At 36.0% G+C, this 72089-nt stretch overlaps 1 protein-coding gene across 1 annotated transcript; it reads right to left on the bottom strand.

Moving 5' to 3' along the window:
* Positions 1-9433: 9433 nt before the first annotated feature.
* On the bottom strand, positions 9434-58381 carry ARL5B (ADP ribosylation factor like GTPase 5B). The gene is made up of 6 exons (XM_007504902.3): positions 57929-58381; positions 27915-27975; positions 26667-26814; positions 19673-19756; positions 18054-18205; positions 9434-15953 (listed from the first exon to the last, which is right to left on the bottom strand). The coding sequence occupies exons 1-6, from the start codon at positions 57972-57974 to the stop codon at positions 15905-15907; spliced, it is 540 nt and encodes a 179-aa protein (XP_007504964.1). The 5' UTR covers positions 57975-58381; the 3' UTR covers positions 9434-15904.
* Positions 58382-72089: the final 13708 nt, after the last annotated feature.

Here is a 72089-nt window from a genome sequence, read left to right on the forward strand (position 1 = left end):
TAAACTTCCTCCTCTTCTCCTGACAGTAAGGAGACAGTCTGCACAAATTGAGATTTTTTTGTTGTTGGATATGACCAATGTAGGAATGTGATTTGCTTGACAGTGTATATTTGTTACAAGTATTTTCCCCTTAATGGGGAGAAGGCAAGAGGAAGAGAAAATACATTTGCATTACTTTAAAAAATCAAAAATAACTTTCATCTATCCATTAAAGAAAACCCTATAGAATCTCTACCCAACAAAGCATAGTCATTCTTCATTCAATTTCCTATATGTATTTGAAAAGTAATGCAAAAGGGTGTTTCTTTTTAAAACTCTAGAAATCAGACTTTTCACTAACAGACTGACCATTCTTTTCATTAGTCTGAGTCATTGAGGTCTACTCTGTTATATGTACTTTCATGAAAAGCCAAAGCCTCTTTTTTGCTTCTAGTGATTGAGAACTTTTGCTGATGGAGATGGTGTTAGTCCACTATCTGGGAAAAGCTTCAAAATTGTAAAGCAAAATCCTTTTCTGCCATCTAGAGGACATATATTAAATGAGTAGCCAACTCTGAAGCCCAGAAGATTACATGGAAAATAAGCAAAGATTCTGAAAACTCTGTAATAATATAGAGGTTGCTGAAGCTTAACCAGGTTTCCATCTCAGACATTAAAGTATCAAGCAATGTTGATCACATGGTTCAAAGGGGACCTGATTGGGGATGGAGACTCTAAACAATCACCCTAGTGCAATTATCAATAATATAGAAATAGGTCTTGATCAATGACTCATGTAAAACCCAGTGGAAGGGTAAGGAAAGAATATGATTCCTGTAACCACGGAAAAAATATTCTAAATTAATTAAATAAACTTTTAAAAAGTATCAAGCAATGTATTTAAATTCTCTTTTCTTTCCATCGCCAGTGGAGAAATTATTTCTACATTAATAAGCCATGCTTTCAACAAGGATTTATTAAACATTTTTTATGTGGCAGACCTTTTGCCAGGCCTTGGAGATCCAAAGACTAGAGTGGGGGGTGGGGGAGAGGGTAGGAGAAGGAAACACTCTCTACCTTCAGAAAACTTGTAGGATAAAGATTAGCATTAATATTCGGTCTGTTAACAATGTCTGTATTCATGATTTGTCCATTACTGAGCTCAACTTTACCCATGAGTAGACCAAGAAGTTGCTCTTACTTGAGGGGTATAGGGAAGATTCCTTGCCCAAAATTAACTCCCTTACTGATACTTCTAAGAATTTCACTTTTCCTGATTAACATTCCTTGGGTTAAACTTTGAACTCTTTCTATATATTCACTCACCACCCCCCTTAAACCCTTACCTTCCCTCTTAGAATCAATATTGTGTATTAGTTCCAAGGCAGAAGACAAGGAAGGACTGAGCAATGAAAGTTGTGACTTGCCCAGGATCACACAGCTAGGAAGTGTCTGAGGTCACATTTGAACCCAGGACCTCCATCTTTAGGGCTGGCTTTCAATCTACAGAGCCACCCAACAGTCCCCTAAATACTCAGTTCTAAAACATAAACCTATGACTCAGACAAGGAGTTACAAGTTAAATCCTAGGCAGAGACCTAAATTCTCACAATGCCTCTCCATTTTACAGATAGGGAAACTGAAGCCCATGAATATTAAAATGCTTTGCAGAACAGAAAGGTTACAAGCCCCAGAGGTGGGATTTGAACCCAGGTTCTGATTCCAGGTGTGGTTTGTCTGATGTGTTAAATCAATGAATATCCCCTCACTTTTCTTCCCTGGAAGGAAAAGGCGAGGCTTAAAGGAAACCCTGTTTACCCCAGGGGAGAAAGGAAATGAGAATAAAAGGAAAGTCAGGGTGCTGCCAACAACAAAGGCAAAATGTACCTATTACAGTGCAAATTGGGCCAGGGTTTAATTTTGTCACTTTGACAAAAGGGAGAGCTGGAGACAGAGGTCCCTCCTCCTCTTAACTTCCCATTTCCTTAGGAGGTCAGATCTTCACAGATAACTTTGCTTCTCCCTTCCCCCAGGCCCTAAAGGCCCCTACTGTGTTAATCTTTGAAATAAAGGAACCAGAAATTTCCTCTGTTATTCCTCAGATTTAAGTAAAATGAGTGGTACAAATTCAGAGGAAGAACATTGCAAATAGAAACACAGAAGAAAAACAACTGCTTGATCACATGCACTGGTGGGGATATGATTGGGGAAGGATCACCAATAATATGGAAATGGGTCTTGATCAATGACACATGTAAAACCCAATGAAATTGCTCATTGGCTGGGGGGAGGGGGAGGAGAGGGAAAGAACATGAATCTTGTAACCATGGGAAAATATTCTAAATTAATTAATTAAATAAATTTTTCCAAATTAAAAAAAAATGAGTGGTACAAACAAGTCTTTGTTCATGGGTTCTACTGCCTGAGAAACAGGACAATTTTCTAGATGGGCAAAGATAGGATCATGTGTTAGCTAAAAAAAAAAATTAATGACAACTATTTGCAGGGACAAACCATTTGAAAAACAAAACAAAACATTGTAATGCTTCAAGTCAGAGGTCCAAAACATTGCCTCCTCTGTCTTCCTCTTCTTAGTAAAGACATGGTGGGGTATGAGGGCAATGTTGTCTCCGTCTCATAGTCACTGTTTTAGCTGCTTTTGCTTTAATGTTTTGCTTTGTTACTCAATTCTGGGTGGAGATAAAGGGGGATGGACAAATAATTTCAATATAAAAACAAAAGCTATAAATCAATGCTGCCTGTTCAAAAGAGCAAATCTCAAACAATGAAGTCATAATAGCATCATCACACACACACACACACACACACACACATACATGCTCACACATCCCTCATCTATACATATAACGGCTTATATGTATATTTAAGGGAGTCCAGGTGTTTTTTTTCACTGACTTCAGACACTATCCTGGGCAAGTCACTTAAGCTCGTGTGCCTCAGTTCCCCATTTGTAAAATGAGCTGGAGAAGGAAAAAGCCAACACTCCAGCATCTCTGCAAAGAATAACCCAAATAGGATCATGAAGAGTCAGACATGACTGAAATGACTGAACAACAAGCTCTCAGACTTAAACTTGGGTAGGGGTGGCAGGATAATTGCCAGGAGCCTTCAAATTCACATTGTCTGACATGATAGCAGGTGGAATACAAGGACAGCACGGTGGCCCCCAGGAAGGATGGAAATATCCACTCAGACTCCCTTGTATGACTCCTCTCTTACTAACACTCCCTATTATTGGAATTGTTATGATTACTAATTTTATTCAGCCCCAGGAAAATTCCACCCTTATATGTTGTGATACAGAAATCCCCCCTAGAATATTACCAAGAGATTCTACTTACAAAATCAGACTTAAGGACTCCTATGTACCTATTTGGATAAGGAATCATAGATGGGACCCCTTTAGGTATAAACCCCCAACAAAACTGTACTGTATATTAATTGCCTTTCCATGGAAAGGCTGGTACATTCCACTCCACTGGATTGTTTTGTTAACTGAAGGCTAGGCAACGTCTTGGATACCTTAGTAAAATATTGGAGAAGGAAAAGATTGTTATTAGTATACTTAAACTGGGTTGTGTTGATTGTATCCTTAGAAGTCTGATTGATTGTGTAATTGGTTAGTGTAATGAATAATTATTCTTAGCTTAATCACATGTCTATGTACCTCATGAGTCAATGAGGGAGTGACCTCTAGCTGAGCAACCCCAAGACAAAAACACAAACACCTGCAAAGCTTTGTATTTGTTGTTAGAATCTATGGAATCAAAAAATATAGGATAATTATAGAATGTCAATCAAACAATTTTGTAAAAGTTAATGTATGACCTATTCCATTATCTGTAAGGAAGCATGTATGTTGAAAATGAAACTGTGTGCCAAATGTATGTGTAACCATTCAGTGTATAAAAATAAAATCTGTCTGAGCCTGAGCAGAGCAGTTTTACGATGCCTGACTTCAGATGAAGCTTCAACTGTGTCTCATCTCTTCTCTCTGCTGATGTCGTCCTCCTGCAAGGGGGACCCCTGAACCCTATGAGAATTGGTCCCCTGCAACAGATAATGACTGTGATTTTATCACTAAAGTGAACTATTGGTATGGAAACTCCCTCTACCAATGAAATTAGTTCTATAACTCCCCTGACAGCTTGACCAGGTTACCTAACACATTGAAAAGTTCAGTGACTTGGAAAGTGTACCCACAGGCAACGTATCAAAAGCAGGATTTGGACTTTGGACTTTTTGACTCTGGAGTCAACTATTTCATCCTTCAAAAATTGGAGGAACCAACAAAGGGGGGAAATTATATTCTGGATCTGTTTCTCCTTAATTAGTAAGAACTGGTTACTAGGGTAGAAATTAAGGGAGCCTTGGGAGAATGTGGTCATTCTAAAGTACAGCTTAGAATAGAAAAGGAGAGGAAATCTGGGTACATTTCAACATTCTTCTTGTAGATTCTGAGTTCAAAGGGAAAATAGATGGAATCCCACACAATAATGTATTTAAGGGGAAATTGGTCCAGGAGGGATGAGAGACACTAAATAATGAAATTATGAAGACACAAAAGGAAACAATTTGAATGAGAAGGAAATAGAGAACAAGAATGTGCAAAGAAGTTAACCAATTTTAAAAGAAATGTACAGAAGTATGTAAGATCATGGCAAGATTCTGTAAAAATAGTGTGAATAGCACTAAAGTATAGAATGAGAAGTGGCTCGCAAGAGAAGAAAGACAACAGAAAGAAGGTTTTGGTTTATGTTTTGTTTTTTCCCAATCACTCTTTCTTCATTTTGAAGAGAACCAGTAACAACACAAGGCATTGTCTTAACTTGTTTGTGAATTTAAGTAAAGCAATTGCACAAAGATGTCAGCCTCAGTCTCTTTGTAATGATGAAAATTCTCTAGAGTCAGCATGTTAATTTATAATTATTTATTAGTAAAAATGAGAGAGACGACATGATCCCCCGGCCACCCTAATTCCTATGAGCTTTGGCTGCCCTACTCTAACCCAAGCTGCTGCTAAACTTGCATCCAAGAAAGGAAAGAGCCACTCACTCCCTGTGTTTTCGCCACTCCTTCTCGAACTCTGATTGGACAGGTTCTCACTTCAGTCTAGGTCTGAGTCCAGACTTCCAGAAGCATCACAAGGCTCACGATTGGTCTACCAGAGGGAAAGGTGGATGGGTTTCAAAGGGAATACAGAGGAATACTTAATATTTAATTCAGACATCTTCCAGAGTCATCAAAGTCCAGTGGCAAGACAAGTCTGGATGATTTACAATAGTCCATGATGCAGTGAATGATCTTGGCATCTTCTATGCCTAACCACACTCTAAGTCCTCCACAGCTTCAGCTTCTTTGAAGGATTGTTCTCATCTGCCCATTTCTGCAGGGAAAGTCTTCACAAGGTTGGAGTATACATTCCCCTAATTCACTGATAGGTTTGAAGGCAGTTAGCCTCAACCCAGTTTAGTCAGCTTGAAGACACAGTTTTATCAGGATGTGGACCCTACACATGCTACAGTTTCTTAGAGCTACAGGTGAGAGTTGGGTGAGGACACCAAAGGTGGAAGAGCAGCCCTTGAAATGGATTCAGCAAGCCCTTCCACCAGGGATGATCCCTGAACACCCCATACACTCCCAGACACTGTGCTAAGCACTTTGTGATTATCTCATTTAATCTCATAACAACTCTGGGATGTAAGTGCTATTATTATCTGTTTTACAGAGATTTACTGAGACAGAGGCTAAGTGATTTGTGCATGGTCACACAGATAGTGTTTGAGGTTAGATTTTAACTCAGGTCTTCCTGAGGCCCAGTGCTCAGTACTAAAAATCAATGATATTTAAGAGATTGTGTTAGAGAAAAACTAACAAGGTGAAAGGCAAAAGGAAAGAAAGGCAAATGTCTCCATTTTTAAGAGGATAGAATTTCCCAACTGATATGTGTGGTCAAAGAATATGAACAGGGAGATCTCAGAAGAAATTAAAATTATCTATACTCATATGAGGAAATGCTCCAAATCATACTATTGATCAGAGAAATACCAATTAAAACAACTCTGAGATACCACCTCATAACTATCAGGATGGCTAATATAAGCAAAAAAGGGAAATTGATAAATGTTGGAAGGGAACGTGAGAAGATTGGTAGATTAATGCACTGTTGGTACAACTGGGAATTGAAACAACCCATTGTGGAGGGCAAAATGGAACCACACTCAAAGAACTACAAAACTATGCATGTCCTTTGGCCCAGCAATATTATTACTACTGGGTCTGTATTCCAAAGAGATCAGAGATAGATAGGGGAAAGAGCCTACTTGTGCAAAAATAATTTTTAGCAGCTCTTTTTATAGTGGCAATGAGTTGGAAACTCCGAGGGGGTGTTCATCAACTGGATTGTAATAGAAAAACCATTACACTATAAGAAATGAACAGGATGGGTTCAGGAAAAAACTGCAAAGACATATAGGAACTGGTTCAAAGTGAAGTGAGCAGAACCAGGAATAGACTGTCTATAGTAACAGAAATATTGTACAACAATCAGCCGTGAAGGACTAAGCTATTATCAGCAAAATTAGGTTCCATGATAATCCCAAGAGATTTATGATTTTTTAAAAATGTGTTAGTCTGACTGCAAATCAAAGTGTGTCATTTTTCAGTTTACTTCCTTCATAAGTTTTTTATTTTATATGTAATGTCTTCTGACACAGCGTGAGGAATATGGAAACAAGTACTGCATGAAAGCACTGGTGCAATTTATAACACACTATTTACCACCTCAGAAAGAGGGAGAGAGAAATATGAAGAGCAAATATTCAGAAAACAATGATCAAAAATATGATTGGAAAAAAAATAAAATTTAACTTTAGAAAAGGGTCCCTAAGCATTGGTCAATAAGTTTGACTTAGAATCCAAGGGAAACGTAGGAAAGATAATTAGAGATGATTGGTGAAAAACTAGGTAGGGAAGCAGTGATTATGAAAAGCTATTGGGCATAAAGAACAAGTCAGTCTTGACTAACACTATTTCCTATTTTGACAAGATTGTCCAAGTAAGGGGACCGTTGTGGATTTTAGCAAAGCTTTTCACAAAGTACCTCATGCTATTCGTGTGTGACAAGATGGAGATGTGAATTAGGTAATAGTCATTGCCTGTCTCTCAACCTCCCAGAACTTGCACAATCACTGTACTGCTCTATACTCTGTGGCTTTTCTGGGTCAGATGTTGGCAAACTATGTTATATTTTAATATTCTGCCAGCTCTGGCAAATTTGAAAGTGTACGTTCAAAAAAGGCAGCAATATCAATGGTGGTACTGTGAGGTTCTTATGATTGGAAATTACCAGGTCCTGTAAAATGGCAGCTCCAGCCCTGAGAGTCAGATTCACATTAGCCTCAGTGGTTTCTGACACTTCCCTGGCTTTCACTAACCTGTTTAGGATGGAACCATTCCATTGTGTGATCGCCTGATCAAATAACTGCAGTGGCAGAAGCCATGGGGTAAAACAGCCGTGTTTTGGAACATTTTCTCTTCTCCCTCTTGAAAAACAAAAACCTAACATTTGCCTGGCCCTGGTCTTCTATTATCTATTTACTCAGATTACTGGGAAGTGTCTTTAATCTGAACTCGGTGAGATATAATTTGTCTGAGCTCAGGAGCGTGATTCCTTTAATGCAGGTAGGGGCTCCTTTTCCCTCACACTTTGGCCATCAACTATATATTTACTGTTATTTCTAGATTGGAGACAATCCTGCTTTGAAGATAAAGGCAAACACACATAGGAGGGGGTACCTGAACTGCACCCTGAAGGGATTTGGGATGCCAGAAGATGGAAGGTAGTTTGGCTAGAATATGCTCAAAAGGGAGTAACGTAGAATAAGATAGCAAAGGGAGCTGGGATCATGAAAATCTTTGAGTGCCACACTAATTTTTATTTTATCCTAGAGGGTTCAGGTGGTTATCACAGTTGTTCTTCCATTTCTTTGAGCTTGCACTGAAGGAATATTAATTTGGCAAATGTGTGGAGAATGGAGAGGTTAAAAGCAGACTGGAACTAGAATACAGTACCTGGTGGCTGTGTGAAAGAAGATTGGCACGAGAGATGTAAGGATAGTGGGTGGCTCAGTGCATGATGCCAGGGCCAAGGAACAGGAGGTTCTGGGTTCAAATTTGACCTCAAACACAGCTGTGTGACCCTGGGCAAGTCACACCCCCAATTGCCAGCACTTGCTGCTCTCCTTGCTGCCTTGGAATTAATACACTTCTAAGGCAGAAGTTAAAGGTTTTTTAAAAATAGTTGTAGAGATAAGTTTTGGCAACTAATTGAATACAAGTGAAAAGAGAAAAGTGAAGATACTGCTGCTGTGCATTTTATAAATCTAGGGATTTAAATCTTCAAAACAGATCTGTGGACATCTACCCTCTCCCCTCCAAACCTAATTTAACTGATTCTGAAAGGAAAAATACTTGGAAGGTCATTTCCTCTTATGGATTCTTCAGACTTTAAGTTCAGTTTCAAAGTTGAAAAGAATTTAATCGATCCTATGAAAAATTAGGGACCCCAATGGACTAAACAAGAGGGGCATAGGTGAAGTGCCCAAACCTTGGGAAAAGCCAAAAGGGCCATGTCCTTGAACCACCAGGAAAAGAGGTCTGGGTAGCTTATGGAGCCTCTGGAAGTTCTAACACCACTAGAGAACCTTCATTAGCATGTAGATATTCCATGAGGGCTTTTCCTCTACAGCCAATCTAGGATTTCAAAGGTGTTCTAAGAATAAGTAGTTGGTATCCATAAAATGTGCAACATATACTGCATTGGTTTAATTCCTATATACCCAACCTAACTTCCATACTTTGCATAGGCAGTCAGAAGAGTTATCATCAATGATATAGCCTAGGAAAAGAGTAACAACAATCAAGTTGTTGGGGTTTTTTGGGTAATTATCAACCCACCTTTTGGGAGGGAGATAGGGTAAGACTTGTTTTTTCCCCTCTATGAATAAAAGTAGCAATAAACACTATTTTCCCCCTTAAGTTCTTTCAGATAATCCTACAAATAATTTGTTTTAAAAGATGGAATGGGGGGTGAGGAGGGGAAAGCAGCTGAGCATGAATACTCCATAGTAAGAATCTGAAGAGGGTTGCACTAAGTCACAGAGTTTCCCAAAATACATAGGTTCTGCTGATTCTAATGTGATAACAAGACCTTCCCTAGCCACCATGCCATTAAGAATGCAGCTACAAATGGAAGTTGGAATGTTCTGGGAGAATTTGAAAAAACCTCAAGGAAACTAATATAAGTTCCTACACTCTATTACACTATCAAGTCTAAGAAAATCTGTTGCACTTTTAATAGGTGTTTACAGAGGCATTTAAATATTTCTTAGTTTTTTTCATCAATGAAAGAAACCAACACACTGACACTTGATATTGAAAAAGTAATTATTTATTATGACAAAAATAAACTGTTGACTGAAACACATGAATAGTACATGATATTGCACTGTGATTGCAAAGAAGCTAAAACCTGTTTGAAAAAAGATGGGGCATTCCAGAGCAAACAGCATCCCTTTAGTTGGATAAGTAGTCATGCAAACAACCCACTAAAACATAACAGCAGAAAGGAAAACCATCGTCCTTCACTAGGACAGAATCCTGCCATACCTCCACAACCAAAGCTTCTCCCTTAAGGGAATGCAGTTGCTGAATTTTTCATCCACATTTTGCTATTTCATAAATATGGAGAAAAATGCTCCTTAAACCAGAATACATACTTTGAGTATGTTATTCCAGTCGTGGTAATATATTTGCATTGAATCATTCACATGCTCTTAATTCCCATTATGAATAATGGCACATATCAATGAGTTAGCTGGTTGGGGTCAAGGGCAGAGTCTGTTGTTGTGGAACATTTTTATTATTTTTCTTTGTGTGTGCAAAATTAAGTGGCCCACAGAGGGATCCAAACCATGACTTTGGCCTCATTAGCACCATTTTTCTAACCAACTGAGCTGATCAGAAGAGACTATATATAGTTTTTAGAGAAATCTGATGCTTAGTGGATGACAACTGTTTACTTTTAAATCTTGAGAAATGTATACAAATATAAAACATAAATATTTGAAATGGTTTTACATTCTAAGGCAAAAAGCAAGCTGTACACAGAGCCTGCTGTCCCCACTTTAACTCTAAAAGCACCCATTTATGTCAAGATGGCAATGTGCAAATATAATCATTACATCAAACCTAATTGGAATAAATGTTGGGACAAGGCTATCTTTGCTTTATGTATAGTTCTGAAGAAAAAAAAAAGCTCCATGAAATACTTTTACAATGAAAATTTTATCTTTACTACAGAAGCTTAAAAATCATAGCCATAATTGTTATCCTTTGAATGAAATAGCAGCAGTTAAATATTTTTATCAAATAAAAACCTCAGTCACTGCACCTGTGCTGAACAGTTTACTCCAAGAGAACATAACAGGGGAATTTGTATTTCCTGCATTTAAGGGTAGCTATAGATAAATTAAATAATATTTTAAAACTCAAATAAATGAGCTTTATACGAAGGGAGACAAACTGATACTTATTTGACACCTCCTCACAAACACAGGAGAAAACACATTATAACACGAAATGAACCAAGCTTTATAATTTGTCCTTTCCTTGAAATCAGTTCACTCAGTTTACTAAATATCACAAGCACTTGCTATATCTAAAATTGACCCATATGTAAACTTTGCTACTTGCACACACAAATTTTTTAATGGTGTGCTCTCTTAATTTAAAAGTCATACTGTTTCAAATATAGTTTAAAAAATAAACATCACAAAATTCACATCATGATATGCCACAACTTGATTAAAGCACCACCTGGTGATTAATGAGGTAAATTTACAATTCAAAATTCTACAGGATCATACAATAAAAATTCTTGCAACTTCCATTCGCCCCCAAAACATATGTTCTATTTCAAAAGATTAGCAGAGAACATTGCTCGGTCTACTTTTATTGGAAAAGCATGTAGCCTCATGGTGTGACTGTTGCTAAACCTTTAAACAGTTGCTTTTTGCTGCCATGTTGCCATGCAGAAAAAGACTGTTTAGGATTACTTTGTCTTGAAGTAAAAGATTGTGCTTCTCAGTAATGTTAACTGCCACAAAAGATGGTAATGCATTACTTCCATGAACAAAATTTTCCATCACACCACTGATCCTTCTATGAATGTATCCACCTTACTTCCTCTGCATTCAGTTTAAAAATATCCTTGCTAACATAATTTTATCTGAGTTTCTGGATACATCTTTAAATCTCTCAAATATCTATTTAGCATTTGATACCTTGCTTAGGCAGTTGTTTCAAATTCAGCTTACCTTTATTTTTACTTTGGATATTTTAACAGTTGTGATTATTTTCTTCAGTCTGGCCCTGTGTAACTAATTCATAGTCCTGAGTGCTCCAAGAGAACAATATTATCTTTGGAAATGTTAGAGGCTTTAAACTAGCAGGCAAGTATAAAATGGGGCAAGCCTAACCTGGCTAAAGGAACAGTCTTCATAACAATAGAGACAAAAGGGATGCCATGAGGAAAACTTCTAAATATGAAATATAATCAACTTAAGACTTATAATTCCAAATTTAAAATGCTGGTGTTACACCTATACTAAAGTTCTTATGAGCTGGTAAAAGTCAAACAAAATGGCATTTGGGGTTAGCAGCCACACCAAAGCCCCAGTTGTACCACTTGCACTCCAGAAAAGGAAACACTCAAGAAAAGTTAAATTTCCATACAGTAATAGCAAATATTGCTGCTTTATAAACAGTTTTGAAATACTTTTAAATGATATGATGATGATGATTTTGTTCAGCTGAGACAAAAATCACAGGCATGCGCCCTATACAGCAAATATCATTTGAATATTTCATGTTTGCTTCATCTACTACTGACAAATTCCAAATGAGAGAACAAGACAGGCAGAGAAGCTAGTTGTATTTCATGTAACAATTTTTTCACATCAATATCTAATCTTAAAATGTCTGTATCCTAAAGTGAACTTGCAAATATTCTTGTCTCGGAGAACATTTTAAAGGGCACTTTAAAAGTGGGAAAAAATTAAGGCTAAAATTTGAACATTTCTAGATGTACTGTGCAACTCAAGCTTCATGTAGTTACACTTCAAAAAGTAAATGCCAATAAATGTAACTACTCATAGGCACAAGCCCAGTTTCTCTACCACACACACACACACACACACGTCACATAGTCAAGAGTTAGATGAGAGCTCCAGGTCAAAACACATCAAATGTACTTCTAAAAACATTCAAAAAATGCCTAGAAATCACCACCAGTGACACATTTGTATACTTCGCATTAGGAAGGATACTCATTTTAAAAGATTAGAACTCACTAAAATTTCCATGTATATTCACAAAAGTTTTTATTGTTCCCATCATTAGTCTGAAGAGCCTAAAGATATTTTATACAAGGCTCTGTTTCCATAGGAAACAAACCATTTTCTCTTTTCATTACAGATGCAGAAAAAAAATATTATGTTAAACTAAAAGGCTATGAGCCAAAGTCATTGTTGTCAAAATACTTTCAGTAATGTAGTGGGACTTTCAGTAATGTTTACAGGAGACCAGTAAACTTTGATTCTCACAAGAGTATTCAATGCATAGGAAAACCATTCTCAATAATCTTAATTTCTAAAAAAATGACTGTAAAAAGAAAAATAATTTTACACTAGTCACTATCAATTCAAGAAGTCAAAATTATCATAGAGATATTTTAAAGTATTTTAAATTTGACTATAAAAGAAGTTACATTTTAGAATGCAAAATATTTCCTTTGATTACAAAGGGATCAATTCTAATTTTCCATCAGACTGGTAGTTAATTGCTAAAAGACTTCTTATATAACCTTCCTTTATTAGGAATTTTGGGTTTTAAGATAGAAAATATGACTTTAAAAAACAACAACATCCCTACCCATTCTTCAAATGTATAGGGCAGGAATCTTAAGTATCATTTACAACACCACAAATCAAAGATCAAGAGTTTATTTCTTCATTCTCTACCTGAAAACAAAACAATTAAACTAATACTATTAGCTTTCATCGAATCTGTGAGACCCTCAATCCCTCTTCTACTGCTTATAATAAGTGTCATTAGAGTAATACAGGAAGAGTACTATAGGGAGGTAAAATCAGTTCGTTTATTACAATAATGGGAATTATGCTAACTGCAAGAAAAAAATTGTCCTTTGCTTGCCCAACCTCCAAAAAAAATGTTGGTCATCATTTTAAAACGTTTTTCTTTAAAAATATAATTTGACTAAAATATGAATCAAGGCACTAAGCAATTATAAAGACCCATCTTTCCTATTTAAAATAGTTCATCATAAAATGCTAAAGACAAAGGATGAACTACAATGAATGATACATTTACTATACTTTTGTGCCAAAACATTCTCTTGGAGTAAAGGAAATCTTAATGTTATGCTGTGAGATAAAATATATAATTTCAATTTTAAGATACTTTAAAACTTTTTGAATGGATTTCAGAGTTGAACTTTTGCCAAAGGTTGGCAAAGAATCTCAACAGAATTGTCGCTTTCAATGCCACAGCCAGATGAAACAATTCCCAGTCCCAAACATGACATTTTAAAATAGAATTTAGAAAATAAAAGATATATTGTATTCATTTTAATGAGAACTTTGTATGGGCAGGAGTTCACTAAAATGTAACAAGCTATTTTAAACTTTTTAATGTAATGTTGATAAATTAATTTTTTAAATCTTACATTTTGACAGAATGAAGCCTGTCAATCATCTCTTAGGCAATAATTATACCAATTTTTCATTGAAGAATAAATGTAGGAGTATTTAATATAAAGTTTTTTTAACTTCTTTTCCTACTGTTTACTTAAAGATAAATAGTGTAACCAAAGCAGAAAATAACTTCAGGCATGGTGTGCTTTTGCTGAAATGGTATTTACAATTTTACCCCAAAAGCATGCATATCAATTTGTTTGCTTTTCCTTCCCTCTTATGGTTTTTATTATGCTAAAAACCATCTTTCCCCCTATACTAAAAACAAAACTCTAAGAAAAAAGTTCAAAACACAAATTAGAAAACTAGATATTAGAGGAAAATAAAAATTGATACCTAAAGGGTGAAAACCATTACCTTGAACATTTTCAGTCCTGGCAGATGCAGTGACCAATTGGAAATCAATAAAGCATTGCTAAAATACAGTTTAAGTACAATAAAACCATGGCAACTAAAAAACATTAAAAAAAGATAATCAATTTAAATATTCAAAGAGGATTTTAAATTTAAGAGATCAGTTGTGAGTAACCATTTTAATATTCTTAAGAATACTGAATTGTTTTTTACCCAAATAAATTAAATACTGATGAATTAAAGTGGTGTTCTTTAATATAAGTCTGCATTTTGGCCTTTTTTACTTGAGCAAAAATAACTTACTTGAAAAAGATAACATTGAAGTTACAGGATGTTTCCCCTCCAAACAACATTTGGTGTCATTTTCAAAATAGGTGCCTATTTCGCAAAACTTCATTTTTATCACTCCTTAATTAATAAGACAACTGATGGGTTGTTATTTTCTTTTTTTAAGCAGAAGGTGATTAATAAGTGTTATATGAACTGTGAATCTAAAAGCAATGTGATGAACACTAGCATTAATTTCAGCAGCTGCCTGGAATTTGGATACTAGAAAGTAAGGCTTTCGAATATGAAGGCCAACTACCTATATGGTAATTGTTTCAAACCTATTTTAATAAAAACTTCAAAACAGGTTTTTTAAAAGCCACATACTTTCCATGTAATGTACTTACTGCTGGTGGTAGAAATATTATTGTAGACATATACACTTTATATATGATCAATTGTGAAATGGCCTATTTATTCACTTAGGCTTCAATATTGCCCAGATTACAGAACGTAAGAGCTGTGATGTTCCTTGTACATAAAACACTTGAAAATTTTGCTATTTATATGGCTGTCTCTGATAAGAAAACATTTAAGTATTTGTTAATTTAGTGCTGGTATAATTTCATGACTTCCTATATAAAAGTATACTAATTATTGTGGCATTTATAAATAAAATGTCAGGCAGAGCTGCCAAACTTTATTGAACCCTCACTCTCAAATAATCTTGCATCCTGATTCAGTTTTTTGGCCAACTGTATATACCCCTTCCCAAAGTCATACAAATAGAAAATTCATCATAATTCTACAGGCCAATAACAAGGAATTTTCATGAAACTTTAAAAAGCCATACTAAGAATTAAACAAATTCTTCTATGACATGCATTGACATGAGGACCGTTACCCATTTATGAGTAAACTGTCACAGTCAGGATTCCACATATCCCTAAAATGTTTTTCGTCAGGTTAAAATTCTGTGCACAGATGGATTATATAGAAAAGGAGATAATCTTCATACCCAAAGAACTCTGCACACAGTAGTCTGTGTTTCTAGTGCTCTTCCAGATCAACATTTGCCTAAAAATTAATAAATGAAAAAAACTGGGCATGTTAGACTCAGATAAATAGTATGTTTTCGATATTGCAGGAAGTATAAAACATTATGGCAAATGTTTCTGGCAAGGCCATCCTTGAATGCATTAGGATAAGTAGTCAGGAGAACTTTGTTGCTGAAACACAGACACATTATGTTCATCCAACTGAGGATTAGTGCATTTTAAAAATGTTAAGAAAAATCTTATGTTCCAGTTCAGCTGCACTTGATTCAAGTGTTGCTCATAGAGGTTTGTGTTGTTATAAATTAAACATGCCGCTGCCTTAGCAGTCAAAAGTACCAGGAAATATGTTCGTGTCCACAGAATAAATAGAAGCAGTCCTTGAGCGAAAAGTTAGCTCACACCAATTCGGGAGGTCATCCATTCTAGACCTTGGCATAACCTGAAAACAATCAGAGATAATAATGCAACTACTTTGAAAAAGAAAATTTTTTACTTAAAAATTGGGCACTGATTTTTAAAAATCATTTTTGGCCAATATTGATACTATAGACGTATTAGAAAATTTTGTCATTTCATATATAAGAAATATTAAAAAGAGAAAGAATATCAAAGTTAAAAATTCATTTCAACAAAATCATATGATTTTATTATTTCAACTTGGTGAGAAATGTCCTTCAGTTTTAATCACATAAATAGAAAATATAATAGCTCAAGCTTTCAAAATCTAATGAATAGTTTCCTCAACAAATTTAACCAATAGCATACAGGAAGGTCAGCTGTGCTAGCTCAGAAACTGGTCTAAGATTTAGCTATTCAACTACAAATCATTTAACCTAAGTCTTAGTTCAAGCTATTAATCTTATTAATGTCTTTATTATCTATAGTAATCTATAATAATTCTTATATCTATAGAAATATCTTATATCTAAAGTAATTCAGTAAAATCTATAGTAATTATATAGTATCATCTATAGTAGCTATAGTAATATTATCTATAGTAAAGTATAACAACAATACCTACCATTTATATATTACTTTAAGGTTTGTAAAGAATCTTACATGTTATCTTATCTAATTCTCACAACAACCTTGTGTGGCACGTGCTATTATTCCCCATGAGGAAACTGAGGCTAAGGAAGGTAAGGGATGAGTCCAGAGTAAAAAAGCTATTATCTGAAGTGAGATTTAAACTCAAGTCTCCCTGCCTCCAAGTCTAGTGCTTTTACTCAGAGTAATACCCACTGCCTCTGAACAACATTTAAGACCATAAAGTTCAAAACATGCATAGATCCACATTGGTAGACTAATTCTGGGCCTCACCAAAAATAAACAAAAAACAAAAAAAAAAACAAGGAAAGATGTACATATAAATGGTAGCCTAAGAGATTTAGTAATGACTATATAGCATGGAGCTTAACTAAAACTCAGGAGGTCCTCCGTGCCTTTCCAATTCCAGTTTGAAAGAAATGAGCTTATTATTACTTTGTGAAGCTGACATGGCTTCCCTTGGGGTCAGTGGGCTAGAAAGGTTTTGAAACTGCCTGTTCTATTCCATACCTTCAGACTTACTTTGGACAACCTACACTATCAAGCATAGTAGGTCCCTGTGGAAGGAGGATGAGGCACTGTAATTATGAACATAATGTGAAGACTGATAACATTATTATTATTATTCCTCTATCCTAAAGTCAGTTTTAATGAATATACAAACCAGAAGATTTTAGAACTAGAAGGATGTTAGAGATCATCTAATTCAATCCTTTCATCTTGCAGATGAGAAAATAAATGCCCAGACAGGAACCAAGTCATACTGACAGAAGCAGAACTTCTACTCAGTGTTCTGTTCACACTAGGCTTTCTCTATCCAAGTTTATCCCAAATAAACAGACTTACACAGTAAGTCATACTGTTCCTCCTCCCTAAGAAACTGTTTCAAGAATATAGTATAAAGTGGATCTGAAAGAATGACAAAGCATGCTCAATCTTGGGTTATATTCAGCCTGAAGAATCCATAGGAAACCACATTGATAGGACATCCTCTCCCCTATTCTTTTCCAGAATAGAAATGATACAAATTCTAACCTATAACTTACATATTAAGAGGTTAACAAGTCAGTTGACTTTTCTTAGTCTTGGTCTCTTGATGTGTAAAATGGGATTAAAAATACCTAAGTAGGTACATACATATAAATTATTAATAAAATACTGATCTAGCATGATATTCTTATTATTTATTTAAGAATATTTCAGACAACTGACAAGGTAATACAAAGTATTAGCTATATGGATGATAACTGTTTAAAACCTGCTTTAGTAATAATCTAAAAATAGATTTTTTTAAAAAGATGGAAGTACTTATGGCAAGAATTACCAAAAACACCCTCATCCAATTTTACTTAATGCAAATATTTGAGAGAGACTATAATCTGTACACAAAGATAAATAAGATCAAAGGAGAAACATTTGAAATGAAATTTTAAAGAGAAATAAGAAATTAAGACAGTAGCATAATCTAGTCAGGTCAGGCAGTAATGCTTACCCTTCTCCTGTTAAAGCACAGCAAGACTGAATATGCCATGGATGGTCCTTAATAGAACTAAGGGTGAGGTATTTAGAAATTTCAGCTGCCGTCATACACCCCTTCATGTCTTGCTTATTTGCAAAGATGAGAACAGCAGCCTTCCGTAAATCCTACAATAAATATATTTATTATCTTTTAAAGTAATTATTGAGAAAGTATAAGGACTAAAATGAAATATGATAAATATTTATTAGGCATCTATGTGTGCAGAGTACTGTGCAAAAGACCAAGAAAAAGATAAAACAATATGCAATCTTTTCATTAATAATGAATTTATGCTATTTTGAAATGATCATGTAATCACATTTAATTTTTTTAATTATCATATCTTAAATAAGTTTTGCCAAGCCTCATTTTAAAGATGCTCTGAATTAATAATGGACAGATAATCCATTTTGCACATGATGCTTCTTTCAATGTGTTCGAATTTCAAGAAAACATAACAGTAATTCTATTCCAATGGAATTAATATTCTACTCAATGTACAGTGAAATATTTAGCTAATTCTTTTGAAGAATTTTGTGAAAAAATCATTTCAAAAGATAGTTCTTTATAGAGAGCACACAATTCTGGTTTTAATTAGATATCTTGAATTATTGATTTACTTAAAAAGAACTGCATAGGCAGCAACTAGGTGGCTCAGGGAACTAAGAAGCCAGCCCTAGACATGGGAGGTTCTGGGTTCAAATGTGGTCTCATACACTTCCTAGCTATGTGACTTAATCACTTAGCCCCCAATTTCTACCCTATACCACTCTTCTGCATTAAAATCAATATAAAGGATTGATTCTAAGGCAGACGGTAAGGGGGTTTAAAAAAAAAAGTAAAAAAACTATAACCTGTATTTCATTGTGCACACATATTGATTAAAAAAAAAAAAGATTAACTTGTAGAGGCAAAATTAAATTCTTAACTCTAAAGCAGAAAATCTTCTGTGGCATCAAATATACTTATAACATTTTTTTATAACAAAATAAAAACTTCAAGATTTATCAACTTCATCAATGTGAGTAACCAGTATCACCAAAGTAGATTATAACTCATCTAATGTCTTAAGCAGACTATCTTCACATGCTATCACAGCCAAAAATGTTCATCATCTGTTGGTCAACATTCTGGAATTAGATTCTCTAAACTTAGCTAGTTTGGTCTTCAGACAAAAAAACGGTCTATTCCTGGGTTATTAGGATTTGTAGGGACTTTCAATGTAATGATATTATCAATAATCTTTGAGAAGTCTGGGTCTTATCAAGGGCAGCATGTAGTACTGGAAAAGAAGGACATTAATAAAGGAACATATGAAAGGTCGATCAAAAAAATAAAAATCCATTTGTTGGCTATCTATAAATTAACCTCTTTTTGTAATTTTAAACCATTTATTTATTTGTTTGTTTGTTTGTTTGTTTGTTTCTTAGCTGGTCGCAATAATTCATCAGTTATTTTTAGGGGCATAGTTACCAAACAAAATCACATCATGCTAACTTTGCCTATGAAGTAAAATCAATGTAAAAAGACAATGCTCTATATGCACCATTTAACTGAGGTCATTTAAAAACAAATAAAATTTTACTATTTACCTCATGAGCCAGCATTCTATATAGCTCTTCTCTAGTAATAGCCAGTCGTTCTCTGTCAATGCTATCAACAACTAGAATGATGAACTAGAAAGAAATTAAAATTTTATCACTTAAATAACATGACAAATATGATTAAAAGTCATGAAAAAAATATAACCACTAGCATTTTTCCTTGTATTTAAACAAAAAGCTAGCAAAAGCTACCAATGGGTTTAAATTCAATAAGATCCTCGATCCACTTTACAAAGTAACACTAAGGCTTTAGGAATTGAACTACTTTTCAACAGTGTGATCTTATGCATTCAGAGACAAATATATCTGATAGCTACATTATTATTTGTAAAACTCAAGGTCAGAACTGAATATATAAACAACTTCTCAAAATCCACTCTCAAATGACAAAAAATATTTCCATACAAGATGCCACTATTTCTAAAGTTATTGTCTATTAGCCTTATTACAAAAGATTACTTAGAATTTATAAAATAAACTTAAATATTCAATTTTTAAAAAAATAACTTGAGAAAATGTATTTATATGACTTTCCTTCAGGTTTATTATACTATAAATAACACAAGTGATGAGATTTTCTTGTTCAATTCCATTGTATTTCATTGTATTCCAAAATATTGAAATTTTCTTCTTTGATCTTATGTCATATCTCTATCAGATGATAGTAGATAAATCCTACCAATTTTCTTCTTTCTAAAACTGTCAACATTATTGGATTTCAATTTTGAGATAATGTTTTATATAACATTTGTATTTTCAAGACATTATCAAACAAACCGAAAAAAATGGTAAAGTTCCAAGAAGACACATGCGTTAATGCATACAACGTAAGTATAATTAGTTTTCCAATAAAGAATAGTATAATTATTTAATGTACCTAATAAGTCACAGGGCTTCTGTATGGAAAATAGTCAATAAAGACTATATAGCACCATATAAATGTGAGCTATTATTATAATCCTTTTTTCCTTGCTTCCTCACATTAGGCAATCCCCCTACCAAGGCAGATCAAATATTCTGCAATCACCTTACAGTGTTATCTGGAACACAGATTAAATGTCTTCCTCAAAGATCACAAAGCCAGTACATATTAAAGGCAGGGATGGAACCCAGACCTTCTTGACACTGAAGTTAATTCTCTTATCTATTAGGTTATACTATCTCAATGCCACTACTATTCTTTCCTAAATACCAAAGAAAAAGACAAAGATTTGAGAAACTCCTAAGAAGAGATGAAGATGAAAGACAAAGAACCCAGCTGAAAACAGCAATTGACAAGAAGAGGAAAAAGCTTAGTAAAACAAAAATTAAGGAAATTGGTAATGAATGTTAAAGTGTTTAAGAGAACTAATGAAATGAGGAGAGTAAGAAATCCATGAGCAATGTGATTGTCTCAACAATCGTATGAAGTAGAGATTCCAGGTATTATCATCCATGTTATTGTTGAGGATATTAAGGTTCAGACACGTTAAAAGCATTTGCTTACTGTCACACAACTAATTAAGTGTCAAGGACAGCATCTGAAGCCAGGTTTCTTAGTCCAGGACTCTTTGCCTTTTACTATATTCCAACATAAACAAGGAAGATTTCAAAGATGAGGTAGGTCTTATATTAAGACATTCAAGAATGGGAAGGATTTTTTAGGTGTAGAAAAAGAAGAATACTGTTCTTTGAAACTGAAAGCACATGAGAAAGAATTAGGCTAGACAACCAAAGGAAAAGGTTATTAGAGAAGACTTTGAAAGGAATTTAAATCTGATACGGTAAGTAATAGAGAACCACTAGAGGTTCTTAAAGAAGAGTAATGAGGAAAATGATGTTGTAGGAAGATGGCAGCTATATGGATAGTCACAAGATAGAAAGCAGGCGAGAAAAGGATATAATATAAAAATACCTACTCAAAAAACCTAAACTTTTAGTTGTGCTACTAAAAAATTTTGTGATTTGAGAAAGTCAATTACCCTTCTCTACCTCACTTTCCTCATCAATGTAATGTGGGAGCTAAAGCAAATAATCTCTAAGGGACCTTCCAATTCTAACATCCCTTGAATCTAAGAACCAGAAGGCAAATGCGTAGTAATTTTTGAATGAGAACAAGAAGAATGGGAAAAAATGAGAATTAAATCTGAGAAGAAATGAGCAGGAATAAGGATATTTGGTGCCTGAACGGGAATGAGAGGCAACAGAGAAGATAGAGTTAAAAATAACTTAATAAATCATATCAAAAATCCTTCAAATGATAAAATTAGCCATTGTTATTGCTATTATTCAAGGCAATTATTACAATAACAGACAAACTGAGGCACTGGATGACATATAAAAGTAAAAGAGGAAAGGCAAACAAACAAGTCTTATAGAAAGTACTTAGTGACTACTGAAAGCACTAGTAACTAATAAACTCATGGGCATAAAGATGTTGTATATAATGTTAATGTGTTGGCAATAAAGGTCAAGATTCTGTGTTGGAAAGAATTAACTTTAATATTCTCGACATCTGTAGACATATATTACCCACTTAAAAAGCCTTCTTTGACAGGAGTTGACATAGTAACATACAAACTCAGTGTCTGAAAGCTGAATATACACTATATTCAAATCTTTCAGAGCTTCAGCAATTTCAAAAATTACTCTTTGAAATGCTTTGTTTGCTTTCTTAACTCTACAGTGATCAGCTGTAGTCAACTTTGACCTATTCCTCAAAGGCACCTTTATTGTGTTCTCTTCCCAGCTGGAGATACTTTTGTGTTCTAGATAAAAGCACCAGCTGCTGAGCTTTTTAAATAGTGTTATATTACAAAAACTTTTGTTCTTCTCTAACTCTCTTTACAACATCTGCCAGTGTGTCAGAATTTTGCTTGGTAGTAGGAATAGAAATTAAGCCACCCCATAGCTAAGGCTTTTGCTCAATTTGAATATATATACATTTTGTAGTAAAAGCATGTATTGTTACGATCAAAATTAATTCTACACAGGCTTGGCATAAAAAAGGGAACATTATCAAACTAATATAAATACTCATGACTTCACTTTGAAAGAGGATCTCTGGCTACATTTCCTTCTTTATAGGAAAATTCTATGGATAACAATAATGTAGTACTACCCCAAGTGCTAACCAACTTCTCCACCTAATAAAATTCTAATCTTACTATAAATGAACCACATGGAATACTTCTTTTAAAAAAAAATGGAATACTCAACTCAATAATTCTTCATAAACTCAAATCTTAACAAGTACAACCTTGAAAGAAACAAAGGTAAGCACTAGCAATTGGCAAAATCAACCTCTTAAATATAAAATCGTACCAAATCTTTTGAGGTATGTACCTAATATACTCCCACTTCAGAATTTAAAGGATCTGTAATTTCAATGTAAATACCTCTTTACTCAGAGTTTGTAAAAATTAAAATTATGTCTCAATAATAAAAATATTATATTTTAGGAGATATATTGATCATTAGAAATCAAGGAATAAAGAGGATACAAAATAAAGACCACATATGGCTGATCAGCCAGTTCAAACGCCCACCTTAACATCACCAAGCTTGGGACAAGAAGTAAAGAGGTGGGACCTTCCACATCCCCACCTAATATTCCCTGTCTACAGGAAGTACATAATGACAGGAAGTCGGCGGGCTCCTGGGAAATGTAGTTCTTTTTTTAGGGTAACATTTTCAATCATACATTCTCCCCTAAGATCCATGGAAGACTAGTCTCTCCAATGGATCTTGTAAATATAACCAACTTTACTGATTTGGTGTTATCTCAGATTTATTCATGTTTGGGGATAACTCCTAAATTTCATACACCATATCATCCCCAGAGCTCTAGCCAAGTTGAACAAATGAATAAATAACTTAAGACCATGATTGGCAAATTGTGCGTGGAGACTCATTTAAAGTGGCCCGAAATTCTACCTCTGGCCTTATTTTATCTCAGAAGCAGACCCAGAGGTGATTTACACATTTCTCCATTTGAGATGCTATTTGGACATCCACCTATTCAGGCGCAACCATTTATCCCTGACTATACCTACCTCATTGTTAGGAGGGGATACAACCATTGCTACATATATCAGACAATTACAAACAAAACTGCAAGAACTCCACAATTCTGGAGTTGTTGTTCAAGGAGGCCCCACAAATTTCTCACTTCATGATTTAAACCCAGGTGATATGTACATAAAGAATTTCAAACATACTGGATCGACTGAACCTGCTTATAATGGACCATTCCAAGTCTTACTAACTACACCAGTCATAAAAATTGGAGAGAGCAACTCATGGATTCATCGTAGCCATGTAAAACAAGTACCTTCTATTGATGATAAATAAGTGATTGCCCTGATTGTATTTGACTATTGTGATTGGACTTCTTTATTGCTGGATTTGTACTATTTTGTTGCACTGTATTTGGTTAATCTTTGTATTTGCACAAATTGTCTTGAAGGGCAACATACATACTACCTCATAGATGAAAATCTGTATTAGTGACATATACTGATCTGATGTGCCTTTTGTAACATTTTGTGCCTTTTCTAATTTTTTGCATTTTCTTGAATGTATTGCTTTGTCTACCTCATTTTCACTCATATTGTTTTATCTACCTTATTTGCACTCACACTGTGAGTCAAAGAGGAAAAGAATCTTATTTTTTGAAAACTAGTCTCTATACTTTACCTCTGCAATTATGAAATATACACATTTTAACATTTCGTTTTCTTCCTATGTGTGTCATACAATATTTGATATTTTTCCCTCTTTTCTCATTTTTGCCTTTGAAACATGTCACTAGTATTAAAAAGATTTTTTTTAACTATTTTTACTTTTTGCAATAGAATAAACTAAGAGGTCCACTTATCTAACATATAAAAAGCATATCCAAAAAGGCTTTAGACTATGGCAACCTGCCACTGGTTATTTAAATATTATAAGACTTTTGCGTGATGATTATGTTGAATCCAAGGAAAAACAGACCACAAAGGAGCACAGAACTTGACCTGCAAATTGCCAAACAAGCACAAAAAAGTAAACAAAACTAAGCCAATCCTACGAGGATTGATGATATTTTGCACAAAAAGCAATATGACTTGATCATGTGTGAGACTCAAGGTTGAGGCTATTTAACATGTGTTAAATGCAGGACTTCCTTGTACCACACTCTATAGCAAGCATATAACATCGATTGTTCTGGCTCCATTATCCCAAAAAAGGAGGAAAAAAAGGGTAGAATCAGAGAATTCTATGTCTTATCTCTTTTTCTATTTTCTTTCATGATGTGATAACTTAATGTAGTCCAGACTGCTAAATTTGGTTAATGACTGATTGTTCTTGTATGCTCATAGGACATAGATCGCTACAAGAACCTGTTGTGAGTTGTGATATTTTTTCTTTTCTCTCTTCCCAGAATTTTTTTCAAGTTTTCTTTTTATATTTTTTATCTGACTCAGAGGTTATTTTTTAAAATTTCTTTGACTTCTTTGATATTTTTTGATACTTGATTCATATCCCTTATGATTCAACCATGTATCCCTGTGTCCTGGGGGGTGGGGGGGGGCGAGGCAGGGAGGGAGATGTATTATTATTTTCCTCAGGGGGACTAAATTATTGTTTGCTTTGAATATACACCCTTATGCCAAAGGGGACTGCCCCCAATTGGCTTTTTGTCAATGCACCTATTATTGGTTTTGTTCCTTTTCCTTTTTTATCTTCCTCTTATCCCCAAATTACTATAATTTACCTTTAAAAATTATAATATTTGTATATACCTCTAGTTCAAGTTATAAGTTAATTATGTTTTCATGATCCATTGGGGAGACTAATCTCCCAAAGAATCCCGGGGGGCAGGGTAGAGAATGTATTGATTTAGAATCTTACACCCTAGAGACTACATTTCCCACAATCCTCTTTCCCTTTTCCTGTTTATGTGGGAGAGATTAGGTTAGAATCAACACCTCACACCCTACACCAAGATAAACTCAGAATGGTTGAATGACCTGAACATAAAGAAGGAAACTATAAGTAAACTAGGTGAACACAGAATAGTATGCATGTCAGACCTTTGGGAAGGAAAAGATTTTAAAACCAAGCAAGACTTAAGAGTCACAAAAGGTAAAATAAATAATTTTGACTCCATCAAATTAAAAAGTTTCTGTACAAACAAAACCAATGTAACTAAAATTAGAAGGGAGGCAACAAATTGAGAAACAATCTTCATAACAAAAACCTCTGACAAAGACAAAGGTCTAATTACTCAAATTTATAAAGAGTTAAACCAGTTGTACAAAAAATCAAGCCATTCTCCAATTGAAAAATGGGCAAGGGACATGAATAGACAGTTTTCAGTTAAAGAAATCAAAACCTATGAGGAAAAAAACTATCCTCAAGCAGAGGACAAACTGTGGGAGTAAAAACACCAAGGAAAAGCAACTGTTTGACTACAGGGGTGGAGGGGATATGATTAAGGAGAGACGCTAAATGAGCATCCTAATGCAAATACCAACAACAAGGAAATGGATTCGGAGCAAGGACACACGTGATACCCAGTGGAATCGCGCGTTAGCTAGGGGAGGGATGGTGGGAGGAGGGGGGGAGGAAAAGAAAATGATCTATGTTTCCAATGAATAATGTATGAAAATGACCAAATAAAATAATGTTTTAAAAAAATTGAGTACTTTCTGTCTCTACCAAAATGTTCCGACTGACCCCAAAAATACTTTTTTAAAAGGGTCTTAAACAATAGGCACCTTCCAATTCTAACATTCCACGAATCTATGAGTTAAAAGGCAGCTGCATTATTTATAATGTGATGTGACAAAAGCTTGATAAGTTGTGAACAAGAATGGGAAGAAAGCCTGAGAGACAATGAAAAAGAAAATTTGGTGCCTACTTAGATATGAGGAACCTTTGAAACTATAACAATGTCTAGTCTGTCAAGTATTTTATGGAATGTGTGTATATATTATCCAATGACTTTTTAATATACCTCCGTGTTAGAATAGTAAGTATTCCATGAAGAGCGTAGTGACTCTTGACCACCAATATCCCACATAAGAAAATGAGTGTTCTTCACAACTATTTCTTCAACATTGCTTCCTATGGTTGGAGAAGTATGGACCACTTCATTCATTAAGCTGTGGAAACAGACATCACAAAAGCAAATTCAGGAAATCTTTTCAGGCTAATACATGCATCAGTTTTGTTATTTTGAATGTTAATTTGGGTCAAAAAGTCACTCCCCAAGGTGTAAGGTATATACTTTGAACAATCTTTTAAAATATTAATTACCATATTCTGTTTCTTTCAGGTTATTTGATTTTCCTATGCCACAAACTACAAGATCACTGACTAATAAGCATTATATAGTGCAAGTAAAACTCCTGAGTTTTCTACATCTCTTCAAAGTTATTTCAAAGACTGTTTCAACAATAATAAAAATACTTTAAAAGTTTAAATTACATTTTTATTATTAGTAAATTAAAATATCTAAATACTGAAAAATCATATATTTACTTTGGAACAACCATTCCTTAGTAAGTGCTATCCATGCGCTATTTACTTTCAGCAAAAATTTAGCTCAAGAAACATGTTATAACAGCACACAGTCAGATGCAGAATCTGACATGGAAGAAGGCATTCTAGACTCTAGTTCTTGCCTTATCAGTATCATTACATGTATGCCTTGGACCAATCACTTCAAAAATCTGGGCTTCGATGTGTATCATTATGAAATAAGGAGGCTAGATAATACCTAGGTTTCCTTACAGCACTGAAATTCTAGGACTCTGAAAATTGTTTCAGAGGACAACTGAAGGGATATGGATATGGTCAGGTTAACAGTGAACACCAGACAAAGAAGGAGCTAAGAATGTAAAGTTGGCAGAACTACACTAATACATGATATGTCTTTGTTAAATGCATACAACATGAAACATTGTACTTAATTTCACAAGGACTACCATTTCATTGACAGTGAAAGGAAAATGGAGATTATTTTGAGAAATGGATTGGATGGAATGCTATAATTCCTTTACGATAAGGTATAACTATGTTTGCTGAAATATATTCAACTTCTATTTAATAAGCAAGAGTCATCTGATCTGTTTATCTCTTCAGTGAGCAATCCCTATCTCACAAGGGCCATGATTGGTTTGAAAGTTAAGATAATTTTTAGTGTACACACACACAAAAATAAAATTAAAATAACAAAAATAGTTTGAATAGCCATACTTACAACTGATAGAGAATGGTGGTTTTCCCTGCATTATCCAGTCCTACTATTATTACTTTGTGTTCTAAAAAAAAAAAAAGTAAACCACAAGCATTAAAACTTCTGTAGAATGTCTTATGTTTATTGTCAAAAATTATTTTAATTAACTAATGGGAATCGATCACTGGCAATTTTTTAAAACAGGTAAGAGATGAAAAAGGAAGAAATAGGGATCTCAATTTATTCTGTTAAGTCTATTGATTTTGGGGAGGTTTTTTTTTAGGTACATTAAAACCCAAGATCATATTCTATTCATAATATTGTGCAAAAGCACCCAGGGGGAAAGGGGGGAGAAGGGAAGGGAGGTCCTAGATTCAAAGCTGACCTCAAACACTTCCCAGCTGTATGATCCTGGGCAAGTCACTTAACCCTCATTGCCTAGACCTTACCACTCCCTCTGCCTTGGAATCACTACAGTGATCCCTCACCCATCATGGTAGTTACATCCCAGAGACCCCCATGATAGGTGAAAATCCACAAAGTAGCAGCATTATACTTATTTTATTATTCTTTGATGGTAAGCATCTGACTCTGGCACTTGGGTTCTCTTCCAGAAGCCTTAGAAGGAGCAGATCATTTGGGTGGCATAAGGCTTGAAATAAATTCAAACTTTTATGAAAACGTCACAAAAACACAACACTATAGAGCAATACTATATACAGTGATCAGACATCAATGTGAAATCGACAAGGAGAGACGCTTAACGCATGGGCACAGTGCAGGAGAGCAAAAAGACTGATGCTACTGTCACTGAGACAATCAGCACACAGGATATAGAACACAACACTTGGGTTAATTGCCCTTTATTCCATTAGCCAATAGTATTCATGTAAAATCTCACTCTGGCAAATTTGTGCAAATGGTGGTGATGTATTGCATTTCCATTGTGTACAGTATGGTATGCATCTGCAAAATCCCGTGATAATAGCAAAAACTCCATGATACAGAATTAGATATTTTTTAAAACCCACAATACAGTGAAGCCACAATAAGTGAACCATGACATAGCAAGGGACCTCTGCACATAGTATTGATTCTAGGATGAAAGGTAAGGATTTTAACAACAACAGCAACAGCAACAGCAACAGCAACAACAAAAGTATAGGGGTAAGGGCACAGGAGCATAGAGATTTTATTATTGATTTGAATTCTGAAGAAAAGAACAAAAAAAAAACATCTCATTTAAAATGCAAGTAAACCTGACTCATGTCCTTCTACATATCTGTTCTTTGTGCCAGTCAAGTTAACTTTCTTTTAAACTGTCCTTGGCACCTGCATTTTTCTCACCACCATCTGTTAAGTCTTTTTTTCTTTCTCACCTTCAAAATTCAATTTAAAACCAAACTCCAAATGAAGCCTTTCTTGAGTGGTAAAAAGAAATCCATTCCCAACCTCATTATTGATATTTGTGGTAAAGCAGTATTGCTAAGGTTGTTCCCAACTCTTTTTTAACCTAATTTGGGGTTTTCATGAAAAAGATACAAGAGTAGTTGTGAGATGGAAATCACATTAAAAGACTGATACATATTAATTAAAGGTTGCCAAGGAATTCAGCTATGTAATTCCTAAATGAAAACTCAAGTCAGCAGTCAATCTTTTATGGAGTTTTTAATTTCAAACAGGAGGAAGAAAGGTATGAGAGAGAGAGAGAGAGAGAGAGAGAGAGAGAGAGAGAGAGAGAGAGAGAGAGAAAGGGGAGAGAAGGGAACAGGGCTTAAATACACACTCTGCTTAGGCTGGGCCAAAGGCCCAAGGCCTTGGATAGCCGAGGCAAAGAAAAGACATCAGTCCCTATCACTCACGTGATGAAAATGGAGAAACAGTCTGAGGGCCTCCACTCCAAGCATCAGGCTCCAACAACCTCCTCTCCTTCACACAGGAAGTCCCCAGACTCCTCAGCTGTCCTCTACCTCACTTCCTGTGTCTCATCTGTGCCAATGGTGGCTCTAGCTTCACCCAAGACTGCCCAGAGGTCTGTCCCCTTTGCACATGTCTGTTGAAGGCCACATTCTCCAATAATTAAATCTTGAGCTTTGCTGCAGCCCTTCCTAAATCCTGTTACCCTGAGTAGGGTGGAGATTGTAGTTTCTAAGACCTGATTCTGAAATTCCAAGTATCTCTATTGTTACTGATCAGGAAATAGCCAAATCCCATCCTCTAAAGAATGGTTTGAACAGGGTTGAGTAGTTTTGAAATTCACATAGTTTGCCATTTCTTATCTAGCTCATTTTACAAATGAGGGAATTGAGGCAAAGAGAATTAAGTGACTTGCTCAAGGTCATACAGTTAGTTAAGTGTCTGAAGCCAGATTTGAACTCAGGGAGATGAAATCTAGACTGGCAATCTATCCGCTGTGTCACATAGTTATCCAGAACTGAATGATACTCCAAAATGTATTCTGACCAAGGTATAATAGAGTAATACTATAAATTTTTCCTTATTAGTAGGCAGATTAGGACGATATTAGTTTTTCTTGTTGCTGACTCACTGAACTTGCAGTTTATTAAAACCTCCATATCTTTTTTTTAAATTGTTCTCTAGTTTGTCTTTCCTTCATTCTGTACCCAACTGTTGTTTTGCTTTTCAACCTAAGTATGGGGCTTTATTTACTTTTATGCTTATTAACTTTTTAAACTTAAATGAAATTCATTGTCCTGTGAAATCTTTTTGAATCCTGATTTTAATGAGCATGCCCTCCTTTAATCTAATCAATGATAAACAAGACAAAGGACAGATTTCTGCAGGCACTCTCCTAAGGATCTGACAACATTCATTAATAAACACTCTTTGGGTTTGGTCACTCATCTAAATCTACCTACCTAACAGTATCATAATATCTAGCCCACATTTCTCCATTTTGGTGACAAGGATTGTGGAACAATATCAACAATGATATCAACAAGTCTTGTTGAAATGCAATGTTATATATTCAAGCCTACCAGTTAAACAACTCAGACAAGAGTAAATGAGATCAAAACCGGTATTTTCAGATGTGGCACCATGAATAAAGCTAGTCTCAAAATCAGGAGAGACTTGGTGTTCAATCTTCCACCTCTTCTCATATGTGAACTTATGCAAAGGCATTTAACCTCTTAATGTTTTAGGCAACTCTCTAGAGTTAATTTACAGAGAAACTGCTGACCTATATTGGTTGAGGGAGTTTCTGCATGTGGGCATTCATGATACTAATGTAATCACTATTCTATTCTCTGTATCTATATTTTGTTTCTAAGCTGGATTACAGAAGAATCCTGAAAGCAGGAATCCAACTTCCATTTCTTCTCTTTGTATTGCAAACCAACCATAACCCATTTAATTTTCTTGTTGTTATTCGGAAACATCTGCCTTTTTGTGACCCCATGAAACACAACATCCCTTCCATCCTTCGCTATCCCTGGAAGTCTGCACAAGTTCACGTTCATTGTTTCAATGACATTATCTCAACCTCTGCTATCCCTTTTTCCTTTTGCCTTTGATCTTTCCCAACATCAGGGTTAAGAATCTGTACTAAAAGTCCATTTGTAGTTATTCAACAAGCATTTAGCAAAGCTAACTTATATTGCTTAAATGGCTTTCTTGTTAAATATAAAGTATCTGATATCTTAAGTAATGGTTCCCTTCTCCTTTCCTCCATGAGATTTTCCCCTTATACCATACTGATCTTTTCAAATTTAAGTACTATTTCTTACCTAATGCTTGCTATACTCACACAGCCAAGAAGGGAAAGCATTTTCTTCCTCTACTCCCAAGCAAGTTAGACTCATTTTTCCTTAAAAGATATTTAAACATCCTTCAGACTTAATTGCTCCAAGGACTAAAAGTTCAGGTTATCATTACTTCCAAGTCCCCTATGTATAAAATAGCATTAAGGAGCTTCAAATGCTCACTCATACTTGGGTGGCAGACCACCATGGGCAACACAAAGGCAAGAGGGCATCATTGAGTTTAATCAACTTGAAATTACAAGTAAGTAAATCTTCTTTTGTTAAATAATTAGTTTCCAGGATATCTGTGACATTGAGAAACTACCCAAGGAAGATGCACAACCCAAACTTGATAAATTATTAGTCATTATCCACCTTCATTTTACAGATGAGAAAACTGAGGAAGACAATAGACACATTGATAAAAGTGTTTAAGTTGGAATTTGAATAGAGCTTTCTGATTCCAACTCCAAAACTCTATCCATTGTTCCTAATGTTTCCCACTTATTTGGCCAAGCTCAAGGGGAGCATCAATCACCAAAGACACAAATTACACAGCTAACAAGTTATTGAAGGTGTAGATCATACACAATGATCCTCCACAATGTCCTAAACCTATTGTATGTGTGAATATATGTACACACATACATATTAAATAAGGACTTGGACTATGGTATAAGTATTATTTCTACCTCTGCTTACTAATCTAATTTACAAACTCTTAACTTTCTATGATTTCCCCATCTTACTTAATGTCCTCTAATTTGCAATGAAACCTAGCCTTGAAGTACTCCTTAAGTTCCCAGACACTTGTTTTCTTTCAACTTTACCCATTATTACATTAATGAAGGTCAGGGATAATATAACATTTTATACATCCATATTATAAACACAATATGCACACATCACATATATATAATGTATGTATATAAAATATTATCCCTTCATTATAATAATAGATAGTGATATATATATAAATATATATATAACTAGATATCTATGTAGATAGATATATATTGTGTATGTGGGTATACATGTGAGTAAAACTCTTAACTAGGCTCTGAGTTAGGAATAAAAAAAATCCTAGCATATTGAGAAAGCATAACAAATATCTGAATATTGCATAATGCTAAATTTCTGATTCTTCTACAAGAGGTATTGATTTTTCTGATTTATTTTCAAGGTCTCTTCTCCATTATTAGCCAAGTTGGGGGTGAGGGGAAGGTCACACAATTTCACCTATTTTTATAAAGACCAAGTAGTTTTAATCAGGTAAGAGAAAAAGATCTTTGGATAACTAAGATCACATGGTCTAATGACATTAACCTTATCAAAAAAAGAATTGAATCTTTAAAACAAAAAATCAATGACAAACAAGAAAGCCATTATCACCAAATGAGAACGAAATGTAATTCCAAAGGTCATGTTCCTTTCTTTACTAGCATTTGGACCAGGGCAAACAAACATAAAATGCAGTCATCTGTACTCTGATCCACACCAGTAACTTTTCTCTCACCTTCTTCTACATCTGATTGTCTGTATATTTACATCTGTCATGGTGGTTCTTGGCTAGAAGTGAAATTCAGTTATTTGCAGAGTAAATCAATGACAAATAATTTTTGGGAGTAATCCCAAGGAATAAACAGGCTATCTATATGTACTATACACAAAAGTCAATTCCTCTTCCATATGGTATGTATCAGTGTGTTCTTTTCCTTTCTCAATAATAACAGAAATTCAAAATTCTATGTTGTCTTCCTTTCCTCTTTCTACTACTTCTGACTCACCACCATATCTCACATGCCTTCAATCTGGCAGTGCCTGTAGCCTTCTTATCTGGCCACTTCATCCATCCCTGAGGTCCTCTTTTCCAATTGGTTAATTCTTCTTAGAACCTCTATTAAGAAGAAAATCCTAAACCAATCATCCTTCATTTCCTTTGCAAGCTCTACTTCTGACTCTCCAGATTTCACCATATTCCAAGAGCAGGTATCTAATATCCCCTTCTCTCACTCCTTTTCAAAACCTTTTTATATACGCTCCTCCTCTGCTAGAATGTAAACTTCCTGAAGGCAGGGACTTTTACCTGGTATATGTATATCCACTAACTAGTATAATGCTAGACATATAGTACATACTTAACTGAATAAATCACCTTTATTTGTCTGTTTACTAAATGTTAAAATGGGGATGATATAATGGTATCCACCTTCCAAAATTGTTGTAAAGATCAAATGAAACAAAAATATGCACATTTTTTTAAATTCTGAAAGACAAATTCTGTCAAATAGAAAAAATTATTGAAGTTAAAAAATCCAGGTTAGTCTTTAATTAACCTGTTCCAGAAAGGAAATTACTGCATGGATAATCCAAAAGAATTTATCTTTATTTTTGCAATGGTGTTTGTAAAGTGCCATATTTGCAACAAACTTATTTTCCTAATTGCATCATGCATGAGCTAGTCTTCAAACTAGTTTATATAAACCGTAAGAGGGTAAAAGCAGGCCATAACACACTAACACATCATGAGAGTCACAACTAAAGTATTACATTTTAAAATTACTTTCAGTATAACTGTTCCTTGTAGAAGTTTTATTTCATCTACAATCCTCATTCTTCGTATGTTGAAATTGTCATGTTTGAGGCTTGCAAAATATATACTAAAAAACTTTTTTAAAAGGCTTTCAGTGTATGTAACTCATTATCTCTGGTCATTGCCACTTTATGAATAGAAACTAAGATTAAAAAGCATTTATTATTATAACTTTAAAATGTTTGGCCTTTAACATGAAAATGATTTTTCTGGGACCTATACTCTTGTTAAACTCCCAGTCAGCAGGATACACTATGGCTTTTCTGCAACACTGGCATTGGAATGAGCAATTTGTGGTGTCAGTACTCTTACATAAGAGGTATTCATCAACTCAAGAGTTGGCCTGACTATTCCTGCCAACAGGGCATAAAAAGAACTACTAAAGAGGATAAAAAGTTAAACAAACAAATCCTAAGACTACCAAAAGTTCAACAACAAAAAAAAGAGGGAAAAGGAGGCTAAAAGACTGGCGGGAAGAAAAGAATCTATATGAAAGGGAAAATGAGGTCAGAAAAAATGAAAGCCTTTAAAATAAATCTTTTTTAAAAATCCAGTTTTAGTTGTTCCAAGTTTTTTGTTTTATTACATTCCTCTGATATCTCACAGTAATGCGAAAGGACTAAAAGAATGTGCTTAATTATCCACACATCAAAAACCAAATCAATGAAAAATACTTATTTAGACTGTGATAATCTGTTAGATGGACCTTCCACAGAGTTGATCTATCTATATCTTTTATTGTATGATTATGATTCTCATTAATTTATAATCAAGAGGCTTTGCAATGTTCTAGGGCATTAAACAATCATCATCTGCAAACAGGAGAATCTAGAGGATGTTATCATCTATAGAAAATCTTTTCCAGATTGGACACCTTTCATTTCAATGTTGGTAAACACATCAATCAAATCCACAAGTACTTTTTAAGCAAATATTAAGTGCTCAGGATACAAATACAACAAATTAAACAATCCCTACTAAGAGATTATTCTCTCACACTGTAGGCACACTCCAATAGACTCCAGTTATCTCTTGAAAGTAATAATGTAAGCTTTTGAGCAAAGCTCTGACTACTGATGCCTTTTTTTTTAAAGAAATCTTGTATAATTTTAACAAATGATTAAAGACATTCTCTTTTAAGGGCTATATTTCGCTCTACAGAATCAAATACCATTTGACACTAAAAGCACAGTGGTATCTTATATTCTTATTCTTTCAAACTTTATAGAGTCAAACAGTTGTCTAAAAGAGGTAAACTACTCTAGAATATAATTTGGGGTATATTGGATAGGACACTGGACTTAGAATCCAAAAAACTTTGGTTCGAATTCTGCCTCATACACTTATTAGCAGTGTGAGCCTAAGCAAAAAAGTTCCCTGTGTTTCAGTTTCCTGTAAAACGAGGGAGTTTGATTTGATGGTCTCTAACATCCCTCTGGGTTACAGCTCTTAAACTGATCCTATGATTCTTTTCATACCTTCATTCAGAATGAAACTGATACAAGTGTAGATTATTCTCAATGATTTTCAGGGTCAGATAAAAAATGTGGGGTGGGTAGTTAAGAATAAATATTCTTTGTGCCCTTTTTATAATAATGGTTATAAGTTTTTCAAGTATTTAGGATCTTCCCTTTTTACAATACCTTGTGAAACAATCTCTGAAAAACCTCACAATTATGCCAACTCCAGCACAGATCTATTTGTATACACTTAATGTAGTCCCAGCTGCTTTTCCATCTTTGTTTATTTTAATAACACTTTCTACTTCCCCCTGCTGCACAGTCAGGGCAGTGATGATGGAATTCAAATGTGACAGCTCATGACAAGGACAAAGAGAAAGAGTATGTCACAAAAATTTGTGCTAATCTTCCCAATTTTTGTTTGCCTTCATTTCAATTTCATCCTTAAATGCCTCTGGGAAGACTGGGCTTAACTGCATCTCTTTTGTATTTTTTTTAAAGTTCATGATTTGTCATGAATTCATCACATAATGGCTTGCCTGCTAGAGCCTCTCTATGCATAACTGGGCTGGTCCTTGGAGAACAAGTCTTTTGTTGAGACTGTAAAGGAAGTTTTTCTACCTCTGTGGCTACTTATAGAGGCTACAGTGGGAATGGCCTTAAAAATCCCAGTCAACTCTATGTCTCAAGGAAGCACTGGAGAAGTACTTTTTTTAAATTTTTTTTTAAAACCCTTACCTTCTACCTTAGAATTAATACTATGTATTGGTTCTAAGACAGAAAAGTGGTAAGAGCTAGGCAATGGGGATCAAATGACAGGGTCACACAGTTAGGCAGTGTCTGAGGGCAGATTTGAACATAGGTCCTCCCATCTCTAGGCCTGGCTCCCAATCCACTGAGCTATACAGCTGTCCCCAAGATGTACTTCCTAAAGTCTTATTTCATATGAGATTATCAAAAACACATTCAGGTATTTAGGGCTAAATGTCAATGGTCTATTGAATAGGTCAGCACTTAGGCAGTAATTTCAGAGATCCCTTGAAAATATTCTTATCACCATCTGGTTAGGATAACATTATAAGCCATTATTTCTTCAATAAAACTTCAGTTAGGCAAGACCAGGTATCTCTGAGAACTGCATATAGGACAAGTGACTGTTTTAGAAGGTAGAGAGAGGTTAATGGGTTAGGAAAAAATAGCAAACATTTAGAGCATTTTAAGGCTCACAAAACCCTCAAAATACATTATATGTCATTTGATCAATGAAAACTAGGCTAACTCTATCTAGTTAACTACAGAATACACTTTACCTTTATCCATCGAGGATATCTTAGGATATCTTACACCATCTGGGCCCTCTCCCTACAAAGAATAGCCCCCTCTTTTGTACCAGAGATGAGTCCTTGCTCCCTGAATAAGTTAACCTACTCCATTGTAGAACTCCTCCTTGGGACTGAGTATGACTAGCACACAAGTATAAATATTCACCTAACCCACTATACTGAGCAGGCCTCAAACATATGCAAATATCTCAGCTATCTCAGACTGTCATCCACTCTGCCAAATGCAAAACCAACTGACTCAGATCACTGAGTGAGGAGCAGGAAAATGGAAGGGAAAAGGGGGGGGGGGGGGGAAGAAACTGGGTATAAAGAATTATTGATGAATGTTTTTGTATTTAGGTTACATAAATCACTTTCAAACATTTATTGTATCCCTTCTAAAAAAAATTTCCTGGATTTTATATATTAAGGTTATAGGAAAGAAATTAAATGTACTGTTTGTAAAATAAGGTTTATCAAATTTATTCATGTGAGATCTATCCAAGCTGTGTACCTTTTTATCAACTAGCAAATATTATATAATTGTTTTGGTTCAGTTCTGCCTATATCATCAAAGGGAGAGATACAGAAAGGGGAAGTAAATAGGTATGTAAGATAAACTTTGCCTACTTCACAATTCTTACCAGATTTGGCCCTGAATACAAACTGTTTAGGAGACTTCCCTCCCAAAACATAAGTCTAAATGTTAATTTAAAATGTATCATTTTTATTTGTTATGAACATCATAAAAATGAAATTTAACATAGTATTCCTGGCTAACTTTTCTGAAGTTCACTTAAAAATAAACAGAAAAGCATACCATTCTTACTGGCACATGTTTATACTTCACATTACCTGGCAGATTATGTTTGGGAAATTTTTTAAATTATTTTTTGTAAATTCTATTAAATTTTAAATGCAGAAAGATCAAGGATATCCAGGGAAATTATGAAAAAAATGCAAAGGAAGGTGGCCTTGCAGTACCAGGTCTCAAACTATACTATAAAGCATGGTCATCAAAACAATTTGGTACTGGCTAAGAGACAGAAAGGAGGATCAGTGGAATAGACTTGTGGTAAGTGGCCTCAGCAAGACAGTCTATGACAAGCCCAAAGATCCCAGCTTTGGGAACAAAAATTCACTGTTTGATAAAAACTGCTGGGAAAATTAGAAGACAGTGTGGGAAAGATTAGGCTTGGATCAACACCTCACACCCTACACCAAGATAAACTCAGAATGGGTGAATGACTTGAACATAAAGAAGGAAACTATAAGTAAATTAGGTGAACACAGAATAGTATACATGTCAGACCTTTAGGAAGGGAAAGATTTTTAAACCAAGACAGACTTAGAAAGTCGTAAAATGTAAAATAATTTTGATTACATCAAATTAAAAGGGTTTTATAGAAACAAAAGCAATGCAATGCAACCAGAATTAGAAGGGAAGTAACAAATTGAGAAACAATCTTCATAACAAAAACCTCTGGCAAAGATCTAATTACTCAAATTTATAAAGAGCTAAATCGATTGTACAAAAAGTCAAGTCATTCTCCAATTGATAAATGGGCAAGGGACATGAATAGGCAATTTTCAGTGAAAGAAATCAAAACCATTAATAAGTACATGAAAGTGTTCTAAATCTCTTAAAATCAGAGAGATGCAAATCAAAACAACTCTGAGGTATCACCTCACACCTAGCAGATTGGCCAACATGACAGCAAAGGAAAGTAATGAATGCTGGAGGGGATGTGGCAAAGTCAGGACATTAATTCATTGTTGGTGGAGTTGTGAATTGATCCAACCATTCTGGAGGGCAATTTGGAACTATGCCCAAAGGGTGATAAAAAACTGTCTGCCCTTTGATCCAGCCATAGCACTGCTGGGTTTGTACCCCAAAGAGATAATAAGGAAAAAGACCTGTACAAGAATATTCAGAGCTATGCTCTTTGTGGTGGCAAAAAACTGGAAAATGAGGGGATGCCCTTCAATTGGGGAATGGCTGAACAAATTGTGGTATAGGTTGGTGATGGAATACTATTGTGCTCAAAGGAATAATAAAGTGGAGGAATTCCATGGAGACTGGAACAACCTCCAGGAAGTGATGCAGAGCGAAAGGAGCAGAACCAGGAAAACATTGTACACAGAGATACACTGTGGTACAATCGAATGTAATGGACTTCTCCATTAGTGGCAATGCAGTGATCCTGAACAACCTGGAGGAATCTACGAGAAAAACCACTATCCACATTCAGAGGAAAAACTGTGGGAGTAAAAACACCAAAGAAAAACAACTGCTCAATGACATGGGTCAAAGGGATATGGTTGGTGATGTAGACTCTAAATGAACATCCTAGTGCAAATGCCAACAACATGGAAATGGGTTCTGATCAAGGACACATGTAAAACCCAGTGGAATTGTGTGTCGGCTAAGGAAGGGGGAAGGAAGAGAGGAATAGAAAATGATTTTTGTAACCAAGGAATAATGTTTGAAATTGACCAAATAAAAAAATTTTTGTTAAAAAATAAAAAATACCCTATGGCCAAAAAAAAAAGATTTAAATGCAGTAGGACTCAAAGGGAAAACAGTAAATACTCTGGCAAAGTAAATAATGATCAGAATCTGGATATTTATATTCTGTGTTCTTAAGGTAAGAAGATCTATGTAAACTTATTACAGGACTACACAACTAAAAAGAGGGCTTTAATTTATGTTAAAATTCACTATAGAGACGGATAAACTGAGTTTCTGGAAGCCTACATGGTTTGCCCAGAGTTATAAAACACGAGAATAGAAGAGCTGGAAATAAAGGCAGGATGTCCTGGTTCCTATTCCAATACCCTTTCCATTACTCCAGACTTCCATTTATTCTTAGCAACTAAGTTACTTAAAGAGGTTGATGTAAACATGACCAATGGTCAAGAGTCCAGCTAAACCTGAACTAGCTCATGCTCAAAGAAGAGGGGAAAAAAAAGAAAGAAAAATCTTTCTTTCAGTGTTCTAGTTAAATACTGTTTTAGAAATATTTGTGTATTGCATCCAATAAATGTAAGGTAGATGGAAATATGGCCTAATCTGTCATATCACTTAACCTTTTGCCTAAAATGCTGTGGAGATAACCCCTCCACGGGCTTGTTATGAGGATCAAATGAGAGAATATTTGTCCAGAAGATCTAGTCTCTGATACATAGTAGGCACAGTGGGCAATAAATATTTATTTCCTCCGCTTTCTCTTTGTCCCTTCCCCCTTTCTCCCCTTTTCCAAGTTAAATAGTTGTTATTTTAAAATAAAATATGTACTACTTAAATTTGAAAACATTTCTGATATATGAGGGTAGCTAAATGGATAATAAAATACTCTTCAACAGAGCACATAAAATGGGGAAGAGACCAAGAAAATAACACAATTTCTTTGTCTATTCAGCTCAACTGCCTAAGCCACTGTGAGGACTCCATCACTAAAGATGATAATGTATCTGAACTCATTCTAACAAACTCCCCTACCTTCTTTATCTCAGTGATTCTGAATTCATCATGGCCGTCAACACACAAACCCCATTCTGCAATGCCTGAATTTTTATTTCCATTTGCCTCAAACAAACCTCTACACTAAAGCTGCCCACCCCCCCTTCCACCTACTTTCTAGAACACCTGCTCTATAGGTCACATACTTTATTTCATCTTAAATCTTTTCCTCTCACATATCTTTCATCTTCTGAGGCCTGGCAGCTTCCTACTGACACAGCCTCCTTGGCCTTCCTTTCCAGCTCTGGCTTACACTTATCACTCTAACCCCCAACATACTGGCTGAGGTGAGAGAATTATAATACTCCTAACTCTTCAATGCCACTTTCAGATTCTCCTTCTATCACCATCAGTAAGTAACTTTTGTATCATTGGAGTTCACTCATTCCATAGGTAACATTCAATCAAGTCTAGCAGAGGACCTTCCAGATGCTCCCCCTCCTTTCCTCAATGAGTTCAATGCCTGGTTCACTATCTTTGTCCACCTCAATTCCTGTCTTCTTACTAGGTAACTTCAACCTACACATGGATACTTCCTCAAATACCATAACTTCATAATTCCTCAATATCTTCATTTTATAAGATTTATCATCCTCCACCCCATTTCAGATAGAGATACCCCCTTGACCTTGCCATCATCCACAAACTCATTCCCATGTTTATAAACTTCTAAATTTCCTTATTTAATCATAGCCTACTGTCATTACTCCCTCTCTCTCCCTTGTAACCTCAATCTGTTCTTCATTATCACCATGACTTCCAATCTCTTGACCTCAGTTTCTCTTCAGACAACCGCCCCCATGCACTAGCTACATTCTTCTCAATTCCTCATATTAATCCCTTGGCACACCAGTTCAACTCTACACTGTACCTTACTCCTTTATAATATCACCAAACTTGTCCAAGCAAGCCTGAGACCTCTCCTACCATTAACTGCCTTTGCTCTTGCATAAGGAGGAGCTGATATTTTAATAATGAACAAAGCTGTAGAAAATCACAAAACTGTGTTGACTGGGTCCATTTCATATTAATATTATATAAACTCAACTGGGCCATCACTATGGCAAGACATTATATCTCCTTAATTAACTCATTTTCCTACTCACCACAGGTCCTCTCCAAGCTTTTCATTCCTCCTCAAAGTTTTCATGGTTCCATTCACCATACCTCTCAACCAATAACCTTGCCTCGTTTTACTGAAAAAAATCTGAGGCCTAGAAACCATTGAGACAGCTAAATGATAATGTGAAAAAAAGTGGTGGGCCTGAAGTCAAGAAAAACTGAGTTCCAATACAGTCTCAGATACTTATTAGCTGTATCACACTGAGCAAGCCACTTTACCTCTGCCTCAGGTTCCTCTCAAGTGTAAAATGGAGAGAATCATAGCACCTCCCTCACAGAGTTGTTGTGAGGAATAAGTAAAATAATATTTGTAATGCACTTAGAATAGTACTTGGCATATAGTTGCTTTTCAATTGTTTCAGTTTTGTCCAACTCTTTGTAAATCTATTTGGGATTTTCTTGGCAAAGATACTGAAATAGCTTGCCATTTCTTTTCCTTGTTCATTTGACAGATCAAAAAACTGAGCAAACAGGGTTAAGTGACTTCCCCAAGATCACACAGCTATTAAGTGTCTGAGGATGGATATAAACTCAGGCTTCCTGACTCCAGGTCCAGTGCTCTATACACTCCACCACCTAGCTGCCCTGGTACATAGTAGGTACTTAACAAATACTTATTCTCTGTCTCCTTCATTTAAGAGGCCATTCTTTCTTCTTTCACATCAACCAGATGTCTGCCCTATCTTCTCCTTCATCCCTGACTCACATGAAGATAGTTATTTGTTCTTCTTGCAAAAGCTAATCTACATGTAAATTCTATTCCATTCTATCTTCTCCAGCAGACTGTCCCCTAAATCATCCCCAGGTTCCCCCCTTATCTTCAATCTCATCAACTGGTTGCTTTCCTAGTGCCGGCAAACATGTCCCTGTTTTCTGCATCCTCAAAACTCTAACTTGATTTGTCTATCCCCACTAGCTAGAGTCCCACCATTTCTCCTTTTTGTGGCCTTGAAAAGGTCACCTACCAATGCCTACACTTTGTCTTACTTTCTTTTTTTTAAACATTATTTTATTTGGTCATTTCCAAACATTATTCATTTGAGACAAAGATCATTTTCTCCCCCCCCCAACTACCTCTCCCATAGCCGACACGCGATTACACTGGGTATCACATGTGTTCTTGATTTGAACCCATTTCCATGTTGTTGGTATTTGCATTAGAGTATTCATTTAGAGTCTCTCCTCAGACATGTCCCCTCCATCCCTGTAGTCAAGCTGTTGCTTTTCCTCGGTATTTTTACTCCCACAGTTTGTCCTCTGCTTGTGAATAGTTTTTTTTCTCATAGATCCCTGCAGATTGTTCAGGGACATTGCATTGACACTAATGGAGAAGTCCATTACGTTCGATTGTACCACAGTGTATCAGTCTCTGTGTACAATGTTTTCCTGGTTCTGCTCCTTTCGCTCTGCATCACTTCCTGGAGGTTGTTCCAGTCTCCATGGAATTCCTCCACTTTATTATTCCTTTGAGCACAATAGTATTCCATCACCAACATATACCACAATTTGTTCAGCCATTCCCCAATTGAAGGGCATCCCCTCATTTTCCAGTTTTTTGCCACCACAAAGAGCGTAGCTCTGAATATTCTTGTACAGGTCTTTTTCCTTATTATCTCTTTGGGGTACAAACCCAGCAGTGCTATGGCTGGATCAAAGGGCAGACAGTTTTTTATCACCCTTTGGGCATAGTTCCAAATTGCCCTCCAGAATGGTTGGATCAATTCACAACTCCACCAACAATGAATTAATGTCCTGATTTTGCCACATCCCCTCCAGCATTCATTACTTTCCTTTGCTGTCATGTTGGCCAATCTGCTAGGTGTGAGGTGATACCTCAGAGTTGTTTTGATTTGCATCTCTCTGATTATAAGAGATCTAGAACACTTTTTCATGTGCTTATTAATAGTTTTGATTTCTTTAACTGAAAACTGCCTATTCATGTCCCTTGCCCATTTATCAACTGGAGAATGGCTTGATTTTTTTTTGTACAATTGATTTAGCTCTTTATAAATTTGAGTAATTAAACCTTTGTCAGAGGTTTCTATGAAGATTTTTTTTCCCAATTTGCTGTTTCCCTTCTGATTTTAGTTACATTGGTTTTGTTTGTACAAAAGCTTTTTAATTTGATGTAGTCGAAATTATTTATTTTACATTTTATGATTCTTTCTATGTCTTGCTTGGTTTTAAAGTCTTTCCCTTCCCAAAGGTCTGACATGTATACTATTCTGTGTTTGCCTAATTTACTTATAGTTTCCTTTTTTATGTTCAAGTCGTTCACCCATTTTGAATTTATCTTGGTGTAGGGTGTGAGGTGTTGATCTAATCCTAATCTCTCCCAGACTGTCTTCCAATTTTCCCAGCAGTTTTTATCGAATAGTGGATTTTTGTCCCAAAAGCTGGGATCTTTGGGTTTATCGTATACTGTCTTGCTGAGGTCACTTGCCCCAGTCTATTCCACTGATCCTCCTTTCTTTTCTGTCTCTTAGCCAGTACCAAATTGTTTTGATGACCACTGCTTTGTAATATAGTTTGAGATCTGGAACTGCATAACTTTCTTTTTAACTCTCAACACTCTGGCTTCCAACCTCATCATTCCATCAGTCAATAAATACTAACTAAATGCTTGTGCTAAGTGAGGAGAATACAAGAGGCAAAAGGTGGGTTCTGCCCTTAAGGAACTTACAGTCTAATGAAGGAAACAAGCAAAAATAAATGTAGAAAATAGTTATATATAGGAGAGGCAGAAAGAAATTAAAAAAGGAAAAACAGGAGAAATAAGGAGGCTGGAAAAGACTTCTTGTAAAAGATGGGATTTTAGTTGACAACCTGAAATCAGAGAAGCCAGGAGACAAAGATGAAGAGAGCATTCCAAGTATGGGAAAGAACCAGAGAAAGTGCCCAGGGCCAAGAAAGTGTCCTATTTATGGAAAAACAAACAGAGCAGCATCACTGGATAGAAGAATAACATAGTAGGGTGTAAAAAAAAACTGGAAAGTAGGAGGGTTGGATTATGGAGGGCTTTGAAAGCCAAACAGAGGGTTTTGCATTTGATCCTAGAGACAATAGAAGTCTGGAGTTTACTAGGTAGGGATGTGACATGGTCAGCCCTGCACTTCAGGAAAATCACTTTGGCAGCTAAAAGAAAGGTAGACTGGAGTGAGGAAAAGAATGAGACACACCCACCAGCAAGCTATTGCATATGTCCAGGATTGAGGAGATGAAGAACAGTATCAGAGTGGTGGCAAGGTCAGAGAATAGAAGGAGGAATATATTCAAGGGATGTTGCAAGCATGACATCAGAAAGGCCTTGACAACAGACTGGATAAAATGGGGGGAGAGGGGTTCAAGATATAGTGCTGAGTAGGATAATACCTATGTTGTGAGCTTGAGGGACTGGTAGCATGGTACTGCCTTGAATAGTAATAGGGTAGTGGTGGGAAAAGGCTTAGGGGAAAATATCTGGAAATGTGTTTAAGATGTCTACTGGACATCTACTAAGATGTCAGAAAAGCAGCTGGAGATGCCAACATGACTAGGGTCAGCAGAAAAGTTGAGAGATAAGATAGTTAATTTGAGAATCATCAGCATAGTTAGTAATTAAATACATGAGAGCTGATGAGGTCAACAAGTGAACAACTAAAAGTTCTCTCTTCAAAGTGACCAAGGATAGATCACTTAACTGCCTTATCTAATAACCTTTTTCAATACTCATCCTTCTTAAATTCTCTGAAGCCTCTGTACAGTATTACCTCTTAGTTAGCTTTCTTCAAAATTCAGAAAATTTAAGAAATAGAAAGATTTAGAGAACTCATAGGACCAAAACTTCTCATTTTATATACCACAAAAATGAGGCCCAAGGAGATCAAATTAATTACCCAAAGTCATATTGAAAAAGCCAGAATTTGACATGATTTTCACTTTTCCAATACCATCACACTCCCTCAAATGAATCATCAGTTTTATTTTTCCCCTTTATGTCCTATTTTTTGACAGAATATTCCTATAAAAATGTTGTAGAATTATTCATGAATATATTCAGATAATCCAATACAGTCACAGTTTGGAAAACACTAAAAATGGGATACCAGAAACAGAAATGGAATTAGAAAAAGGAGCTGAAAGGTTACCAATACTAATATTTTTTCACACATGTTTGAAATCAAAGCAATTAAGTCAAAAGAAAATGAAAAGGGGGCAGCACACCTAGGTGTGTCATTGGATTGAGAGCCAGGCCTCAAGACCAGAGGTTCTTGGTTCAAATCTGACCTCAGACATTTCCTATATGTATGACCCTGGGCAAGTCACCTAACCCCTATTGCCTAGTCCTTCTGCCTTGGGACCAATACACAACATTGATTATAAGACAGAAAGTAGGGTGTTTTTTTTTTTAAATGAAAAAGGAGATAAAAGAGAAAAAGAAAAACTAAATTATATCTGACTATTGCTGCCAGTCCGTGGACTAGTTATCTGGTATATACACGTGGATGAAAAACAGTATAAGGAAAAGGCCATCAAGAGACTTGGATTCTAGTTCTTCATTTGTCAAACAAGTTACTTAACATTTGTGAATTTAGTCATTTTTTAATTAGAAGAATCATCTCTGAAATCACAGAATGAACCAGTCTTTAGCTGATCTTTTTTGTTTTAATTCAAAGATGTTTTATTTTCCCAATTATAGTAATAATAATTTTCAACATGTTTTCCAAAATTATGAGACCCAAACCATCTCTCTTCCCTCCCTTTCCTCCCCTCAGAGATAGTAAGCAATTTGATCTGGGCCAAAAATGTATGCAAAATACACCTCCTTACTGGTCACTGTTGTGAGCACTTACACAAAACCAAAACTCCAAAATAAAATCATAAAGTCACTGATGTGGAAGATAGTATGCTTTGATATGCATCCATCTGACTCCAAAAGTTCTTTCTCTGGAGGTAGATAACATTTTCCATCATAAGTCCTTCAGAATTGTTTGAGATCATGGCATTGCTGAGAGCTGATTGGTCTTTTAAAGATTATCATATAAACTATCAGCTTTGTGGTATGAAGTCATATAATCTATGCCATATACTTGCTGTTGTTCAGTCATGACCAACTCTTCATGATTCCAATGCCACTTGTGGTATTTGCTAAATGGACAGCAGATGCTTGAAGATGTAGGAAAATTACATCTGAAAATATTATCATTTATTGATTACCATTTTAATTTCAGATATAAAAAAGCCTCAAAACATTCATCAGTGTATTAGAAAATTCAAGTTACAATGAGATTATGTCAATTTACTGCATAATATTCAACAGCCCCCAATGATGAAGTATTTTACTAGATTTCAAAAATAAACAACAAATATACTTTAATTTCCATTTATAGCACAATTATCCATAAGCCAAAATATTTTGGGACATAGGTTATTTATCTTAATTAGTTCCAGTGTCAAAAATGTCTATATTCTTTTTTTTATTTTTAAAACCCTTACCTTCCGTCTTGGAGTCAATACTGTGTATTGGCTCCAAGGCAGAAGAGTGGTAAGGACTAGGCAATGGGGATTAAGTGACTTGCCCAGGGTCACACAGCTGGGAAGTGTCTGAGGTCAAATTTGAACCCAGGACCTCCCATCTCTAGGCCTGGCTCTCAATCCACTGAGCCACCCAGCTGCCCCCTAAAAATGTCTATATTCTGAAGCAGTTATCAGAAAGATAATCACTAAATACTTAAAGAATGGCAAAGAGGCACAAAAATGACAAGAATATCAACATACTTGTTTATAGAATTCAGTGGAAATTACACTGAACTAAGAGTCAAGGAGACCTGAATTCAATTCCAAGTTTGGCAACTAACCAGTTATGAGATCTTGGGCAAGTCACTTAAACTACTGTTACTGTAAGAACTTTTCCAGATCCATTAATCTATAAGAATTTTTTTTAAGTAATGGATTTTAAAATTTACAAAGTGACAATTCCTTCTACATGCCTTCTAAGAAATAACTGTATAGAACAATGTTCTAGTTATTTAATGTGGTAGGAATCAAACACAATATCACAGGTGTCTGAAAGATCCATTTAATACTGCTGTTGTATAATAATGGATAATTTTAAGAGTACTAAATATCACATTTATTCATTGGCAGAGGACACTAAATAAAAATTAAGACATTCAACATAAAAAATGATTTTATTCTTTTACAAAATTCAAGGAATTAAAAAACCACCAAGCTAGAAGTAGATAAAAGTCAGTAAATAAAGAAATCTTAAATACATCTATACTAAAAGTTAGAAATTAACATATAGAAGAAAAAAAGTCAAAATAAGACATTGTTATTTGCTATTGAATATGAACAGATGGAAATCTTGAAACAATTTTTCCTTCTGGGTTGGATTTGTTTTTAATTGTGAGGAGGCATAAGACAAAATATAAAGTACAGAAAAAGGCAAATAAGTTAACAGATTTTTAGGTTTTTTAATTAAACACTGGGAAAGTCAAAGTGATTGTTCGTCAAATTCAAATATATTCAGCAATAACAGTAGGAGATTATTTTTGTATTTTAAGTGCTTTACTTGAAAATAAAACAGTAAAGAAAAGTGATGCATGGTTCATGAATTACTGAGAACTCTTAAGACACTAAAAGGAAAGAGAAGAGAAAGTGAAAATAAGATAGGTGAAAAGATTTTTTTAATGGAAAAAATCCATAGAAATTGGTACTTTGTCAAGGCAGGTTTTGAGCAATAACCTTTGTTAAAAAATTGGGTAACTGGGGGCAGCTGGATAGCTCAGTGGATTGAGAGCCAGGCCTAGAGAAGGGGAGGTCCTAGGTTCAAATCTGGCCTCAGACATTTCCCAGCTGTGTGACACTGGGCAAGTCACTTAACCCCCATTGCCCTAGCCCTTGCCACTTTTCTGCCTTGGAACCAATACACAGTATTGATTCTAAGATAGAAGGTGTAAGGGTTAAAAAAAAAATTGGGTAACAACTGAAACCAATAGAAATCATTAAACTAATTTGTGTCTATAGACATAAATACATAAAACAGAAATCTCTGAATCAAAATAAATGAAAAATCTGCAAAGGGGAAAAGAGGTAAAGAAAATGTAGAGGTCAATTCAATATTTCATAACATGAAGATGAGCAATTCTGCTTTCATAATCTTTTACAGGTTTATAAAGGCAATTTAGTAAGGAGTCTCCTTTTGAATTTTCTTCATCCTTGTAACTGCCAAAATGTGGTTGCCAAAACTGTGAAAGTTAAAATTTGTAAATGCCCAAACTGTAAAGGATAGTTTTTAGTGTTTTGACTTAAAATCTAAAATAAGTGGTCACCATGGTGTTAAGGTGAAAATCACCTTTAAAGGTTGTTATGATATTAATTTATGGTCGCCAAGGAATTTACTTATGAAATTCCTAAAAATGAAACACTCAAGTCAGAATGGAGTTTATGGTGGTTTACTCACAATGGGAGAAAGAAAAAGGGAGAGGGAGAGAAGGAGAGAGGAGAAAAGGGAAAGGGGTAAACTCAACCTTCTGGCCAAGCCAGAGGGAGATTAGAGGGAGATTAGGCCCAAAGGGCCAAGGTAGCGAAGAAAATCAGTCCTTGACTCATGTGACGGATCTGAAGGGAAGCTGTCTATGGGCCTCCTCCCTCCTCAAGCTCCTAGCACGAACTTCCGCCTAGCTCTCTCCACAGGAAGTCAGTGAATTCCAGAGGTTGTTCCCTACCTCACTTCCTGTGCCTCACAAGTACGAATGGTGGCTCAAGCTTGGCTTAGGACAGCCCAGGTGGGCAGTTAGTTAATTCAGATTTGTCATTGACTAGCACATGCCCGTGTGGTGTGGGTGTGCACAATTTTGGGTGCTAGACCAAGCAAGATGGAGATTTTAAAATTCACAATGGGAAATTCCCAAATATGAAAATACCCAAGTCAGCTGGGATTTATGAAGATTTTAATTAATGTAAATGAAGGATTTAAGGGAAGGAGAGAGAGAGGAGGGAGAGAGAGGGAGAGGGAGAGGGAGAGGGAGAGGGAGAGGGAGAGGGAGAGGGAGAGGGAGAGGGAGAGAGAGAGAGAGAGAGAGAAATAGCCAAGCAGTGGAAAAGGGCAAAGGGCCTAGGCCAAAACAGCCTAGGCCTGAGCCTAAGGGAGAGTAAGTCAGTCTTTATCACTCACCACAAGATCGTCTCCAAACAAGCGCCAGTCCTCACTTCAACTCTGAACTCCAATTACCATCCCGAACTGACTTTCAATCCAACACTCATTACCTGAACTGACTTCTCCTTTTAAAGAAATTTTCTCTTATGTCACCTTCCCTAAATTTTCATATCTACCAATCACAGTAGATGCTTTTTTCCCCCAGGACTGCCCATTCTTAGTTCTCATCTTCTTTTGTTCTCACCTTCTCTGGTTAGATTAAATCACTCTGAGTACATCACACCTCTTTTGTTAAGCTTGCCTTTTGTAAGTTGCTTGACCTTTTAGTGATTAATTTAACCTTTATAGGTACTTAGCACTTTTTTGTATTAGATCTAAAAAGAGACCTAGCTAAAGGTTCTAGCTTAGGGATTTTTCATTGTTCAGTCAGGAGTTTGAAACTTTATCTTTCCCTAAGGCACTGTCTAAGTAGGGTGGAGTAATTTTAAAAGTTCTCAATACATTCCTGACCTCCATTGTTAAAAATGGGGAATAGCTTAATCAAATCTTCTAAGGTGCAGTCTGAGTTTTTAAAATTCACATTATTCAGAGCTAAGAGATCTAAATAAATACACCAGCAAGCTGAAATTATGGTCTCTTTCATAAAGAAGGCATGAAAAACATATGATTTAATAGATTTTTAAACTCTAACATTTAATGGAGATATAGAAATAAAATTATAAGTGGTTTGGAATAGGGAACAAACAAAAGAGTCTGTGTTCAGCTCAGGAACAATAGTGAAATGTAAAACACTTTTAAAATTATTGTTCAAGGTCCAGCACAAAAATTCACAGTAAGATTTGAAATCTGACATGGCTCAATGTCATCCATCATTATTTCTGTAATGAACAGTCCTGAGGGGGAGGATAAGGCCTGTGTTATTTTCTCTTTCCAGTAAAATGCCTTTCGCAAGAATGGCAGCAGAACTTTACTGAAACTAGTTTATTGGCTCTAACAAACCACTGTACCAAGAGCTTCATTCACAAAGATTCAAAGTAATAAGGCATTAAAAATATAAGTCTGGAAAGAAGTTAAGAAACAAAAAAAACAAAACAAAATTACCTTTATAAAAGTAAAATTATCTTCCTATTTCCAGAAAAACAACTGTAGAAGTGTGTAAATCTGAACCTCTCCAGTAATGAAAAAGACTGATGCCTGAAGAGTCACAATGAGGATGGTAAAAAAGGAAGAAAATAATATGTGAAATGAAGGAATCTAAAGCTCTACTAGTAGGGGTATAAGTTAAACAGAATCAGAATCAGAGAATCACAAAATGTCAGTTAGGCTATCTAACCCAATCTATACAACCCCCAGAATGCTGACTCTGAAGGCTAAAGTCCTATCTAAGCTCAAGTCTTGCCTTGATATTTACTGCTAGCATGACTTTATGTAAGTCACTTAAAGCTACCTGGAAGGGAGAAAAAAAGGGAGGAAGGGAAAATAAGAGGAAGAAAGGATTTATTAAGTACACAATATGTGCTGGGCACTTTACAATGATCTCATTTGACCCTCATGCCAACCCTGGGAGGTAAATGATATTATCATCCCAATTTACAGATCTGAAAACTGAGGAAAGTAGATATTAAGTGTCTTGCCCAAGGGTCACCAAGCTAGTAAATGTATACAGCTCTATTTGAACACAGGTATTCCTGAGTCCAGAGCCTGTGCTCTATTCACTGTACTACCTAGCTTCCTAGGTTGAAGCAGGTAGTCTCTCAAGTTCCTTCCAGCTCTAGAATAGTAACCGATTTCTTCTATTATAGTACCATTCTCCCCAAATTTCAATCAGGTCTACTATTCATTGTTTTTGATGTTCTTATTTTTGCTCACATTGGGCTAGCAAGTTTTTTCTTATATCTATATGTAGAATATCTCTCTAAAGTGTTTTAAGTACATGAACAGATCATAGATAAAAGCAATTTGCTACTCCGTGCTTAAGGATGAAAACAACTTATTAGGACCTAACAAATCTGAGCCATGTGATTCCAAAAGTCAGAGACAGATAAAGCTTTACAGGAAAGAAAAAGAAAAAAAAAGAAGTAGGATCCTGGTCACAAGGTATTAGCTCCTAACACCAAGATGAGGCAAAATCAGAATTTCTAAAGGTTTTCATCCTTTGGGAAAGATCATGAAAAAAACTAAGTTAAAAAATACTGAAGGAGTCAAATCTGAGTCTAAGTTGTGGTTAAGGAGCCAAACACCTCTACTTTTTAATGACCAATAAAACTTTTTTAATACATATAAAGAGAAGCAAACAAATCTAGTAACCTAGTGTTTAATAAACCCCCAAATTTAAGCTATTGGAGTAAAGATTTAATATTCAACAAAAACTGTTGGGAAAACTGGAAAGTAGTCATACAGAAATTTCTTAGCTTTAGACCAATACCTCCCACCCAAAAAAAAGGTAAGTTTCAAATGGATATTATGTAGATGTAAAAGGTCACATTATAAACAAATTAGAGGAAGAATATTTCCTGTCAGATTTATTGATGAAGAATTCATGATCAAACAAAGGATAGAGAAGATCACAAAATCTGGAGATTGTTGAGTCCTATACTATTTGCTGAAATTCAAGATTCCTATAACTTTCTTTGACTAGTCAGCCAAGACTAAAGGAAAAACAAAATAATCATCTCATCAAAAATGCAGACAATTAGAAAACTTTTGGACCAGACCTTTGATTTCATTGCTATAGTTGATGCTAAAAGGGGAAATTCCCTCCAGTAATGAAGATCAGCAACTAGAATGTAAATCTGAGAGCTTACAGTCTTATATTGCTTATATTTTTGTTTTACTAGTACTGAGTGCAATGCTTGGGGCATAGTAAATATTTAATAAAAGTTTCTTCATTGATTCAAACACATTCATGTACTAAAAGCAGACCTTGAACTCAGGTCATAAAAGGGATAATTACTATGTCATGCTGCCTCTAAAACTCACTACCTAGATTCCATTTAAATTCTGATAGCTTTAATTATCAAATAGATATACTCTTAAAGGAAGATATAAATTTCTCCTTTTTGTAAATCTTATAATTTTAAATAGCTACTTATTTTCATATTGAGCCAACTGTCAGAACATATTAAAGATTCAAAAGTCCAGTTGACACTTATTTTTAGCAATATTCAACATAATTACAGTAGAATTTCTCCCCATTTAAAATTCATCATATCTCATGTACAAAAATATCTATAGTAGCTTTTTTGATATTAGCAAAGAACTGGAAAACAAAGGGATGAGTATCATTTGCAGCATGACTTAACAACTAATGGCATATGAACATAATAGAGTATTATTATGCCATAAAAATTTATGAAAATAAATGGTTTCCATGAAAGCTGGGAAGATTTGTAGGCACTGATGCAGAGTAAAGTGTGAAGAACAAGAATAATTTACTTAATAACAACCCTGCAAAAACAAACAACTTTGTGAGACATAATAACTGAAATTAATGACCAATTGTGATTGCAGAGGACCAAAATTAACCATATTACTCATCTCCAGACAGAGAGGTGATTAAGAGACATAGGTTGCAGACTGTGATATATTCTTTTGGATATAACCAAACAGGTAATTAGTTTTGTTGGACTGTATATTGGTTACAAGTCTTTAATTTTAATAGAGGGAGTTCGGAGGGAGAGAAAATAGATTTGTCAATTGAAAAATATATTTTATCATTTTTAATAATAAAATTCATTGTAGCATGCATTTATGTAGCATTATATTATACAATAAATATTATTTTTGTACCCTTTCCATTCAACATTCTCTCTCTCTTTTTTTAAAATAAATTCTTGCCTTCTGTCTTAGAATCAATACTATGTATTGGTTCCAAGGCAGAAAACTGGTAATGGGCTAGGCAATGGGGGTTAAGTGACTTGCCCAGGATCACAGAGCTAGGGGGCATCTGAGGCCACATTTGAACCTAGGACCTTCCATCTCTAGGCCTGGCTCTCAATCCACTGAGCTACCCAGCTGCCCCTCTACAATCTCTTTCTAATAGATATGCCTAATTTTACCTCTTAGTATATCACCAGTGCAAAGAATGAACCTCACCGATATTAAGTATTTAATAGTTTGTTGAATTGAATCATTTATATTGTTGGTACGATAGACGGATCAGAATATACCTGAATTCTATACAAAAATAATGAAATAAACTTTTGAATCCTTGGTCCTTCAACTTCCAATATCCCAATGATCAAAACTAAAAGAAGAAAAAAATTCTAAGTTCTAAAAGCAGAGATACAAATACGTAAAGAAACACAGAGCAAGGAAGAGAGGGCATGTGAATAGCATAAAAACACTAATATTAAATTAAGAATAAATTATTTTTTTAAAGATAGCAATAAGCAAGATAGTCAAATAAAAGAGTATCTTAAGGAATGAAAGCCTATGCTAGATCATTATCAGGCATTACTGCTTTCTAGGTAAATGATTCATTTACAAGGAATATTCAAAGACAATTTGCTATTCCATGACTGAGTAATCATATTAAGTCTCACATTTTACAATGACTTAGTTTCCAAAGTACTTTCCTTGAAAGGATGTAAAGTAGAAAATTTATTACCTTTCAAATTTTTCTTATGGCAAAAGTGAGGTTGATGGTTGTTAAGTGACTTATCCAGAGTCATACCGCTAATTGTTGTATGACAATTAAAAGGCACAGCTTGTGGTGAAACTGGACCTAAACCTAGGTCATCTGGAGCTAAACTTTTCACCTTCTACTAGTATTTTTATCATTCCATTCTACTGCTGAATTAAAAAATGATATATACATAGTCATCTTTACTATGATTGTCAAAATAGATATTCACCAGGTCAAAACCTAGCACCCATAAAAGATAAAAGAATTCTAAAGGTTCTAAGATTACCAAAAATATGTATTTCTTGATGTCTTTACTAAATGCAGCAACTCATTGCTGAGAAATAAGAAAGTTTAAAAAGAAACAAGAATAAAGAGGCTGAAGGGTGAAATCCATAGGTGACAAGATGGGTGTACTTAGATAGAGAGGAAAGACCTGACTGAAATATGCAACTATGGCTCTCCATGTCATTGGGGCCACTCATAACACCCTGATAGAGATACTATGTTTACTAGAAGAAAGGAGTAAAAGCAATCATTTAAGAATCTCTTCATTTTTTTCACAGGCTGGATCTACCTTATTGGGGTGTTAAAGCTTTTTCCACTTTTCTGGGAAAACCTTGAGGAAGACAAAAGTAGCAGTCCTTCAATATCTCAAGCAATTGGAATGACTTCAGAGACAACTGGGGGACCCTCTTCTCAATTTCTGCTGCAAATGACTGTAGCAGCAAGAAGCAGAGAAATACAACCCAACTCTAACTCATACACACTTTATCCCCAGAAGAAAAAAAATTGAGCTGTTCTGAGAAAATTGAGATGGAACTTCTTGAAGATGGGTACTTTTTCAAATAAGCTTAATAGTACAATTTATTATACCAGCAAGTAATATGCATGTGGGTGTCTACATACCCACATATGTATGCGCACACACAGCTTTTTGATATGAGGAAGACTACAAAATCCTTGGGGCTTTCAACAACAGTTACAAACTTAGATTCTTCTAAAATAAGACTGCACTATTGTGTCATTCTAAAATAAAAGGTAAGAAGATGTGTGTCTCAATTGGTCTCCCACTAAAAATTGTAAAAATAATAATAAAACTGTAAAAATAAAGAGAAATGAATTGATTATTGATTACAAACTGATTAGATACTCTAATATACTTATGTAATAAGACTTAATTTCTAATATCATCCTTATAATATACTGTATACCAGAAGTGAAAAATTCCCTGGCTGCTGGCCACAACTCTTCCAGGAAGACTGAATAAAAATGTAATTAGAAAATGTTTAACAAAATAAACAAAAATACAACATAATATTAATTACTGGTTTTCTTAGCTAATATGCACACAACAGCCTTCTATTTGAGTTTGCTGTCACTGATATGCACTACTCCCACCTTTGAGCATTTGCTACTACTTAAAATGCCTTCCTCCATTCTAGCTATCCAAATCTTATCCAACTTGGAAGGACAAGTTTAAGAGTGATTCTCCCCTTCAAGAAGTCCTCCGAGTACCCTACAATCCCTCTTATTAAGTGAATAGTTAAGTCCATATCTTAGCACTGTTTTCCTCTATTTCAGGTTGTCTTCTGAAATAAAACTGTAAACTCTTTGAAAGGAATTGATGTCTAATACTTAATTTGTAGCATTTAAAAGAGTAATTACAAAGTTGATAATCACTAAATCCTATGGAATTTCTAGTTACCGTTATCTAGACTTTCACTATCACAATTCAGAATCATTACAACTTTTTTGCCTAGTTCAGTAACTCACAAGGCTACAAGGATGATTTCTTTCAAATTTTTATTTTGCTGTTGAGCATACAGATTTTCTAAACACACAATAACAGTTCACGTTCATATAGTGATTGTATTTTTTTTTACTTTCCTTACAAGTAAGCCTCCAATAAAGTACAATTACAATAAAATTTACAGATGAGATCTCACATGATTTGTCCAGAGCCACAGATTAGTCAATGTAACATGTAAGAGAAATTATTCAAACAATACCTATAAAATGAATTCCACACTAGCTTTTAGTGCTAGTAGTGAACACATGATTTCTTAAGGTGCAGGCCACAAAATGCTGGATGTATCAAGAAAAGTAATGAAATAAAAAAAGACATAAGTCAGATTTGTATCATCCATATAAAAGGCTTCTGAACTAACTGCTAAACCGAACTCTTCATTTAAGAGATAAACTAATTCTAAACTTTGGACAAAACCATGGTGTACATGAACCTGGAATGAGTGACATAGTCTTGGTTTTTGGCACCTGAAAAAGGGTAAAAGTGACCCAGAAATATTGAATTTAATCTATCTGAGTTTAGTCAAAAGAATGCAATATTGCACATGCAAGTAGATGAGAGAAGTCATTCACCAAAACCTGGAATTTTAGTTCCAGGGAAAATTCCTGGAAGCATAAAAGTAGCAAATAAAAATTATATTTTGTACAATTTTAAACGTAAAACAAAGACTGAAAATATTGCCACCCTCAAAAAAAAAAAAAGTTTAGCAAAATTCATTATTCAAAGAACCAATAAGTATTTCTTAAGGTTTTTTCCAAACTGGGTAACTCACGTGCCTCTGTTCACCCTTTATAAACACCTCATACAAAATATGTACAAAGTTTATCAAACATTTTAACTATGAAAAAAAACTTTTCATCTTACTTAATCTTAATCAAGCTAAACAATCTATTGGTACACTCCATGCCACCGAAACGGCAATCATAGTAATAAGAAATTCTGTTTGGAGTAGGTGCTTAGCAAAAGGGCTAAATGCAAAGAACTCTTAAGAAAGAACAACCTCATTATTTTATTATTTTTTAAATTGCTAAACTGAAAGTCTGCCACCAGATTCTAAACTAGCTCGCTCTTTTTATCCTCTCCCCACCCCCCTTCCACACACCCCTTCCTTCCTCCCTCCCTCTTCCCCTATCACAGGAAAACATCCCGACTTACTCTCCCTGAGTCAGAACAGGTTTTACAACTGTTTGTTTCTTTGGACTTGCCACTACTCAGTGTTCCAAGAGCCTACTTTACTCACTTCAATCAGTGTGACACGTAATCGATCTGTCTGGAGCTGTTATCATTGAGTTTTCTGACCATGAAATGGGGAGTGAAAAGACTGCAGGTCGAGGACCTCGGGCACCTGAATGGGTGCCCCAACGGGCCGCTGAGCTCTACGGTGGCAACCATCCAGGGAGGATCTAGGAAAGCTCACCGGGCAGAGAGGACCGAGGGAAAGAGAGGGAGCTCACAAAGGCAGCGGCTAGTCCTGGGCAAAACGACCCAGCGAGCTAGAGGATGGGCAGGAGGGGGATTCTGAGGGCAGACCCCGGACAATAGGAGTCTGAGGTGATGCCCAGCTGCCAGCCCCAGGGTCCCGGAAGGATAACTCGGTCAACGCGACGCGAGGCCAGGGGTCTCGGCGAGCCCATGGGGGACCGGTCCGACTCTGCTGTGCGCCCCCAGACACCCTCTCACCTTGGTTACAGAACAGGCTCCACAGCTTGGCGAAGAGCAGCCCCATCACGCGAGCCCAGCCGGCCGCGGGGCCCTTCACAGATGCCTCGGCTCCAGAGGACCAGGCGCCACCGGGGCCCCCACCCCCGGGAGCGGCGCGGGCCGGAGCCAGGCAGCGGCTCGCAGAAGTCAGCTGTCGGGTCTCCGCGCACCGACTCCCGGGGTGGCTCCAGTGGACGCTTGACTGCCCCGTCACGGAGAGCCGGGGACTCGCGTGCGGCGGCCAGGTGCTCTCGGTGGTCCCTTTGTTCAAGCTGGCTGAACCCGACGGCGATCCGTAGGACCCTGGGCCTCGACCCACCTCCCGCTGCTGCTTGCTCTAGCTCGCCCTCTCATCAGCTCCGCCTCCGCGCTTGCCCGCCCTCCTCCGGGACGGGCCCCGCCCCGCCCGATGGCGTCTGCGTCATCGCGCTGACGGGAGCTTACGCCATGGACGTGGCACTGGCCTGACCCTAATTCTGATTGGTTTCCACCCAGCCGGGCTTCCCTCTTAGGCGCGTGGGCGGCGGCGAGGAGTTTCCCGGGGATCTTAGTGAGAAGGAGGGCGTGAGTCGCGGTCAGGCGGAAACCATAAATTCACAAGACTGTCCTGGGCGCGTCCTCTGACGTTGCAGCCTCTCCTGGATCCTTTTAGGGAGCGGCCGAGGTGGGGCCGAGGTGGGCTCACCCCCTCCCTGTCCCGGAGCTGTGAGCCATCAGAAAAAGAGGAATGGAAGAAGTAAGGAGAATGATAAGGAATGACCGAAACTGCATTAATTAAACGTTTCCTCTTTGTAAATCACTGGGCTTAGAGGTGGGATGTAGCGAGGAGATTTGCAAAAAAATAAAAAAAGTGGGCTTTGCCTGACCTAAGGGGGTTTAAATTCTAATTGGAAACCAAGTGGATGCCCATCTGTGGGCCGAATAAACAAACTATCAATAGTCAATAAAAATAAACATGAAGCTCCCAGTATGTTCCAGGTACTGTGCCAAGGATGGTGATGCAAAGATTAAAAGCATTTACTTAGCACCTACTATGTACCACACTATGCTAAGTGTTTTACAAATTTTATCCTCACCTCAACTGCCAGAAGTTTGGAAGGTACAGGCCATTTTTACCCCCATTTTTCAGATGAGGAAACAGGCAAACGGAAGCAAAGTGACACAGCTAAGAAGTGTCTTACACTGGATTTGAACTCATAGTCTTCTTTGCCCCAGACCTTGGGCCACCTAGCTGCAGTGAGTGAAAATGAGGTGATGGTGAGTCCAGGGCCCTCCTTCAATGGAAGTTTTCGAGTTCTTGGCTCTACCCTCCAAATGCCATGAAATATTATTATCTAGAAAGAAACAACAGTTAGGAAAGCAGAGATACATGGAAAGATATGTATGCACTAAATGAAGCAGAGAGGATGCAATAGGACTAAGAAGAGGTAAGGGCTACAGTAGGGCTAAGAGGAGATATATGTAATAATTGGAAGGACTGTGAAGATAATTTTAGGGTTGTGACTTAAAATCTAGATTTAATTGGTCGCCAAGGGAAATCTCAAATAAAATACCCATGTCAGCCTGGAAATTTATGGTAATTTAATTAATATAGAGGGAAGGAATTTAAGAAGGAGGGAAGAGGATATAAGATTTCTCCTGCCTGGCCTGTGCTAGGGGGAGTTTAAAATCCCAGCCTCTAGGTCTCTGAGGAAGATTAGAGGCTTCTAAGAGGATAAAGTTGGAAAGTAAAGGAAGAAAACTCAGCCATAAACTCAGCACTGAACCAGACAATAGCATGTAGCCACGCTAATATGCCGAAAGGCCCAGCATGCTGTCACCAGCCAATTCTTCACTGCCAGAAAGGCGCCTGAAAGAGGAAGTGAGCCAAATATATATATATCTTTCACTCTTGTGTCCCCAACACTAAATGCCCATACCTTTTAGAGTTCTCATCTTCTTTGATTAGATTATATTTTTAGAGTTACTTAACACTTTCTTTGTTAAGTTCACCTTTTGTGAGTTACTTAACCTTTTTGTGATTAATTTCACCTTTATAGTTATTTAGCATCATTTTGTATTAAGATCTTAAAATAGACTTAACTTAAAGTTCTAGCTTCACTATAAGGTAAGAGTTAAGTACCTTCAATGTTCAATCAGGAGATTACAACTTTATCTTCCCCTGAAGTATGGTCTAAGTATGGTGGAGTATTTTAAGGTTCACACAGTGTAAATGGAAAAGATACTAAAATGTGATCAAACTACATTTACTTGTTATGACCCTTATTGGTCTTGGAAAAATGATAAAGAATTTTATCTCCTTCCTTTTAGAGACTAGTAAGAATTCTAAAAGTAAAGTGCTCATATGCTATCAGTCACAGTCAGTTTTTTTTGGGGTGGTGTCACTTGTAGTCCAAACCACACAAACACTTATGAGATCACATGTAAGTCAATGTGAAGATAAGGATGCTGTAAAATTTAAAATTATATTTCTATTAATAAAAATATTATATTTTAAGAGGTTTATTAATGATTACTAGAAATCAAGGAATAAAGAAAATACAAAATAAGAAACTATGTTTGTGCCCAGGGCTGATTAGCCCATTCAAAGCTTACTTACTTTATCATTGCAATGGCCAGAGCAGAGCATGAGAGAGCATAGAAGAGGGAGAAGTAGGTGTTATTGCCAGTTAAAATACTAATTGTGATCTCACCCAGGTGGAGACTCAGGTGAGATTATAGGGAATTCTGGGAAATACCAATGTGAATCTTAAAAATTCTCAGACCCTTCTTCAGAAGATTTGGTTAAGACCATTCCCCATTTTAAACAATGAAGGTACTTGATCAGGGATGTGAGAACTCTACTCCACCCATACTTAAGTATACTTTAGGGGAAGATAAAGTTGTAAACTCTTTACTGAACAATGAAAAGTACTTAACCCATACTTACAGTGAGGCCAAGAACTTAAGCTAAGTCTATTTTTAGATCTAATACAAAGGGGTACTAAGTACCTATGAAGGTAAAATTAATCACTAAAAGGTCAAGCAACTTGCAAACTTGCAAGGGGCAAAGAGGTGTGAACTAACTCAAAAGTTTAGTCCACTCAGGTGTGAATTACTCAAAAGTTTAGTCTACTCAGGTGTGAATTAAGAATGGTCTGTCCTTTGGAAAACGTCTACTGTGATTGGTAGATGTGAGAACTTAGGGGAGGTAACATAGGAGAAAATTCTCTTTAAAAGGAGCTCAAAAGAGGTCTATGGGAGATTCAGCTTGCCAAAGCTGAAGTGGAGAGAGGCAGCTTGCCTGGCTGAAAATTTAGTTTGCCAAAGCTGAATTGGAGCTCGGACTAGTTGGAGTAGCTGGGTCTCTTTGAACACTAGAATCTTGCTTGGGACAAATCTTATGGTGAGTGATTAAAGACTGACTAATCTCTCTCTGAGGGCTTGGACCTAGGCTGGCCTAGGCTGGCCTGGGCTAGCCTAGCCCTTTTCTCATTGTTTCCTCCCTCTCTCTCTCTCTCTCTCTCTCTCTCTCTCATTAATTCCTTATTTATATTAATTAAAATCTCCATAAAAACCCAACTGACTTGGGTATATTTCATATTTGGGAATTTTTCTCTGGTGACCACTATATTTTTTATTTGAAACCATATTTCCGCGGTCACAGTTTATATCAACCACTCTTTTAATTGTTACACCAAGGACTTCTGGGGATTGAAGTCTAGGGTTCAAATCTCCATTTTTACAATGGTGAAATCATAATCTCAAAGGTTCAGTTTTTCTCTGCCTTATACTTACCAGTATTTCTTAAAACATGGTTTAGGCATGACTCCTGCATAGGTACCCAACTGTGATTAACAGCCCTTCCACCAAAAGTGCTCGAAGTATAGTATGGGTATTACTTATGAGCCAGGTTTTATTTCACCTAGAAAATGCATAAGATACAAAGGATTTGCAGGTGCCCCCCCCAAAAAATTACAGATGACCCAAAAGCTCACCAGATTCCTTATTTCCTGCCTGGTTTATTGTAATAAATAGCCTTCTGCATATTCTCTCTTTCTGGAGTCTCCTGGCTCCAATTCATATTCTATCATCTATCAAATTTTTATTCAAGAATACAATTCTTACCATATCACACCTCATCCATTCCAACAATTCCAGTAGCCCCCTGTTTTGTGTTGTTATTCAGTCATGTCCATGGGTAATGAAGTGTGTATAAATGGAGATTTTGAACCTTTGACTTCATTCCCCAGAATTAGTATTTCCCAAAATTCCCTATAATCTCTCCTGCATCTCCATGTTGACAAGATCACGTTATTGGTATTTTACTGGCTATAACTCTTCCCACAGTCTCTCTTTGACCTGAGACTGGACTGAGTTCAGGCAGTTCTTTTGCTTTAGTTATTATTAATAAAACTTTATAAAATAAAATATTTAATTATTGTATAGTAATTTTAATCTTTACAATAGATATGCCATTTCCTTCTCCAGAACATTTTATAGATGAAAAACTGAGGCAAATAGGGTTAAGTGACATGCTCAGAGTACCAGAACTAATTAGGCCAGATGTGAACTGAAGCAGAATAATCTTTCTGATTCTAGGTCTAGGGCTCTATCAATTGTAACATCTATCTGACTGATTCACTGTTACTTTCAGGACCAATTATAAAATTCTCTGGTAGATAATGAAACTCTTAATAACCTGGCCCCTTCCTGTCTTTCTAAGCTTCTTACTCATTATCCTTTGAACATACTCTTTTAAAATTGTTTTTTAAATTTTTCATTTTTTCCAGATTATATTATAATTTTCAATAATCATTTTCTGACATTTTTACATGCATATCTCTCCCTTCCACTCCTCCCCTTACCCTAGATGGTTATACCTGTGTTATTATACAATATATATTTCCATGTTCATTGTGTTATGAAAGGACATATCTTTTACACTAGAGAAAAATTAATGAAGAAAAGAAAGAAAAGAAATGGCATACTACTTCCATTCAGTCTTTATTAGTTCCTTTTATGTCAGTAGATTGTCTTTTTCCTCATGGGTCCCATGTTCTTCTGGAACCTTGCATTTCTGATAATACTTAAGTCATTCACAGTTGGTCATTATACTTATTACTTACTGCATATAACATTCTCCTGATTCTGCTGACTTCATTTTTTTTAAAAATCCTTACCTTCTGCCCTAATGTATTGGTTCAAAGGCAGAACAGTAAAGACTAGGCAATGGGGGTTAAATGACTTGTCCAGGGTCAGATTTGAACCTAAAACCTCTCATCTCTAGGCCTGGCTCTCTATTCACTGAGCCACCCACCTTCCCCCTCCTAGCTTCACTTTTTATCACTTAATATGAGGGTTTTTTTAGCAGGCATTTTGTGATCATCTTGATTGTCATTTCTCATGGCACCAAAATATTCCATTATAGTCAGACTGTATTCCATTACAATCACTCTGAGATGATAATTTCTACCCCTGCTTTTTAAACTTTAGCTGAAGCATAACAGACTATGTTCTAGCACTTTCCCTATGAATTTTAGATTTACTCCACCCTCCTTAGTCTAACAAAACAGAAATGTCTACACCCTTACTTAAGGATTAAGTATTGAGAAGGATGGCCTATGACAGACATGTTTAGCAAACGACAAATCAGAAACAACTGACAGACCCCTGAGCTGTCTTAAGTCAATCTTAAGCTACCATTGATACATGTGAGACACAGGAAAGTGATGTAAAAACCGTCTATATATTTCGCGTCACTTCCTCTTTCCGGTTCTTTTTCGTGGAGAGGTGGCTCCAGCATCAGTGTGCTGACCATCTTGGTGTGGCAGAAGCTATGGTCCAGGATTGGCAGTGAGAGTCCTTGATAAACTACTGGGGAAGCTTAGTAAACTAGTTCAGGTGAAGTGTCTTCTCTGAGCTCTCTCAGAGTTTAGGCTAATTCTTTCCTCCTTTACCTTCCAAAACACTATCCTCTTAGGAAAGCCTCTAATCTGAAAAGACCTTGTTGCAGAGGTCTTTGAACTCCCCCTGGCACAGGCTAGGCCAGAGAAATCCTATACTCTTTCCCTCTCTCTTCTTCTTAATTCCTTCCCTCTATATTAATTAAACCACCATAAAATTTCCAAAATGACTTGGGTATTTTATTTGGGATTTTCCCTGGTGACCAATTAAATTTAGATTAAGTCACAACCCTAAAATTTCCCCTTACATACCTTTACTCTGTGTGTTTCTCAATATTTTAAGTGCATTTTTTGTAGACAGCATATCGTGGGATTCTGATTTTAATCCACTCTCCTATATTCTTCCAATTTATGGGTGAGTTCATACCATTCACATTCACAGTTATGATTACTGTATTTATCTCCATCTTATTTTTCCCCTGATCATCCTTCTTTTCCTCTCCTTTCAGTATTTTCCTGTTCATAAATATTTTTGTTTCTGACTACCACCTCCAAAAGTTCACCCTCCCTTTTGTCCATGTTCCCTCTTAGCCCCTTCTCCTTCTCGCTTCCCTAAAGTAAGATGAGTTTCTATATCTAACTCCATATGGATGTCATTCCCACTTTCTGCCAATTCCAGTAAAAGTAAAGTTCAAGCATTTCCTCCCCCATCTTCCACTCTACTGTAATGATTATTACTCATATCTTTATTACTCATACCATAATTTTCTCTCCTTTTCTTTCTTTTTTCCTAGTGTGTTCATCTTTCTTATCCTTTGATTTTATTTTCTTTGGGGGGTTTTTTGAATATCATCCCGTCATATTCAATTTACTCCCTGCTAAAAAAAAACAACAACAATGTAGCTAATAAACCCAGAAGGCTAATAGGAGAACTCAAGTGGATACATGTAGTTTCCTCTTAGAGAACTCCTTTAATACCCAGCCATGGTCTCTGGGTATTCTAGCCCCCTGTTAGTGAGAGTCAAGTAAAATCACTCTCTCCCTGGGCCAGTCATACAAAACACCTTGGAGACAATGTTATATAAAATCAGTATCTCTCTTTTTACAAAGAGAGGGTACAAACTAAGGATCAGAGCAAGGTGTCCCTGACTAAAAGATCTCACTATCCAACCCACCACAATCTATGTCCCTATCAGGAGGGAACCTTCTGGTCTTCAAGATAACCTGCCAGCTCCCTATTTCTACCTAGGTGTACCAGCAAAAAGAGCTGGCTATGCTGTCTATCTATGACCCTCAGTAGTTGGTTTGGTTGAGTTAAAAAGTTGTCTCCAAAACTCCTTATGATTTCTCTCAAAATGGCTAAGTCCAAGTTGGAGTCAAGATGGTGGCATAGAGGCAGAAAATGTTCGCACCTCTGAAAATCCGTCCTCAGTAATAAATAAACCAAATAAATAAACCAAATGCTCCTAGGGGACTGAAAACCAAACCTAAGAACAGAAAAGAGCCAAAGAACTCTCCTGCCGGATTCAAATTAAAAGGTACAAACCCAAAAAGCCAGAATTCTAGAACACTCACATGTAAGGGGAAGGAAGAAGAAGGAAGGTCCCAGGACCCCTCCACCACCAATAGTATTAAGCCTCCAGCAGTGGCTGGAATCTGAGTGGGCAAGGGTGCTAGTCTAGAGGGAGTACCTTGCGGGCAAGGTTGTGCCAGGCTCAGGGCTCCAAAGATGGGAGGCTGGGAGGAAGCTCAAGGAGAAGCACAGAGGAGGCAGCTTAGTCACAGCAGAGACACTACATATTGCTCCCCCCTCCCTTTCCCAAGGTTTTTGCCTCAGGGCACATCCAGCTCTGCAAGTTCAACTCAGCTGATCTTAACCTCACCAAGCCTTCAGAGGAGAGGGAAGCTCAAACTCCAACCCCTCTCCCCCACAGACTGCTCTGAATGCCTTGCTAAGCTCTAAAAGTGAAGGCTGACAGAAAAGCCCAACCCCACAGATCCAGCAGGATGGGAGCAAGAATACAGGCAACCACCTGGGGGGAAGAAGGGGCAAATATGAGCAAACAACAGAAAAGAAAAAATAAATTACAATAAATAGCTTCTATCCAGTCAACGAACAGAGAGCAAATGTAACAGAAGAGAATCAAGGAACACCAAGCAATACCACAAAAACTCCAGTGAATTGGACACATGCTTTGGAAGAACTCAAAATACAACTCAAAACACAATTAAGAGAGCCTGAAGACAACTGGAAAAAGAACACAAAAAACAAGGTAAGTCATCTGAAAACAGAAAATAGTGTCTTGAAAGCCAAAATTAATCAGCTTGAAAATGAGGCAAAAGAGATGAAAGATGACCTCCAAAGAAAATCAGACCAGAAGAAGAAGGATGACCAAAAAGCCAGGGAAGAAATTCAGTCTTTAAAAACCAGAATACCACAATTAGAAGCAAGCAACATCATGAGGCAGCAGGAAACTATAAAACAAAATCAAAAGAATGAAAAAATTGAGTAAAATATAAAACACCTCATTCACGAAACAGAAGATTTAGAAAATCATTCCAGGAGAGACAAATTTAGAATCATTAGACTACCAGAAGACTATGACAAAAGAAAAAGCCTGGACATCATCCTACAATAAATTATCCAAAAAACTGCCGTAACCTTCTAGAACAAGAGGGAAAAGTGGAGATTGAAAGAATTCACAGATCATCTCCTATACTTAATCCCCACCTGACAACACCCAGGAATGTCATAGTGTAATAGTTAAAATAGTTGGGGTCATAAACTGTAGTGAATTAAAATGGTGGAAGATATAAATTATGCTAGATATAAGAGGGAGTGAGTAAATTGGACCACAGAAAATATGTTTCACTACAGTGTCTTGGTTTTAAATCAAAATATAAGATGGTTGCCAGGGAAATATTCCCAATTATTCAAATACCCAAGTCAACTGGGTTTTATAGAGATTTTAATTAATACAAATGTGGAATTAAAGAAAAGAGAGAAAGAGAGAAAAAGGAAATAAGTATGAAGGGCCTTAAGCCAACATGGCCTAGACCTGAGTCTTAAGAGAGAGAGATCAGTCAGTCAGTCTTTTATCACTCACCACAAGGTCTGTCTAAGCAAGGATTCTAGTGACACCAGGTCAGCTCCATCTCAGCTGACTTCACCAGAGAGAGTTCCAGCCAGAGACTGTTTCAAAGGGCCTCTCTCCAGAGCCTCCAGAGGGACAGAGTCCCCTCAGAGGAGCTCCAGCGAGACCTCCTTAGAGATTGTCCTCCAAGAGCTTCCCTTCTCCAGAGCCTCTCTCAAGAGATTCTTCCCAAGCGATCCTCATCAGAGCTTTCTCCAAAAGGATTCTCCTCCAGAGATTCTGCTTTTTCTTATATAGGAGTTTTCTCCTATGTCACCTCCCCTAAGTCCTTACATCTACCAATCACAGTAGACGTTTTCCAAAGGACAACCCATTCTAAAAACACTGCTGTGTCGACTAATCCCCTCAGTAAGTCTGAACCAGAGAAAACACGGCTGAGTCTACTAATCCCCTCAAGAGAAAACCTCTAAGAAAGTTTTCACCTCTTTGCTCCTGGCAACTTTACACGTTGCCCGATCTTTACCTAGCATCCCATTGTATCAATTCTAAAAACAGGCAGGGCTCAAAGAACTCCCTGCCTCATCATAAGCATAGGTCCAAGTACTTTCATTGTTTAGCAAGGAGTTTTCTCCCCTAAAGCAGTCTTAAGTATGGGTGGAGTAGAGGTCCTCCCATTTCTGATCCTGGCGAGTTCTCACAGTCAAAATGGGGAATGTTCCCAGTAGGGAATTGTTCCAATTGAGAATTCCCCAATGGAGAAATTTTTAAAATTCACAAGTCTGAGGAATTTCAAGATTTACAATAGCCAAATTCAAGAACTATCAGACAAAGGAAAAAATATTACAAGCTGCTAAGAAGAAGTCATTCAGATACCAAGGAACTACAGTGAGGATAACACAGGATCTGGCTGCATCTACACTGAAGGACCAAAAGGCATGGAATATGATATTCAGGAAAGCAAGGGATATAGGTATACAACAAAGAATCAACTACCCAGCAAAACTGACTATATTCTTACAGGGGAAAGTAGCATCATTTAATAAAATAGAAGAATTCCAAGTATTTGTAAAGAAAAGACCAGACCTGAACAGAAAATTTGATGCCCAAACACAGAACCCAAGAGAATCATCAAAAGGTAATTAAGAAAAGAGGTAAAAAGAAAAACAAAACAAAGCCAAAAAAACCTTTTTTTAAGGGACCGAATAAGTTAAAGTGATATGTATCCCTATAAGAAAAGAGGATATTTGTAACTCTTAAAAATTGTTATTATCACCTGGGTAGCTAGAATAATTATACTTAGAGGGAACAGTGACAAACTGTATAAGATGAAATGCCAAGACATAAATATATATAGGTATATGTATGCATAAATATATACAACTAGAGTTTTTAAAAAAGAGGTTGATACTAAGAGAAATGGGAAAAACAAAATGGGATAAATTTATATGTCACAAGCTCATGGTGGGAGGGGAGTTGAACATCAATACACTGGAAGGGTAAAGAGATTGGAGATAGGAAATACTAAATTCTTATGTGCATTGAAATTGACTCAAAGAGGGAAGAACAATCAAATACATTGGGGCAGAAACTTTATTTGCGCCCGATAGGGAAGTAGAAGGGTAACAAAAGGACTGGTGGTGAGGGAAGCAATACAAGGGGGGGAGGGTGTAGTTTAAAAAGTCTTTAAAAAAATTAAGAGGGGAATAAGAAGGCAGTGGGATAGAAACAGAAGTAAAATAAGGGGGGAATTAGGGAGACTGATTAAAAAACAAAACACTGATATATAAGGAATAGTGAAAGAAGGGCAGGACTAGGAGTGGAAATCAAAATGCTGGAAAATACACAGCTGGTAATCATAACTCTGAATGTGAATGAATAAAGTCACCCATAAAACTCAAGTGAATAGCAGAGTGGATTAGAAACCAAAACCCTACCATATGCTGTCTACAAGAAACACACATGAGGAAGGTAGACACATAGGGTAAAAGTAGGAGGATGGAGCCAAATCTATTGGGCATCAACTGATAAAAAGAATGCAGGAATCACAATCATGATATCTGACAAAACCAAAGTAAAAACTGATCAAGTCAAAAGAGATAGAGAAGGTAATTACATCCTGATAAAAGGCAGTATACACAGTGAGGAAATATCAGAACTAGACATGTATTCACTAAATGGTATAGCATCCAAATTTCTAAAGTAGAAACTAGTGAAGCTCAAGGATGAAATAGATAGAAAAACTAAACTAGTGGGAGACATGAACTTTATGCTCTCAGAACTAGATAAACCAAAAATAAATAAGGAAGAGGAAAGAGAAGTGAAGGAAATCTTAGAAAAATTAGAGTTAGTAGATATATGGATAAAAATAAATAGGGACAAAAAGGAATATACTTTATTTTCAGCAGTACATGATACATTCACAAAGATTAGCCATGTATTAGGGCATAAAAACATTGCAAACAAGTACAAAAGAGCAGAAACAATAAATGCCACCTTCTCAGACCACAATGAAATAAAAATAATAATTAGTAAGGTTACATGGAGATGCAAATCAAGAATTGATTAGAAATTAAACAATACAATACTCCAAAATCAGTTAGTTAAAGAACAAATCATAGAAACAGTAATTTCATTGAAGAAAATGACAAAGATGAGACATCCTTTCAAAATCTATGGGATGCAGCCAAAGCAGTACTTGGGGAAATTTTTATCCTTGAGGGAGGGCAGGGGTCAATGAACTGGACATGCAAATTAAAAAAAAAACTAGAAAGTGAACAAATTAAAAATCCTCAGATGAAGACTAAATTAGAGATCCTAAAAATCACAGGAAAAATTAATAAAATTGAAAGTCAAAGAACTATTGATTTAATAAATAAGACTAGAAGTTGGTACTTTGAAAAAACAAATAAAATAGACAAGGCACTAGTCAATCTAACTTAAAAAAGGAAAGAAGAAAACCAAATTGGCAGTATCCAAGATGAAAAAGGAAACCTCACCTCTTATGAAGAGAAAATTCAGGTAATCACTAAAAATCAATAACAAATTATTATGCCCAATTATACAGCAATATATATGGTGTGTGAATCTTAAAAACTACTCAGACTGTACTTTAAAAGATTTGATTTAGCTATTTCCTTATTATAACAGTGTAGATACTTGGTCTATCAAGTATCAGGAATGTCTTGGGAACTTTACATTAGTCTACCCATACTTAGACATACTTTAGGAGAAGATAAAGTTGTAAACTCCTGATTGAACAATGAAGGTACTTAACTCATACCTTATAGTGAAGCTAGAACTTTAAGCTGTCTAATTTTAGATCTAATACAAAAAGGTGTTAAGTACCTGTAAAGGTTAAATTAATCACAAAAAGGTCAAATAACTCCCAATAGGTAAGCTTAACAAAGAAGTATGAAGTACTTAAAAGATATAATCTAACCAGAGAAGGTGAGAACTAAAGAATGGTGAGAACTAAGAATGGGCAGTCCTGGAAAAAAGCATCTATTGTGATTGGTAGATGTAAAAATTTAGGGGAGGTGACATAAGAGAAAATTACTTTAAAAGGAGGGGTAATAAGTCAGTTCAGACAATTCAGTTTGGAGTGGGATTCAGTTCTGAACTCAGTTCAGGAGATTGAGTTCAGTGGAGGACTTGAGCTTCCTTGGAGATGGTCTCATGGTGAGTGATAAGATTTATTCCCTTTCCTTTAGACTCAGGAAGGCCACTTTGGTCCAGGCTTTTAACTACTGCCTGGCTCAGCCTGAGCCAGAGCAGTTTAAATTAATTCTCATTCTCTCTCTCTCTCTCTCTCTCTCTCTCTCTCTCTCTCTCTCTCTCTCTCTCTCTCTCTCTCTCTCTCTCTCTCTCCCTCCCTCCCTCTCTCTCTCTCTCTCTCTCTCTCTCTCTCTCTTTCTCTCTCTCTCTGTCTCTCTCTTTTTCTCTCTCTCTCCCTTTCCCTCTCCCTCTCCCTCCCCCCTTCTCTCCCCCCTTAATTCCTTCTCTCTATATTAATTAAAATCTCCATAATTCCCAGCTGAATTGGGTATTTTTATTATTTGGGAATTTTCCCTGTCTACTCTTAAAATCTAGACTTTAAGTCAAAACACTAAAAGTATCTTTACAGGTGACATGGAGGAATATTTACAAAAATATAAATTGCCTGGGCTAACAGAGGAAGAAATAAAATACTTAAACAACCCCATATCAGAAAAAGAAATTGAACAAGCCATCAAAGAACTCCCTAAGAAAAAAATCCCCAGGTCCAGAAGGATTCACAAATGAATTCAATCAAACATTCAAAGAACAACTAATCCCAATATTATACAAACTATTTGAAAGAATAAGCAAAGAAGGAGTTCTACCAAATTCTTTTTATGACACAAATATGGTACTGATTCCAAAGCCAGGCAGGTCAAAAACAGAGAAAGAAAACTATGGACCAATCTCCTTAATGAACATAGAAAAAAAAAACTTAAAAAGGATACTAGGAAAAAGACTCCATCAAGTTATCATGAGGATTATTCATTATGACCAGGTAGGATTTATGCCAGGAATGCAAGGATGGTTCAATATTAGGAAAACCATCCACATAACTGACCATATTAACAACCAAACCAACAAAAATCACATGATTATCTCAATAGATGCAAAAAAACCTTTGACAAAATACAATACTCATTCCTATTGAAAACACTTGAAAGCATAGGAATAGAAAGGCCTTTCCTAAAAATAAACAGCATATATCTAAAACCATTAGAAAACATAGGGATAAACTAGAAACCTTCCCAATAAGATCAAGAAGTGAAACAAGGATGCCCATTATCACCTCTATTATTTAACATTGTACTAGAAACACTAGCAGTAGCAATTAGAGAAGAAAAAGAAATTTAAGGTATTAAAAAAGGCAATGAGGAGACCAAGCTATCATACTTTGCAGGTATGATGGTCTACATAAAGAATCCTAGAGAATCAACAAAAAAGCTAGAGAAAATAATCAACAACTTTAGCAAAGTTTCAGGACACAAAATAAACCCTCATAAGTCATCAGCATTTCTAATATCTCCAACTGATTTCAGCAGCAAGAATTAGAAAGAGAAATTCCATTTAAAATCACCCTAGACAATATAAAATACTTAGGAATCTATCTGCCAAGACAAACAC

Source organism: Monodelphis domestica, chromosome 5 (assembly GCF_027887165.1).
Source record: "Monodelphis domestica isolate mMonDom1 chromosome 5, mMonDom1.pri, whole genome shotgun sequence".
Lineage (NCBI taxonomy): Eukaryota > Metazoa > Chordata > Mammalia > Didelphimorphia > Didelphidae > Monodelphis > Monodelphis domestica.

Coding starts and splice junctions, on each gene's coding strand:
- ARL5B (XM_007504902.3), bottom strand. CDS start 57,974: ATGGGGCTGCTCTTCGCCAAGCTGTGGAGCCTGTTCTGTAACCAAG. Junction 27,976..57,928: donor GAGCCTGTTCTGTAACCAAG/GTGAGAGGGTGT, acceptor TTTTTTTTTTAG/AACACAAAGTAATAATAGTA. Junction 18,206..19,672: donor ATAGAATGCTGGCTCATGAG/GTAAATAGTAAA, acceptor TATTTATTGTAG/GATTTACGGAAGGCTGCTGT.